This window comes from Oncorhynchus tshawytscha, linkage group LG27, assembly GCF_018296145.1.
Source record: "Oncorhynchus tshawytscha isolate Ot180627B linkage group LG27, Otsh_v2.0, whole genome shotgun sequence".
NCBI classification, from domain to species: domain Eukaryota; kingdom Metazoa; phylum Chordata; class Actinopteri; order Salmoniformes; family Salmonidae; genus Oncorhynchus; species Oncorhynchus tshawytscha.
The window spans coordinates 6,092,929-6,165,017 of record NC_056455.1 but is presented as its reverse complement, the minus strand read 5'-3'; the positions used below and the strand labels follow the sequence as shown (position 1 = coordinate 6,165,017).

General features: G+C 41.4%; 1 protein-coding gene and 1 pseudogene across 1 annotated transcript; one reads left to right on the top strand and one right to left on the bottom strand.

The window, feature by feature from the left end:
- Positions 1–18,137: 18,137 nt before the first annotated feature.
- LOC112225717 lies at positions 18,138–42,519 on the bottom strand (annotated as a pseudogene).
- Positions 42,520–57,891: 15,372 nt separating this feature from the next.
- LOC112225938 (eukaryotic translation initiation factor 1) lies at positions 57,892–60,272 on the top strand. Its single transcript, XM_024390083.2, has 4 exons — positions 57,892–58,088; positions 58,998–59,161; positions 59,249–59,350; positions 59,559–60,272. The coding sequence occupies exons 1-4, from the start codon at positions 58,058–58,060 to the stop codon at positions 59,601–59,603; spliced, it is 342 nt and encodes a 113-aa protein (XP_024245851.1). The 5' UTR covers positions 57,892–58,057; the 3' UTR covers positions 59,604–60,272.
- The last annotated feature ends 11,817 nt before the right edge of the window (positions 60,273–72,089 follow it).

Below are 72,089 nucleotides of genomic sequence, written 5' to 3'. Positions count from 1 at the left end.
ACACAATCACAAACACTGCACACTGCCCTAACCCATCTGGACAAGAGGAATACCTATGTAAGAATGCTGTTCATTACAGCTCAGCATTTAACACCATAGTACCCTCCAAACTCATCATTAAGCTCGAGAACCTGTGTCTCGACCCCGCCCTATGCAACTGGGTCCTGGACTTTCTGATGGGCCGGCCCCCAGGTGGTTGAGGGTTGGAAACACGATCTCCACCCCGCTGATCCTCAACACTGGGGCCTCACAAGGTTGCGTGCTCAGCCCACTCCTGTACTCCCTGTTCACCCATAACTGCGTGGCCATGCATGCCTCCAACTCAATCATCAATTTTGCAGACAACACTACAGTGGTAGGCTTGATTACCAACAACGACAAAACGGCCTACAGGGAGGAGGTGAAGGCGCTGACTGCGAGCCAAGCCTAACCATCCACTAATGCTCTTGTGGCTGAATGGAGAAAGTCCCCTCAGCAGTGTTCCAACTTCTATAAGAAACCCTTTCCAGAAGAGTGGAGGCTGTTATAGCAGAAAAGGGGTGACCAACTCTATATTAATGCTCATAATCTTGGAATGAGATGTTCGACGAGCATGTAGTATATCTAAACTGGTAACTGCTAAAATAAAGGAAACACATTATTGGCATTCTCACATCCAGCTTCATGAGGTAGTCACCTGGAATGCATTTAAATTAACTGGTGTGCTTTCTTAAAAGTTAATTTGTGGAATTTCTTTCCTTCTTAATGCGTTTGAGCCAATCAGTTGTGTTGTGACAAGATGGGGGGTATACAGAAGATAGGCCTATTTTTTAAAAGACCAAGTCCATATTATGGCAAGAACAGCTCAAATAGGCAAAGAGAAATTACATGTCCATCATTACTTTAAGACATGAAGGTCAGTCAATCCGGAAAATGTCAAGAACTTTGAACGTTTCTTCAAGTGCAGTCGCAAAAACCATCAAGCGCTATGATGAAACTGGCTCTCATGAGGATAACCACAGTAAAAGAGGACCCAGAGTTACCTCTGCTGCAGAGGATAAGTTCATTAGAGTTGCTAGCCTCAGAAATTGTAGCCCAAATAAATGCTTCACAGAGTTCAAATAACAGACACATCTCAACATCAACTGTTCAGAGGAGACTGCGTGAATCAGGCATTCATGGTCGAATTGCTGCAAAGAAACCACTACTATAGGACACCAATTATAAGAAGAGACTTGCTTTGGCCAAGAAACACGAGCAAAGGACATTAGACCGGTGTTAATGTGTCCTTTGTTCTGGAGTCCAAATTGGAGATTTTTGGTTCCAACTGTTATGTCTTTGTGAGACGCGGTGTGGGTGAACGGATGATCTCCGCATGTGTGGTTCCCACCGTAAAGCAAGGAGGAGGAGGTGTTATGCTGTGGGGGTGCTTTGCTTATGACACTGTCTGTGATTTATTTAGAATTCAAGGCACACTTAACCAGCATGGCTACCACAGCATTCTGCAGCGATACGCCATCCCATATGGTTTGGGCTTAGTAGGACTATAATTTGTTTTTCAACAGGACAATGACCCAACACACCTCCAGGCTGTGTAAGGGCTATTTTACCAAGAAGGAAAGTGATGGAGTGCTGCATCAGATGACCTGGCCTCCACAATCCGCTGACCTCAACCAAATTGAGATGGTTGAGATGTTCAAACAAACAAATTGAGATGAGTCTAAAACCCCAAACAGCAAGCAATGCAGATGTAGAAGCACGGTGGCTTGGAAATATTCCCTAGAAAGACAGGAACCTAGGAAGAAACCTAGAGAGGAACCAGGCTCTGATGGGTGGCCAGTCCTCTTCTGGCTGTGCCGGGTGGAGATTATAACAGTACATGGCCAAGATGTTCAAACATTCATAGATGACCAGCAGGGTCAAATAATAATAATCCCAGTGGTTGTAGAGGGTGCCACAGATCACCTCAGGAGTAAATGTCAGTTGGCATTTCATAGCCGATCATTCAGAGTTAGAGACAGCAGGTGCGTTAGAGAGAGTCAAAAGCAGCAGGTCCGGGACAAGGTAGCACGTCCCGTGAACAGGTCAGGGGACAGCAAGGAGTCATCAGGCCAGGTAGTCCTGAGGCATGGTAATATGGCTCAGGTTCTCCAAGAGAAGAGAAAGAGAGAGAAAGAGACAGAGACAGAGAGAAAGAGAAAGAGAGAGAATTAGAGGGAGCATACTTAAATTCACACAGGACACTGGATAAGACAGGAGAAATACTCCAGATATAACAGACTGACCCTAGCCCTCTGACACAAACTATTGCAGCATAATTACTGGAGGCTGAGACAGGAGAGGTCGGGAGACACTGTGGCCCCATCCGACTATACCACTGGACAGGGCCGGACAGGGCCAAAAAGATGTCAGAGTACAACAATTGGTAAACCACCTAACTGAGGAACTTAATTTAACCTTGCGTAATACCCTAGATGCAGTCGCACCCCTAAAAACCAAAAATATTTGTCATAAGAAACTTGCTTCCTTGTATACAGAAAATACTGAGTCCTGTAGCAAACTTCCAGAAAATTGGAATTGAAATGGCGTTACACCAAACTGGAAGTCTTCCGAAAGACAGTACCGTGCAATATCGAAAAGCCCACACTGCTGCTCGATCGTCCTATTTTTCCAACTTAATAATTAATTGTTGTACTCTGACATCTTTGGGTAGGTGGAGGGAGTCTGGAAGGGCATCTAGGTATCGTTGGGTTGTCCGAGAATTTATAGCACAGCTTTTGATGATCCTTGGTTGGGATCTGAGCAGATTATTTGTTGCAATTGCAAACGTAATAAAATGGTGGTCTGATAGTCCAGGATTATGAGGAAAAACATTAAGATCAATAATAACAATATTTATTCCACGGTAAAGAACTAGGTCCAGAGTATGACCGTGGCAGTGAGTAGGTCCAGAGACATGTTGGACAAAACCCACTGAGTCGATGATGGCTCCAAAAGCCTTTTGGAGTGGGTCTGTGGACTTTTCCATATGAATTTTAAATTAGAATATTATCTGCCATGACTACAAGGTCCGATAGGAATTCAGGAAACTCAGTAAGGAACACTGTATACGGCCCAGGAGGCCTGTATTCGGCCCAGGAGGCCTGTATTCAGTAGATTTAAAAAGTGATTGAGTAGGCTGCACAGATTTCATGACTAGAAGCTCAAAAGACGAAAACGCAGTCTTTTTTTTGTGTACATTGAAATTTGGTATCGTAAATGTTAACAACATCTCCGCCTTTGCGGGATGAGCGGGGTATATGGTCACTAGTGTAACCAGGACGAGAGGCCTCATTTAACACAGTAAATTCATCAGACTTAAGCCATGTTTCAGTTAGGCCAATCACATCAAGATTATGATCAGTGATTAGTTCAGTAACTATAACAGCCTTGGAAGCGAGGTAACATTAAGTAGCCCTATTTTGAGATGTGAGATATCACAATCTCTTTCAATAATGACAATAATGGAGGAGGTCTTTATTCCAGTCAGATTGTTAAGGTGAACACCGCCATGTTAAGTCTTGGCCAACCTAGGTCGGGGCACAGACACAGTCTCAATGGGGATAGCTGAGCTGACTACACTGACTGTGCTAGTGGCAGAATCCACTAAGCTGGCAGGCCGGCTAACAGCCTGCACCCTATCTCACTGTGGAGCTAGAGGAGTTATCAAGGCAAAGGGTGGCTACTTTGAAGAATCTCAAATATAGGGTGGCTACTTTGAAGAATCTCAAATCTAAAATATATTTAGATTTGTTTAACACTTTTTTGGTTACGACATTATTCCATATATGTTATTTCATAATTTTGATGTCTTCACTATTATTCTACAACTGTAAAAAAATATGAAAATAAATAGAAACCTTTGAATGAGTAGGTGTTCTAAAACTTTTGACCGGTAGTGTATATATACACACTACTGGTCAAAAGTTTTAGAACACCTACTCATTCAAGGGTTTTTCTTCATTTTTCACACCTTTTGGGCTACTTCATGATTCCATATGTGTTATTTCATAGTATTATTTCATAGTTCTACAATGTATAAAATAGTAAAAATTAAGTAAAACCTTTAATAAGTAGGTGTGTCCAAACTTTTGACTGGTACTGTGTATATACGTATATAAACGACTGATTAAATATTTTATTAATCAAATGTAATTTTTTTTTAATTGTCATGTTCAAGTATATCATATTACACAGAATGCATTTTAAACTTCATGCAATATATTACTTTTGTATGACTTAATAAATATATTGATAGGAGTGGGAAAAAGGTGCTTGTGTTTTGAAAAGCACACCAAAGATAGCATTAACGATATAGTATATATCTAGTTTTTCAAGCGGAGGTCCTTTAATCCTTAAGAGTCTATTGATGCACCCGTACGTACGTAAATCTAAGTAACATAATAAAAAATCCCTATCAAAATCCGTCATCGTAAGCTAGAGATATCAGGTTTTTTGCATGGGCTGCATCTCAATCCACCATATCTGCATATGTCTGCCTTCTGCATCTGAGGTGGAAGGTGGCTGAGCTACAGCGGTGTTTGTCAGATCATGAGACATCACAAAAATCGGTCTTCTCCCAAAAACATCTGTAGCGTCTGACCTTTTATGAACTATTATGACCCCTCCAAGGAAAAGGAATTATTTTGCTCTACGACCCCCAGAAGTGTCACGGGACGTTTCTGAAGGTAAAGGCCATTTTATGCTTGATCCAAAAATGTGGTCGGAGGCTCCGTATGGAGAGTGTTACGCAATTGTGAGGCCTCCGGAGGCATGCATAGGCTAAATTGAGCATCTGCAAATCATTTTGTAACAATGCGGAGGGCTCCATATAGCTCTGTATAGCTTGACATGATTGGTTGACGATAGGTGGGGGTGGGAGGTCCAGTATAAATACAAACTTACTTCCTTGACAACTTCCATCACAAAAGCGCAAGAAGTATAAATGCTTTTACTAAATCCAGATAGCAGATATTCTGAAAGAGCTGAAAAACCTGGACCTGTACAAATCAGCTGGGCTAGACAATCTGGACCCTCTCTTTCTAAAACTATCCGCCGCCATTGTTGCAACCTTTATTACCAGTCAGTTCAACCTCTCTTTCGTATCATCCGAGATTCCTAAAGATTGGAAAGCTGCCTCGGTCATCCCCCCCCCTCTTCATAAGGGGTGACACTCTAGACCCAAACTGTTACAGACCTATATCCATCCTGCCCTGCCTTTTCAAAGTCTTCGAAAGCCAAGTTAACAAACAGATCACTGACCCTTTCGAATCCCACCTTACCTTCTCCGCAGTGTAATCCGGTTTCCGAGCTGGTCACGGGTGCACCTCAGCCACGCTCAAGGTACTAAACGATATTATAACCGCCATTGATAAAAGACAGTACTATGCAGCCATCTTCATCGACCTGGCCAAGGTTTTCGGCTCTGTCAATCCCCATATTCTTATCGGCAGACTCAACAGCCTTGGTTTCTCAAATGAGTGCCTCGCCTGGGTCACCAACTACTTCTCAGATAGAGTTCAGTGTGTCAAATCGGAGGGCCTGTTGTCCGAACCTCTGGCAGTCTCTATGGGGGTGCCACAGGGTTCAATTCTCGGGCCGACTCTCTTCTCTGTATATATATCAATGATGTGGCTCTTGCTGCTGGTGATTCTCTGATCCACCTCTATGCAGACAACACCATTCTGTTTACATCTGGCTCTTCTTTGGACAGTGTGTTAACTAACCTCCAAACGAGCTTCAATGCCATACAACACTCCTTCCGAGGCCTCCAACTGTTCTTAAACTCTAGTAAAACTAAATGCATGCTCTTCAATCGATTGCTGCCCTCACCCACCCACCCGACTAGCATCACTACTCTGGACGGTTCGGACTTAGAATATGTGGACAACTACAAATACCTAGGTGTCTGGCAAGACTGTAAACTCTCCTTCCAGACTCATATTAAGCATCTCCAATCCAAAATTAAATATTGAATCGGCTTCCTATTTCACAACAAAGCCTCCTTCATTCACACTGCCAAACATACCCTCGTAAAACTGGCTATCCTACCAATCCTCGACTTCGGCGATGTCATTTACAAAATAGCCTCCAACACTCAGCAAACTGGATGTAGACTATCATAGTGCCATCCGTTTTGTCACCAAAGCGCTATATGCCACCCACCACTGCGACCTGCATGCTCTCGTCAGCTGGCCCTCTCTACATATTCGTCGCCAGACCCACTAGCTCCAGGTCATCTATAAGTCTTTGCTAGATAAAGCTCTGCCTTATCTCAGCTCATTGGTCATGATAACAACATCCACCCGTATCACGTGCTCCAGCAGGTATATCTCACTGGTCATCCCCAAAGCTGACACCTCATTTGGCCGCCTTTCCTTCCAGTTCTTTGCTGCCAATGACTGGAACAAATTGCAAAAAAAAGAGTAGCTCACCGATCGCTGCAGCTGTACACGGCCCATCTGTAAATAGCCCATCCAACTACCTACCTCATCCCCATATTGTTTTTATTTGCTTTTTTTGGTCTTTTGCAAACAAGTATTTGTTCTTGCACATCATCGTCTGCACATCTATCACTCCAGTGTTAATTTGCTAAACTGTAATTACTTCGCTACTATTTCCTATTTATTGCCTTACCTCCTTACTGCATTTGCACACACTATATATAGGTTTTTCTACTGTTATTGACTGTACTTTATCTTAGCCAGGTCGCAGTTGTAAATGAGAACTTGTTCTCAACTGGCCTACCTGGTTAAATAAAGGTGAAATAAAAAAAATAAAAAACTTCTGCAGAGGCTGTGTTCAGTAAATGCTGTATGGCCACTGCAGAAGGCGGATTTACCATGCAGAGCCTTTTACCCATACAAACGAATAGAAGTACTGAGGTAGTTTTGTGGCAACAAAAATAAGGGGTTAAATATGTGTAAAAAAAATCTGGCCACTTCTTCCTCCTACGTTCCCGTAGTGATGAGTGAGTCGAGATCCTTTGGTAGCTCCCGGTCTGCAAACTCATCCTTTACTTCCTCTGATAATCCGTGCAGGAACGTGTCGAACAGCGCATCCGTGTTCCAAGCACCCTCCGCTGCTAGCGTTCGGAAATCCACCGCATAGTCTGCCACACCGATGGAGTCCTGCCGAAGCTGGAGTAACATCCGGGCAGCCTCCCTCCCGGACACCGTAGCCTTAAACTTTTCCCACCTCCGCCACAAATACCTCCAGATTGAGGCAGACGGCGGATTGTTTCTCCCACACCGCCGTGGCCCAGGCAAGGGTCCTCCCGGACTTCAGTATAATAATGTACGCTATCTTCGAGCGGTCCAAGGGAAACGAAGAAGGCTGCAGCTCGAAAACGACGAAGCACTGGGAGAGAAAGGCCAGGCAGGTTCTGGAATCTCCATCGTTGCGCTCCGGGGGAGGTAAGCGGGGTTCCCGGGAAACCAGGGCGACGGCGCTGCTACCAGCCCGATTACTGAGGGGCTGGGAGGTTACGGTCGTGGTAGGCTGCCTAGTAAGCAACCCACGGAATTGCTCCCGCAAAGCGTCCAATGCTAGGTTGTGACGTTTGGCCACATCCTGGAACCCTTCCATCAGACCTCAAAGTAACTCCTCGTGTCTACCAATGAAAGCTCCTTGGGAGGAGATGGCGTTGTAGAGCTGGTCCAAGTCTGCTGGGTCAGTCATGGCCAGTTCGTACTATCACACTTCAGGTAAGACCCAAGTGCAGACTGTGTGAAGTAACAATATTTATTACAACAACAGGGGCAGGCAAATGACAGGTCAAGGCAGGCAGGGGTCAGTAATCCAGAATAGGGGCAAAGGCACCAGACGGCAGGCTCAGGGTCAAGAGGAGGCAGAGTGGTTAGGCAGGCGGGCTTAGAGGCAATGGTCAAAACCAGGAGCGCGAGAAAAGAGAGACTGGGGAAAAGCAGGAGCTGAGAAACAAAACACTGGTTGACTTGACAAACTAGCAACAGACAAACAGAGAACACAGGTATAAGTACACAGGCGATAATGGGGAAGATGGGCGACACCTGGAGGGGGTGGAGACGAGCACAAGGACAGGTGAAACAGATCAGGGCATGACATATGGGGTATTGTATGTAGATTGAAGAGGGGGAAAAATATTGAATCCATTTTAGAACAAAGCTGTGACATAACAAAATACCTTCCGAATGCACTGTATATGAAAAGATCTTGTACCTGAGACTGGGACTGGAGTTGATCTAGTGTCTGAACTCTCCTACTATAGAGCCTGAGCCAGCAGATGGAGTGCTACTCCACCTTACTGCAAACAACTCATTACATCAAATTGAGCTTTATTAGCATGTAGATAGCACTATAGTAGATTTTAACATGTAAGATAAAACTCAACAAAATCATATGAGACCAACTGCATATAATATTTTACAGGGTTATCTTCATCTTTTCAGAAGCCAAAGACATTATAGGTTTTGATTATCAATAACCATATATATAATATACCATCCAAATCATAACATCATGCACATAATCATATGCATATGATTTTATTAAAAGTGTTCAATGTCATGATACTAGGAGGTTTATTAAGATTTGTCTATAGTTTATATGTTATTAATACCTGCATGTGTTAACATGAATGTTCTGATGACATATGATCACATGGGTGAAGTCATCATGGGCCAGTCTTGCGTTGTCAATGATCAGAAGAATAGTTCCTTTTAGATGGATGGCAGCCAGGAAATGAAAAGGTCATCTTCATGACTATACAAGCAATAAGGCCCAAGGGGGCCTGGTGGTATTTTGTGAACATTCTGAAATCGTGTTGCTTGGCATGACCTACGCCTCAGTCTGAACAACAACTTTCATTACCAACACCCATATTCAAGATAAATCAATCAGATGCAATATGAATCCTTTCAACAGATTATCTGCTCTATTGAAATAATCATCATCATCATCATCATCAACTCTGAGTTTGATGGGTCTGAAGGCATTTTCAGCTGTCTTGTCAAATCTTTGTAACATGGTCCATCTCTGCCACGACAGACCCAAAAGTTAAATCCGCAACAACTGAGTGTGCATAACCCCAATCCAACAACACAGTGTATATTGAGCACATTACTGCTAAATCACACAAAAAAAGGTTGACTTGATATACCTTTGCTTGGAGGTCAACAATGATAGTATAGAAAAACAATGATAGTATAGAAAAACAATGATAGTATAGAAAGCAGAGAAGACAGAGGGAGTCTTACTCTCCAGAAACAGGTGGATCTTCATCTCCAAATCAGCGGTTGGCTTTCTCCAGCGTGGCCACCTTGCCCCGGTAGGTGGCTAAACGGTTATTCTGGTTCTGCATGGCGAACTTCCCACTGACACTGTTGTCCGCTGCTTCAGACATGGCCATGCCTCCTCCACCAAAGCCTCCTCCTTCACCTCCGCCGAAGCCGAATCCGAAGCCGAATCCACCACCACCAGCAGCAGAGAAGGACCTGGAGGTACCCCAGAGACACTTGCATCTCCGTACACACTTCTTTCCTAATGCCACTGATACGGCTGCCACCTCTCATGCTGCCAAATCCAGACATGGAGAGGAGAGAGGTGCCGATAGATGTTCCCCTCATGGATCCACTAGAGGACATGAAGCTGCTGCTGGAGAAGGAGGTCATGGTGATGGAGGCTGCAGCTGTCTTACTGTCTGTAAAGAGGAGGGAGGTACCCCTTTTCCTTTTATACAGCATCTTACACATAGAGAGGGATGAGACAGATCTGAGGAAACAGGGGAACACTAAATTCAAAAAAGTTGCCATAGGCCTTTTGACACGAGTATCAAGGCATTTGTAAACTAATGCTTACTTTGCACATTTGCACATGAGTCCATAAAACTTTGAATGTGGTTTGACAATGTGGAATGTGACTGTTTGTACAAGCCGTGCCAATTTGCAATATGAATACTTAATCTTCGCTACAGACAAGATGAAACCAAGAAATCTGAAGAAAAAAAAACATGCCCTGGACTTATAAACACAATGATGTAGTCAATAATAGGGATCTGGTGTCTTAAATCACCTCTTGAATCATATTCATGAATTTCTACAAATTCACAACCCTTATGTAATTTTGGCTGACAGCTGTTTCACACTGAAATGTAAAAATAATTAGTTCATTTCCATTTCCTGAAAAACGTACAAGTCATTGCTTGAGTTTGGGGATTTACGGTATACCAAATATGAAACTTAAAAGTCATTGCTGAAACTGACAAGTCAGTTTGGTTGAAGATACTTTTAGAAATCCTAGAACCTGATTATGAGGTGCAGTTAGAGTGGGAGAACAGTGTGTGTGTGTGTGTGTGTGTGTGTGTGTGTGTGTACAGTGCCTTCAGAAAAATGTTGCATCCCTTGACGTTTTGTTGTTTTACAATCGTTTGGCAGTGGTGGAAAAAGTTATCATACTTGAGTAAAAGTAAAGATACCTTAATAGAAAATTATACCTTAATAGAAAATGACTCAAGTAAAAGTCACCCAGTAAATTACTATTTGAGTAAAAGTCTAAAAGTATTTGGTTTTAAATACACTTAAGTATCAAAAGTAAATGTAATTGCTAAAATATACTTAAAAGGAAAAGTATAAATAATTTCAAATTGCTTATATTAAGCAAACCAGACGGCAACATTTTATTGTTTTTATTACATGATTTACAGATAGTCTCCAACACTCAGACATCATTTACAAATGAAGCATGTGTTCAGTGAGTCTGCCAGAGCAGACGCAGTAGGGATGACCAGGGTTGTTCTCTTGATAAGTGTGTGAATTGGATCATTTTCCTGTCCTGCTAAGCATTCAACATGTAAAGAGTACTTTTGGGTGTCAGGGAAAATTTATGGCGTGAAAAGTACATGATTTTCTTTAGGAATGTAGTGAAGTAAAGTAACAGTTGTCAACAATGTAAATAGTAAAGTAAAGTACAGATACAAAAACAACGACTTAAGTAGCACTTTCAAGTATTTTTACTAAAGTACTTTACACCACTGTTGTTTTGTCAGAGATCTACACAAAATCCTCTTTAATGTCAAAGTGGAAGAAAATTCAAACGTTTGTAAAAAACTAAATTATGAAAAATAAAACATGAATATATCTTAATTAGATATTTATTAAACTCCTTGAGACAATACATGCTAGAATCACCTTTGGCACCGGTTACAGCTGTGAATATTTGCACGTTATTATTTTTAAAATTCCTGAAGCTCTGCCAAGTTGATTGTTGATCATTGCTAGACAGTTATTGTCAAGTCTTGTCATAGATTTTCAAGCTGATTTAAAGCAAAACTGTAACTAGGTTACTCAGGAACAATCAATGTCATCTTGCTAAGCAACTCCAGAATATATTTGGCCTTCTGTTTTAGGTTATTGTCCTGCAGAAAGGTTCATTTGTCTCCTAGTGTCTGTTGGAAAGCAGCCTGAACCAGGTTTTTCTATAAGATTTTGCCTGGTTTTAGCGCTATTCCGTTTATTTTTATCCTAAAAACTTCCCTAGTCCTTGCCGATGACAAGCATAACCATAACATGATGCAGCCATCACCATGCTTGAAAATATGAAGAGTTGTACTCTGTGATGTGTTGTTTTGGATTTGCCCCCAAACATAATGCTTTGAATTCAAGACCTTATGCACATTTTTTGCAGTTATACTTTAGTGCCTTATTGCAAACAGAATGCATATTTTGGAATATTTGAATAGTATAAGAAGGCTTCATTCTTTCACTGTCATTTAGGTTAGTATTGTGGAGTAACTACGATGTTGTTGATCCACCCTCAATTTTCTCCTATCACAGCTATTGAACTGTTTTAAAGTTATGACCGGCCTCATGGTGAAATCCCTTATTGGTAACTTCACTATTGTAACGGCTGATTTCTTCTTCTTCCTCTGAGGAGGAGAAGCGAGAAGGATCGGAGGACCAACACCCACAAACAAACAGTGAAACCCAGGCTACCTAAGTATGATTCTCAATCAGAGACAACTAACGACACCTGCCTCTGATTGAGAACCATACTAGGCCGAAACATAGAAATCCCAAAATCATAGAAAAACAAACAGACTGCCCACCCCAACTCACGCCCTGACCATACTAAATAACGACAAAACAAAGGAAATAAAGGTCCGAACGTGACAACTATGCTCATAGGGATATTTCAATGACTGCTTTTTAAAATGTTTTACCCATCTACCAATAGGGGCCCTTCTTTGCGAGGCATTGGAAAACCTCACTGGTATTTGTGGTTGAATCTGTGCTTGAAATTCACTGCTCGACTGACAGATAATTGTATGTGTGGGGTACAGAGATGACTTAGTCATATTAAAATCATGTTTAACACTATTATTGCACACAGAGTGAGTCATGCAACTTATGTGCCTAGTTAAGCAAATGTTTACTCCTGAACTTATTTAGGCTTGCCATTACAAAGCGGTTGAATACTTATTGCCTGAAGATTTCGAAAAATCATAATTCCACTTTAACATGAATCCATTTTAAATTCAGACTGTAACACAACAAAATGTGGAAAAAGGAAAGGGGTGTGAATACTTTCTGAATGCACTGTATGTGTGCATCCACAAGAATGCACCTGTGTGTGTTGAGGCAGGGTAAGAATTTAAACTATGATATCAAAGCAATTAGACATTGTTAGCAATTTCAGAGCCTGTTGTTACATGACATGGCCTTTCTGTAAATGTGATGTCAATCTTATTTTAAATGTGATGTCAGCACATTTCAATATCAAGCACACATATTTTTCTGACTGTGGAGAACAGTGTAAATTGATATTTTTGCAAAAGGGTGAAGTGTAGTTATCCTTAGCTTGTGCTATATGAAAATGCTTACTTAGCTTGTGCGATATGCAAAATGTAAGTTAGATTTGGTTTGACGTATATGGGAACATACAGTGCATGCGGAAAATATTCAGGGTCATTGACTTTTTCCACATTTTTTTAACGTTACAGCTTTATTCTAAATTCGATTAAATAAAAAATATCTACACACTCAATAATCTACACACATAATGACAAAGCAAAAACAGGTTTTTAGACATTTTTGGAAATGTATTAAAAATAAAAAACTGAAATACCTTACAGTACCTTCTAAGTATTCATACCATTTGCTATGTGACTGTGGAGATGGGGGAACATTCCAGAAGGACAACTGTCTCTGCAGCACTCCACCAATCAGGCCTTTACGGTAGAGTGGCCAGACGGAAGCCACTCCTGAGCACATTTTTTTTTTTTTAACTTTTTGTTTTGTCATTATGGGGTATTGTGTGTAGATGAATGAGGAAAAACTTTAGAATAAGGCTGTAACAAAATGTGGAAAAAGTAAAGAGGTCTGATACTTTCCGAAAGGCACTGTAGTTTTCTAGAAGACTATAATTTAGAACAAGTTAACCCTTTTAAATGTAAGATAAATTGTTGATATATACTGCTACTATAGTGTTAAGAGAATGCAGGCTCACAATGCAGAAAGAAACACCTTATATGACTACTATACATCAAAATATAATGTAACTTCCTTCAGGGCACTTCACTAATTTCACTAAATCTGTTATTTGCTGCACGTATTGGTTATTAATTCAGGCAAATCTTTCTTTGACCTAGTTTATTTGCTATGTATAGGCATATATTTGACATACTATGAACCCCTCTATTATTAATTGATGTTTGAATAAAAATGTATCCAAAAGAACCTTCCAAAATTTGCATTGAACATCAGTTTTTTTGTCCAAGAATAGACTTCTATGTTTGGAAAAAATGTGTCAGAAAACCAGTTCAATGTCTTGACAGGTGAGCATAAAGAGTGGATTATTTCTATGGTTGGTCATGGGAGTGGCTATACAAGTGTAACAGAAGACATTTTGAACCAGTGAGCGTTAAAGGCTGTATCGCATGCGGCCGTGATTGGGAGTCCCATAGGGTGGCGCACAGGTTGTCCAGGTTAGGCCGTCATTGTAAATAAGAATTTGTTCTTATCTAATTGAGATCGTTTGGGATGAATTGGACTGCAGAGTGAAGGAAAAGCAGCCAACAAGTGCTCAGCATATGTGGGAACTCCTTCAAGACTGTTGGAAAAGCATTCCAGGTGAAGTTGGTTGAGAAAATGCCAATTGTGTGCAAAGCTGTCATAAAGGCAAAGGCTACTTTGAAGAATCACATTTTTTAAATTATTTGTTTAACACTTTTTTGCTTACTACAGTATTTCATGTGTTATTGCATAGTTTTGATGTCTTCATTATTATTCTACAATGTAGAAAATAGTAAAAATGAAGAAAAACCCTTAAATGAGTAGGTGTGTCCAAACCTTTGATTGGTTCTGTATATATATGTATATTTATATATACAGTGCCTTGCGAAAGTATTCGGCCCCCTTGAACTTTGCGACCTTTTGCCCCATTTCAGAGACTGAAATTTTTTCCCCATCCTCCTTGCAAAACAGCTCGAGCTCAGTGAGGTTGGATGGAGAGCATTTGTGAACAGCAGTTTTCAGTTCTTTCCACAGATTCTCGATTGGATTCAGGTCTGGACTTTGACTTGGCCATTCTAACACCTGGATATGTTTATTTTTGAACCATTCCATTGTAGATTTTGCTTTATGTTTTGGATCATTGTCTTGTTGGAAGACAAATCTCCGTCCCAGTCTCAGGTCTTTTGCAGACTCCATCAGGTTTTCTTCCAGAATGGTCCTGTATTTGGCTCCATCCATCTTCCCATCAATTTTAACCATGTTCCCTGTCCCTGCTGAAGAAAAGCTGGCCCAAACCATGATGCTGCCACCACCATGTTTGACAGTGGGGATGATGTGTTCAGGGTGATGAGCTGGGTTGCTTTTTACGCCAAACATAATGTTTTGCATTGTTGCCAAAAAGTTCAATTTTGGTTTCATCTAACCAGAGCACCTTCTTCCACATGTTTGGTGTGTCTCCCAGGTGGCTTGTGGCAAACTTTAAACGACACTTTTTATGGATATCTTTAAGAAATGGCTTTCTTCTTGCCACTCTTCCATAAAGGCCAGATTTGTGCAATATACGACTGATTGTTGTCCTATGGACAGAGTCTCCCACCTCAGCTGTAGATCTCTGCAGTTCATCCAGAGTGATCATGGGCCTCTTGGCTGCATCTCTGATCAGTCTTCTCCTTGTATGAGCTGAAAGTTTAGAGGGACGGCCAGGTCTTGGTAGATTTGCAGTGGTCTGATACTCCTTCCATTTCAATATTATCGCTTGCACAGTGCTCCTTGGGATGTTTAAAGCTTGGGAAATCTTTTTGTATCCAAATCCGGCTTTAAACTTCTTCACAACAGTATCTCGGACCTGCCTGGTGTGTTCCTTGTTCTTCATGATGCTCTCTGCGCTTTTAACGGACCTCTGAGACTATCACAGTGCAGGTGCATTTATACGGAGACTTGATTACACACAGGTGGATTGTATTTATTATCATTAGTCATTTAGGTCAACATTGGATCATTCAGAGATCCTCACTGAACTTCTGGAGAGAGTTTGCTGCACTGAAAGTAAAGGGGCTGAATAATTTTGCATGCCCAATTTTTCAGTTTTTGATATGTTAAAAAAGTTTGAAATATCCAATAAATGTCGTTCCACTTCATGATTGTGTCCCACTTGTTGTTGATTCTTCACAAAAAAATACAGTTTTATATCTTTATGTTTGAAGCCTGAAATGTGGCAAAAGGTCGCAAAGTTCAAGGGGGCCGAATACTGTCGCAAGGCACTGTATATATTGCACAAAACTACCTTTCATTCATTTGTATGGGTTACCTTTAGATGAGTCCCAGGACACTTGTGGGGGTCGTAGAGCAAAACATAGATAAAAAATCTCCCATTTTTACAGTAGGGTCATATTAACTGGATGGGGAAGGAAAGGGGGATCCATCAAGAAGATGTTCAAAGGACTGCTCAGGTCCACTTGAAAAAAATAAGTCAGGAGTAACTGTGATATAGGAAAGATACAATATGCTCAGGTCTATTTCAATCCAGCCACATGTTAACTGAAGGTTATTGAAGTTGAGAATAGGAAAGTGGGGCTTTAGAATCACCTCTAGTTAACAGGAGCTGATAAGACAGAGGGGCAGAGAGGAGTTGTGGGTGTGTGATGATGTCTCACCCTAGTGTGCGGCTCTCAAGAGTACTCCATCCTGTGGGCAGTGATGGAGGCAGCCAGGTTAATGAAGCTGCGGAAGGGTGTGGTCCGGAGGAGGGGGGAGGACAGGGGAAGGGTGGCACGCCACGCTGCCAGGGCCCCGCAGCTGCCCAGGGTGGAGTAGGAGGAGAGGGAGATCTGTGGTATGTTCAGATAGGTTTAGCCTGCTGTGGTGACTATTTTTGGTTTGATAGTCACTTTTCAAACACCAGCAGAAAATAACGGAGTTTAACAGTATCATAACAAAAACTATCTACGTTATTTTGTCACAGTTTGGTTAAAATCCTCTGAGTGTCTTTAAATCCCAGACATCAGACAATGAGATCAGACCAAACCCTTTCAGAAGATCAACAAAAGCTCAACTTCCCCTATGTGGTAGGCCTATCAAAAATGGTTACTGAACTCAAAGATAAAGCTAAGACACCTGAGGGTTATGAACAGAGCACGTTGACTGCACACGTGTAGAAGCCTAGAAGACCTGCCAGAGGGACCTCCTTCCTCTCTCAGTCCAGTGAATCAACTGACTCAACATTCCAATGCCATACAAAATATCAATCTGAATTGATAGCCTGCCCTACATCATCAGCTAGGCCAGTGCTTCCCAAACCTTTTCCCTCATGCCCCCCTTTTATCATGGGGGAACATCTTGTGTACTCCCATGCCCCACGCCTGCCCCAAATAGAATGAACTGCTACTACTGTTACAATACACTATGTTCATGAAATTATAAAAATGTACTCTTTAAAATTAGCCTTTTAATCAACATGAAACAGAACATACAAGTACCAGTTCTCATTCCATATTGAAGTCAAGAAGATAAAGAAGAATAAACCATCTTTCTGCTGTGCAATGTCACATTCTTGTAACTAGGGTGGGCCAATTTTTATTGTAGATTTTTTCTCCATTTGAAATCAAAACACAAGTGTCTCTGGAAGTATTCTAAGGGTGATTATTAGGTTGCATAAACATGATTAGTGCTTTCCCCTTACAAATTCGGCCCACAAATATATTTTCTGAACATAATACAGAGGAGGATAGATTACTACTGCTGGTCAGAGTCGGGCAGGCTGCTTCTGACTGGGGAGAGAAACAGGCTCGCTTGTAGTATACCGTTATATCTGTAGCATACCGTTTGGATGTCTTTTTGAGAAGATCGATTTCCGGGATGTCTCCTGGTCTGACACACAGCGCTGTAGATCTGCCACTTTCCACTGCAGATGCGGAAGGGCAGGATAGGCGGATGTGGTAGATTGAGACGCGGCCCATACAAGCCCATGCAACAGACATCTATAGCTTAAACTGATGTAGTTTGATTGGGATATTTTTTAAAATTATGTTACTTAGATTGACACACCGGTGTGTGTCAATAGGGGGTTAAGTCCTACCCATTCATACTTGATTTTCTGTATACCTGGCTGCTTGGGTGGTCCCACCCTGGAGTATCTTGTCCTTCTGGTTATCCTGATAAATTGGAGATTGGGGAATGGTTGTCAAACTTTTTACTTTTACCTGAATTTCTGTAATCGTATCATATTACATTTAAGAATAAATGAGTGCTGGAAATAACATATCTCATGTAAATATGTTAGATTATCATGATGGAACATGTACATGGAGGTTTGCTTATTAACGTCTACTTGCATCCCTAAAGCCGACACTAGGTGACACCACATAGCTAGTAATCAGCTCAACACCGAGCTCAACCTTCCCACTACTCTGAAACTATTTCATGATGTTTAATTGAATAGGCACGCATGAAATTATTCGTGAAACTGAAGCAGACGTTAAAAAAATTCAAATAAAGTATAATTCTTGCCTATTCTGAAGACAAAGTAAATGAACAAACAAAGGATTTCAGATGTATAATTTTTTATTGTTGTTGCCTTCCAGATATGCACTGGATGTTTAGTGAGTCAGATAATCAGTTGTTGTATTTCACCTCAGTGCACTCATGGACTGCATCAGCGGCGTGCATATGAAGAAGCTGAGGATTGGGTGGAGGAGACCACTTTCCCATCCACCACCTCTTCTACCACTGTGATGACCTTCCTGGTGCTTGTGGAGGAGGAGGAGAGGACACTGTGGACCAAACGGAAAACAGCAATGAACACAAAATTGACTGTACCGAACACAATATGGCAAGGTCTTGACCTTGCAAGGTCTTGACATGATTCTACTGGTAGTGTATAAACTGGTGGGGCCACTGTTTTGCTTTTAAGAAAGTAAGCGAGTCTAGCCTAGAACCTGCTCAAAGTTGAGAATAAAAAAAAACCCTGATAGCTTAGAAATCGAATTTGATGGACTAATAGAATAGGCTTGTTTGGCTCACCTGCTTGTCATCTTTCTGTCCAGCAGTCTCCTGTATTCAGCAATTTCCATCTCCAGCCTGGTCTTGATGTCCAGCAGCATTTCATATTCCTGGCCCTGGCGTTCCAGGTCAGCCCTGAGATTTACCAACTGTTCCTCCAAACTGGTCACCCGCTTCTGATAACCCGACAGCTGCATGGAGAAACGGTTCTTTGTCTCTGCGAGAGTATTTTCCATGGATGATTTCTATTGGAGAGAAATGAAGAGCAAAACAAAAAAATCAGGAATCCGTTAAGAAAATTCATTGATCTGTGGCAGACATTGAAACAAAATAAATATTTTTAAATATTTTTTTAACAGTCTAACCATGCTCATTTGTGATTGAAGTACGATTTCAAGAATGTACTATGCGTTTGACTTCTGACATTTCAGATCTGGACGATTGGATAACTTCTGTGCTAAATGCGACCTCCTTGTTCAGCGCCTCGGTCTGTGGACAACACCATCCAAAATAATGTTTTTACATGAACAATTCAATTTGTGGGACATTTTGGATATCGTGGACCTAAATTATGGAATCATATTTATAATGAGAAACAGTATTATCTTGGCGTGGAACCAGCCCTCCAGATCTCTGTTGTTCTGGGCAGCGACAGCCTCATAATGTTCACCAATCTCAGCCATGACTTTGCTGAGGTCTTCCTGTGATGCAGCGTCAACCTCCACATGGACTTGGCCGCTCATCTGGAAACGCATGGACAACAGCTCCTGAAGAAGGACAATGAAACGGGTTTAGGTCTCTAGGTCATCATCATGGTTCAGAAAGTGGTCCTAGATTTGTTCAAGTGTTTATAGATTTAAATACATAGATTATGATGTATTACTTGCTCACTAAAATGTTGTACAGTAATGCCTGGCTGGATCTGTTATTTTAAGAGCAGACACTATAGATAGAGGAGCGACCCAAAAAAGGAGCGACCGTGGGATGTGTTTGCTTTGGGAACCTTTAACAGAATGTGACTGGAAGAAACGGGTGTTGTATGTGGAGGATGAGGGCTGCAGTAGATATCTCAGATAGGGGGAGTGAGGCATCAACCAGTGGGTCTTGCGATGGGTATACAGAGATGACCAGTTTACAGAGAAGTATAGATAGCAGTGATGTGTCCTATAAGGAGCATTGGTGGCAAATCTGATGGCCGAATGGTAAAGAACATATAGCTGATCGAGAGCACCCTTACCTGCCAATCTATAAATTATGTCTCCGTAATCTAGCATGGGTAGGATGGTCATCTGAATCAGAGTTAGTTTGGCAGCTGGGGTGAAAGAGGAGCGATTACGATAGAGGAAACCAAGTCTACATTCAACTTTAGCCTGCAGCTTTGATATGTGCTGAGAGAAGGACAGTGCACCGTCTAGCCATACTCCCAAGTACTCAAGCTCTAAACCCTCAGAGGTAGTAATAACACCGGTGGAAAGAGGGGCATTTTTCTTACCAAACCACATGACCTTTGTATTGGAGGTGTTCAGAACAAGGTTAAGGGTAGAGAAAGCTTGTTGGACACTAAGAAAGCTTTGTTGTAGAGCATTTAACACAAAATCCTGGGAGGGGCCAGCTGAGTACAAGACTGTATCATCTGCATATAAATGGATGAGAGAGCTTCCTACTGCCTGAGCTATGTTGTTGATGTAAATTGAAAAGAGCGTGGGGCCAAGGAATGAGCCTTGGGGTACTCGCTTGGTGACAGGCAGTGGTCAAGATGTTCCATCAACGATATTTACAGTGGTCGAAAAAGTACCCAATGATCATACTTGAGTAAAAGTAAAGATACCTTAATAGAAAATGACTCAAGTAAAAGTGAGTCACAAAGTAAAATACTACTTGAATAAAAGTCTAAAAGTATTTGGTTTTAAATACACTTAAGTATCAAAAGTAAATGTAATTGCAAAAATATACTTAAGAATCAAAAGGAAAAGTATAAATAATTTAAAATTCCTTATATTAAGCAAACCAGATGGCACGATTTTCCTGTTGTTTTTTACGGTTAGCCAGGGACACACTCAGACATAATTTACAAACAAACCATTTGTGTTTACTGAGTCCGCCAAATCAGAGGCAGTAGGGATGACCAGGAATGTTCTATTGATATGTAATTTTCCTGTCCTGCTAAGTACTTTTGGGTGTCAGGGGAAATGTATGGAGTAAAAAGTACATGATTTTCTTTAGGGATGTAGTGGAGTGACAGTAAAAGTTTATAAAAATATAAGTATTAAAGTGAGGTACTGATACCCCCAAAAACGACTTAAGTGGTACTTCAAAGTATCTTTACTTAAGTATTTTTACACAACTGGATATTTACCAAATAGCATGTTGAAGAAAGACTGAAAATTCAAGATTGTAGTAGAGAAATAGATTGATACATCAAACTTAAACAACAACTATGATAACAAAGTTTTTCACAGTTTTTCTCCTGACCATGAGCATCGTAAAGTGTTGGCCACAGGGAAGCCTTTCAAACTGAGAATGTTAGAGAGTGGGAGGGATCACCAATTACAGTGAGAGATTTCCTTGTAACTGAAATACGGAATGTCACCAAGGTTGCCAATTTTGCATACTAGACTATCAAGTTAGAATGTTCTTGACTAATCTACTGGAACCCTCTCCAAAATATAATTGCTGTCGGTTGACCTCCAAACAATCAACAATTTCTTATGGACATTGTAAAATGAGTAGTTTCTATTAACATCAATCCCTGTGCTAGTATTATGAATATTTTAATGTGGTAATGTCAGTGCTGTTTTTGCAGACAGAAAATGTATCCCTTCATTGAAAAGAGATTTCACAGAAATACATTTTTGGTTTATGGCGTAATTCACAAAATATTATAATTTGAAAAATTTGGGGTCACTTAGAAATGTCCTTGTTTTTGAAAGAAATGCACATTTTTTGTCCATTTAAAATAACATCAAATTGATCAGAAATACAGTGTAGACATTGTTAATGTTGTAAATAACTATTGTAGCTGGAAACGGCAAAGCGTAGAGAGGCCCATTGGAAGCAACCATCACTCCTGTGTTCCAATGGCATGTTGTGTTAGCTAATCCAAGTTTATCATTTTAAAAGGCTAATTGATCATTAGAAAACCCTTCTGCATTTATGTTAGCACAGCTGAAAACTGTTGTTCTGAATATAGAAGCAACAAAACTGGCCTTCTTCAGACTAGTTAAATATCTGGAGCATCAGCATTTGTGGTTTCGATTACAGGCTCAAAATGGACAGAAACAAAGAACTTTCTTCTGAAACTCATCAGTATATTCTTGTCCTGCTATTCCATGCGAGAAATTGCCAAGAAACTGAAGATCTCGTACAAAGCTGTGTACTACTCCCTTCACAGAACAGCGCAAACTGGCTCTACCCAGAATAGAAAGAGGAGTGGGAGGCCCCAGTGCCCCAACAGAGCAAGAGGACAAGTACATTAGTGTCTAGTTTGAAAAACAGACACCTCACAAGTCCTCAACTGGCAGCTTAATTAAATAATACCCGCAAAACAACAGTCTCAACGTCAACAGTGAAGAGGCGACTCAGGGATGCTGGCCTTCTAGGCGGAGTTGCAAAGAAGAAGCCAAATCTCAGACTGGCCAATAAAAAGAAAAGATTAAGATGGGCAAAAGAACAATAGACAGAGGAAGATTGGTAAAAAGTGTTGTGGACAGAAAAATCTAAGTTTGAGGAAATCGGATATGTCTGTTGCCCAAAATAAATACACGCACAAGACGAGCAGTTTTTTTGCCTTTAGCCGTACTCTTATCCTACTCCTCCTCTGTTCCTCTGGTGATGTGGAGGTTAACCCAGGCCCTACGTGTCCCCAGGTGCTCTCATTTGTTGACTTCTGTAACCGTAAAAGCATTGGTTTCATGCATGTTAACATTAGAAGCCTCCTCCCTAAGTTTGTTTTATTCACTGCTTTAGCACACTCTGCCAACCCGGATATCCTAGCCGTGTCTGAATCCTGGCTTAGGAAGGCCACCAAATATCTTGAAATTTCCATCCCTAACTATAACATTTTCCGACAAGATTTGCAAAAGAGTTGCAATCTACTGCAGATATAGCATGCAGAGTTCTGTCATACTATCCAGGTCTGTGCCCAAACAATTAGAGCTTCTACTTTTAAAAATCCACCTTTCCAGAAACAAGTCTCTCACCTTTCTCGCCGCTTGTTATAGACCCCCTCGACCCTCAGCTGTGCCCCCCCATCTATCTTCAGAGTACTGTTGGCGAACTAAACTGGGAGATGCTTAACACCCCGGCCATCCTACAATCTAAGCTAGATGCCCTCAATCTCACACAAATCTGTCCCGCTCGTCTGATGAAGAAGGAGTGGACCAAAGCGCAGCGTGATTTATTTTCAAAACACTTGAACAAAATATCCAAGAGCAAAACGACAACGAACAGTTCCGTCAGGTGCAGAAACACAAAACAGAAAATAACTACCCACAAAACACAGGTGGGAAAAGGCTACCTAAGTATGGTTCCCAATCAGAGACAACGATAGACAGCTGTCCCTGATTGAGAAACATACCCGGCCAAAACAAGGAAATACAAAACATAAAAATAAAGAAACTAGAAAGCCCACCCTAGTCACACAATGGCCTAACCAAAATAGAGAATAAAAACCTCTCTATGGCCAGGGCATGACAAAATTATCAAGGAACCTACCAGGTACAACCCTAAATCTGTAACCATGGGCACCCTCATAGATATCATCCTGACCAACCCTGCAGCAACTTGCTCCCCCCACTTCTCCTTCATTTCTCTGGATCCCTACAAATCAGCTGGGCTAGACAATCTGGACCCTCTCTTTCTAATATTATCCGCCGCCATTGTTGCAATCCCTGTTACTAGCCTATTCAACCTCTCCTTTGTATCTTCTGAGATCCCCAAAGATTGGAAAGCTGCCGCGGTCATCCCCCTCTTCAAAGGGGGAGACACTCTAGACCCAAAGTGTTACAGAACTATATCCATCCTGCCCTGCCTTTCTAAAATCTTCGAAAGACAAGTTAAGAAACAGATCACTGACCATTTCGAATCCCACCGTACCTTCTCCGCTATACAATCTGGTTGCTGAGCCGGTCACGGGTGCACCTCAGCCATACTCAAGGTACTAAACAATATCATAACCGCCATCGATAAGAAACAATACTGTGCAGCCGTATTCATTGACCTGGCCAAGGCTTCCGACTCTGTCAATCACCGTATTCTTATCGGCAGACTCAATAGCCTTGGTTTCTCTAATGACTGGCTTGCCTGGTTTACCAACTTTACCAACTTACTTTTCAGACAGAGTTCAGTGTGTCAAATCGGAGGTCCTGTTGACCGGACCTCTGGCAGTCTCTATGGGGGTGCCACAGGGTTCAGTTCTCAGGCAGACTCTTTTCTCTGTATATATCAATGATGTCGCTCTTGCTGCTGGTGATTCTCTGATCCACCTCTACACAGACGACACCATTCTGTATACATCTGGCCCTTCTTTGGACGCTGTGCTAACAAACCTCCAAACGAGCTTCAACGCCATACAACCCTCCTTCCATGGCCTCCACCTGCTTTTAAATGCTAGTGAAACTAAGTGCATGCTCTTCTACCGATTGCTTCCTGCACCCTCCAGCCCGACTAGCATCACTACTCTGGACGATTCTGACCTAGAATATGTGGATATCTACAAATACCTAGGTGTCTTGCTAGACTGTAAACTCTCCTTCCGGACTCACATTAAGCATCTCCAATCCAAAATTAAATCTATTTCGCAACAAAGCCTCCTTCACTCATGCCACCAAACATACCCTCGTAAAACTGACTATCTTACCGATCCTTGACTTTGGCGATGTCATTTACAAAATAGACTCCAACTCTCTACTCAGCAAACTGGATGTTGTCTATCACAGTGTCATCCGTTTTGTCACCAAACCCCCATATACTACCCACCACTGCGACCTGTATGCTCTCGTTGGCTGGCCCTCACTACATATCCGTCACCAAACCCACTGTCTCCAGGTCATCTATAAGTCTTTGCTAGGTAAAGCCCCGCCTTATCTCAGCTCACTGGTCACCCACCTGTAGCACTCGCTCCAGCAGGTATATTGCACTGGTCATCTCCAAAGCCAACACTTCCTTTGGCCGCCTTTCCTTCCAGTTCTCTGCTGCCAATGACTAGAACGAATTTCAAAAATCTCTGAAGCTGGAGTCTCATATCTCCCTCTCTAACATTAAGCATCAGCTGTCAGAGCAACTTACCAATCACTGTACCTGTACACAGCCAATCTGTACATAGCACACTCAACTACCTAATCCCCATATTATTACTTACCAGAGGTGGGACCAAGTAATTGTTTTACAAGTCACAAGTAAGTCTCAAGTCTTAGCACTCAAGTCCCAAGTCAAGTCCCAAGTTAAGACAGGCAAGCCCGAGTCAAGTCTCAAGTCAAGACCGTCAACTATCAAGTCAAGTCTCAAGTCCTAAACTTTGAGTTTTGAGTCCTAAACAAGTCATAATGTGCTCTTCACCAAATGTTATACCATTTCATATTTTTAACAATGGTAATAGTTAGTATATTACATTTACGCAAATCGTGAATGCTTTTAAGTATATCTATATATTTCTTTCTTTCCAAATGAACATTTTATTTCCATGGAAATACATGGGTAGCCATGAGAAAGACCCACCCTCCAATAAATTAAATCAAATCAATAGTGATCAAATATCAAGGATTGCTATGGGGCGCAATCGGGCGATGTAGGCTTGTACACAATCGCCCAACCTTAACACACACACACGTACACACACACACTCTCTGTGTGGTTACAGTAGGCTAACGTATGTCAATGGTTTTAGGAACAGCAGTAACATCAGGCAGGATTTAGGCTACCAACTGACTAGCCAAGTGTAGCTCAATCTTGGGTGCAATGATCACGTTCCCGCACTGCCTAAACTGTGTGGAGGCTCATTGATTTAACGTTACGTTAGCCTACATGCTACACTAGTAAAGTTATAAATGATATAGCTGTCGGCTATATTAGCCACGACTTACCGTTCTTTGTGCAGCTTCAAATGTCAAACAAAGTTGGAAATTGTTGCGCCTCTGTCTGTAATTTTCTTCCCGCATGTTTTGCAAGTTGTAATCCATTTTTTGTTGATACAGCGTCATCTTTATAGCCAAAAATAATAATTTGGGGTATCATCTTTCCAAGGGCTCCATCTGAATTTACCTGCCTACGTTCCTCTGCACTGCCATGCACAACCTTTTCTCAGCTGGCACAATTTGATTGGCTGCTGTCCGATTCAAACTGTAATCTATTAAAGGAAGAATTGATGCGCTGCACACTTTTTTTAATAGCATCATTTTTAATATTTGGGCTTGGGGAGGGTATCAAGTCAAGTCGAGTCAAAAGGCTCAAGTCCAAGTCAAGTCACGAGCCATTTGTGTTAAAGTCAAAGTCAAGTAGCAAGTCATCATATTTGTGACTCGACTCAGACTTGGGTCCAAGTCATGGGACTAGAGTCCACACCTCTATTACTTACCCTCTTGCTCTTTTGCACCCCAGCATTTGTACTTGCATATCATCTGCACATCTATCATCCCAGTATTAATGCTAAATTGTGATTATCTTCGCCTCTAGGGTCTATATATTCCCTACCACCTCCCTACTCTTCTACATTTGCACAAACTATACATAGATTTTTCTATTTTTCTTTTCTTTTGTGTTATTGACTGTATGTTTGTTTATGTGTAACTCTGTGTTGTTTTTGTCGCACTGGTGTGCTATATCTTGGCCTGGTCGCAGTTGTATATGAGAACTTGTTCTCAACTGGCCTACCTAGTTAAATAAAGGTCAAAAAAATAAAAATAAAAACTTATATTCAATCAGAAAGAAGAACATTCGTGAGATGCAGACAAAATTAAAATATGCTGGAGGAGTGCTTGATGCCATCTGTCAAGCATGGTAGAGGCAATGTGATAGTCTGGGGGTACCTTGGTGGTGGTAAAGTGGGATATTTGTAAAGGGTAAAAGGGATCTTGAAGAGGGAAGGCGATCACTCCATCTGGAACACCATGTCATACCCTGTGGACGGCGCTTAATTGGAGCCAATGTCCTCCTACCACAGGACAATGACCCAAAGCACAGCTCCAAACTATGCAAGAACTATTTGGGAAAGAAGCAGTCAGCTGGTATTCTGTTTATAATGGAGTAGCCAGCACAATCACCGGATCTCAACCCTATTGAGCTGTTGTGGGAGCAGCTTGACCGTATGGTACGCAAGAGGTGCCCATCCATCCAACTTGTGGGAGGTGCTTCAGGAAGCATGGGGTGAAATCTCTTCAGATTATCTCAACAAATTGACAACTAGAATCCCAAAGGCCTGCAAGACTGTAATAGCTGCAAATTGAGGATTCTTTGACAAAAGAAAAGTTTGAAGAACACAATTATTATTTCAATTGAAAATCATTATTTGTAACCTTGTCAACATCTTGACTATATTTCCTATCATTTTGCAACTAATTTCATGTATATTTTCATGGAAAACAAGGACGTTCCTAAGTGACCCCAAACTTTTGAACAGTAGTGTATATAATTATAACTTTTGTTGGAACTGCATGTTTGTCAAATAAAGAAAAATATGTAATTGTGAACTGAACTATTGATTAAAAAAAATATCTGTTCTAAATTACAAATAGGTTCTTGTTGTCTGCAGCAAGTAGTATAGGAAGTCTGTGGCATGTTCCACACTCACTTACAGGACCATTCACATTTTCTCACTACACTGAAGACTTACTTGTTAGCTTGCTTATTCTGGGTGTCTGGCTGCCACCGGGCAATTTGAGGTGCTCCCTAGTTGCTCTACCACTGGATGGCTGAGATTGCATTAAAGGCCCAATCCAGCATTTTATATGAATATCAAATCATTTCTGGTTAACAATTAAGTACCTTACTGTGATTGTTTTCAATTAAAAGTGTCCAAAAGAAAAAATATGCTAGACTGTCTGGGAGTGGTCTTAGTGGGGAGGGGAAACCTGAAAACTAGCTGTGATTGGCAGAGAGATTTGGAACTGGTTCTTATTCATCTAATAACTAATTATTAGTGATGTCACCAGGCAGGCCAAAACTCCTTCCCACTAAAACAGGTTGAAATTTCAGGCGGTCTTTTCAAACAGCTCTTACAATAAAAGGGCATTATATTCATTTTCACAATTTAACATTATTCCAAACTCATAGTGTGGAAATATATTAAACACTGGAACATCTAATTTTGACTACACTGGGCATTTAAAAACAGTAAATGAATTAATCGAATCCCAAAGCTGACAAGGTAGAAATTGGTTGTTCTGTCCCCAAACAAGGCAGTTTAACCCACTGTTCCTAGGCCGTCATTGTAAATACGAATTTGTTCTTTTAACTGACTTGCCTAGTTAAATAAAAGGTTGAATTAAAAATAATTGTAAAAAAAATTACAAATTTACAAAGGTGAAAAAACGTGGTGTTTTTGTGAAGGTTTAGAATCGTTACTGACCATATCGGTGGCAACCACGGCTGTCAAAGTTATCACTACTTTTTGTAAACAGTTTTGATGTACAAAAAAAAAAGCGCAAGAGGCAAGAATGTTGTTTCATCACCTCGGAACACTTTTATTTCTTAATCGCTCTGAGCTAGGTTGACAGCAGGCATCAGTTGACTTGTGTTCTGTTCTGTGTGGCTCCCAATTCAAGATTTATCTTCATACACGGTCTCTTGCAGTTGGTGCTGACCACCACGCAGTCAACAATCTCCTGCACATAGGTCACCACCTTCTGCAAAAAGATATTAGTGGTTGTGGCGGTTGATGGACCGTAGAGGCAGAGACAATATTGTTAGAAAGGCCTACTTTTGCTTAATTACTTTTGGCACTCACATTTCAAGACCAATGTTTTTCAATGATTTATGTAAAGATCCAGGCTCACCTGGAAAACTATCCAGCAGCCTCCTGTACTCAGCGATCTCCATCTCCAGCCTGGTGTTGATGTCCAGTAGCATTCTGTACTGTTGGCCCTGGCGGTCCAGGTCAGCACGAAGATGACCAAGCTCCAGGCTGGTCACCTGCCTCTGGTAGCCGGCCATCATATTAGCATAGTGGCTCTGTGTGTCAGACAGGGTGCCTTCCAGGGATGCTTTCTGACAGGATTAAGGAAGGGAAAAGAAAGAAATAATTTTATTAGATGACTGAATGGAAGTGCAGAGGTATACCATTTTTCAACTTTGTATTTTTTGTTTATCTCACCATGCTGAGTTGGGATTGGAGTTTGATTTCCAGACTTTACTGTGTGCGTTTAACTTCAGTGATTTCAGATCTGGATGATTGGAGGGTCTCTGTGCTGTCTGCCTGCCACGACATTGTTGATTTCTTCTGACTGTGAATGAAAGACAGCATACCGTAGGGTTCATTACTGATTACATTCACTGAAGACTATAACTGGAAAACATAAACATGTCATTGGCCAAAAAGAAAGGTTGCAGTATTACCTTGGCATTGAACCAGCCTTCCAGATCTTTACAGTTCTTGTTAGCGATGGCCTCGTAGTGGTCACGGATTTCAGCCATGACTTTGGTGAGGTCTTCCTGTGGTGAAGGGTTCACCTCCACGTTGATTTGGCCGCTCATCTGATTATGCATGGCCAAGAGGTCCCGGGAACAAAGCTTTAACATATATCTGGTCAATATTCAATCCTGTGCCTCATCATTACATAGTAGAGTAATGTTGAATCATAACACTGTTAGCCTCTGTTAGCCTCTGTTTGAGGTCTTTAGCAAACCCACCTCCTCGTGGTTCATCTGCATTTCCAGGTCAGATCTGGCCAAGGTCAACTCGTCCAGCACCCTCCTCAACCCATTGACGTCGGCCTCCACAGTCTGTGTCACGTATGCTCTCTCTCCAGTGCTCTAGGTCGCCATGTTCCCGCATCTCAGCCGGACTGACAGGTTTCCGGCGCCTCAGCAGAGGTGACCGGTCCGCTCCTGATACCCGGGATCATCATTTTGGTCGGCGTCCTTGTCGGGAATGGGGTACTGTCACGTGTGCTCCCTCTCCGGCCTCTAGGTCACCAGGCTGCTCGGTATGGCACACACCTGTCACCATCGTTACACGCACCTGTGCATCATCAGACTCACCTAGACTCCATCACCTCCTTGATTACCTTCCCTATATATGTCACTCCCTTTGGTTCCTTCCCCAGGTGTCATTGTTTCTGTTTGTTTCCTGTCTGTGCGCTGTTCGTGTTTCTTGTTTTGTTCATTTGTTTATTAAATTATGCACTCCCTGAACTTGCTTCCCGACTCCCAGCGCACACGTTAGTTTGCCTCATAGCCAGCTCATTCTCATACCTTTGTAACATCAATGCATCAACAAGGTTCTTAGTTCTAACTTTTTTAATGTCAGTTATTTTATCTTATTGATCATTTATGCAAACAGAGGTTATTTTTTTGCCGTATGTTTGTCTAAATTAGTGATTGATTTTAGCATTATTGTCAAAGTCGGAAGTTTACATACAGCTTAGCCAAGTACATTTAAACTCAGTTTGTCACAATTCCTGACATTTAATCCAAGTAAAAATTCACTGTCTTAGGTCAGTTAGGATCACCACTTTATTTTAAGAATGTGAAATGTCAGAATAATATTAGAGGGAATGATTTCTTTCAGCTTTTATCACATTACCAGTGGGTCAGAAGTTTACATACACTCAATTAGTATTTGGTAGCATTGCCTTTAAATTGTTTAACTTGGGTCAAACATTTCAGGTAGCCTTCCACAAGCTTCCCACAAAAAGCTGGGTGAATTTTGTCCCATTCCTCCTGACAGAGCTGGTGTAACTGAGTCAGGTTTGTAGGCCTTTGGAAGTATGCTTGGGGTCATTGTCCATTTGGAAGACCCATTTGCGTCCAAGCTTTAACTTCCTGACTGTCTTGAGATATTGCTTCAATTTATCCACATAATTTTCCCCCCTCATGATGCCATCTATTTTGTGAAGTGCACCAGTCCCTCTTGCAGCAAAGCACCCCCACAACATGATGCTGCCACCCCCGTGCTTCACGGTTGGGATTGTGTTTTTTGGCTTGCAAGCCTCCCCCTTTTCATATTTTTTTAAAATGTGCAGTTTTGTCACACAATACCATAACACACATGTCTCAAGTTTTAAGGGAGCACGCAATTGGCATGCTGACTGCAGGAATGTCCACCAGAGCTGTTGCCAGAGAATTTAATATTAATTTCTCTATCATAATCCACCTCCAACGTTGTTTTAGAGAATTTGGCAGTATGTCCAACCAGCCTCACAACCACAGACCACATGTAACCACGCCAACCCAGGACCTCCACATCCGGCTTATTCACCTGTGGGATCGTCTGAGACCAGGACAGCTGATGAAACTGTGGGTTTGCACAAACTGTCAGAAACTGTCTTAGGGAAGCTCATCTACATGCTTGTCATCCTTACCAGGGTCTTGATCTTACTGCAGTTCAGCATCGTAACCGACTTCAGTGGGCAAATGCCACTGGCACACTGGAGAAGTGTGCTCTTTATGAATGAATCCCGGTTTCAACTACTGGGCAGATGGCAGACAGTGTCTATGGCATTGTGTGGGCGAGTGATTTGCTGATGTAAACGTTGTGAACAGAGTTTCCCATGGTGGCAGTGGGGTTATGGCAGTGTTTCCCCACCTCGATCCTCGTGACTCCAAGGGGTGCAAGTTTTGGTTTTTGCTACACAGCTGGACATTGACAGAGTAGAGTTGATCAGAGCGTTCTGACCTCACAGCTGCAGTCAAGCACTCAAGCTAACTGGCTAAAGTTGGCTAACTTGCTAGCTACTTCCAGACACAAATGAGAGAACACTTCACTCTGACCATTTTACTCACCGTAGCAGAGCTAGTTAGGCTGTTTTCATGTTATCTGTAGTGTTGGTGACTGTAACTGTGCTGCTGGAAACAATTTAATTACTTTTTTTTTGCTGAGGTTTACACTCAGACGAGAGAACTCTGAAATCGGAGTAGATAGCCAGAGTGAATTTACGAACACACCCAAAGCCAGTTTGTTTCATGTTTGAAGAAAGTAACACTTTATTATAAGCACACTTTCTAATACACATTTGAAATGTAGCACAATACAATGAAATAAGATGAGAATAATATTTCAGAACAAGTGTGAAGTAAATACAGCAAAAATATTTCATAATTAAAAACAATATCAGGTAATAAGTCATCAGAAGCTTTATCTAAGCTTTGATACATTGATTTCAAACTACTAAAATAAAATCTAAAAGTTATACTAAATTGCGTAAATGTATCAAATGAGAAGACTAGCTGTCTCGCTCCACAACTGATCACCTAAATGCATATACTGCCATCTTCTGGATAAATGTAAGTGTAAGCGCTTTACAAGGAAACTGAATCCAATAAGATCAAATTGTTTGGCGTAGAACAAATTCCATCACCCCTGCATCCCTATAACGATTTCAGAGTATATTTCAGAACTTTATAGATTACTGTTCAAACAGAAACCTCTGTGCATTTCTTACTCACAGCAATGATGAAAGTCTGAGATCCAGTGAAAACATGTTTTCTAGCATGACGGTGCATTGTGATACTGGTCATTTAAAGGTATTAATGCTCGTTTGATGGAATGCGGTTCTCACCTGACACCTGTTTTGATTGACCTTTTCCAGGTAGGAGGCGAGGCAATCGTTCAGATCTTGCATGTTCTCCCTCATTGATGCACAGGGAGTTCAAAGGGACACTTGATGCATATTCCATTGAGATGCGGGTTCCATACCCTCCCGCATCACTGCAAAAGCTGTTCCAGCGTCCCCTTCTGTGGTCGTGGGAGAGCCGGTTAGCGCCACTGGCAAGGCACACCTGCCAGGGTGCCATCTCCTGGGCAAATGCAGCCATGACTGCTGTCAACACCACTCCAACTTGGGATCTGATATGAAGGGCTTTTTTAACTGTGCAAACTGCAAAGATATTACATATGTCTATCTATTGAAAGCAATTGTAGGCCCGATGAAAATCCGTCCACTATAGGCCTACAGATCTACAAAAAAACACTTGTGGGCGTGTCTAGAATGTAATTATATTTCCTTCTGTCTTTCAAAGGTAAATTGGATGGTTCTGGAGGCCGGATCACAGTCAAAAAAAGTCAATACGGAGACAAAATCCCTTATGAAACCAGTTTTCTTTTGGGAAGTGGACCAATAAACTGGATTAAGTTGCCTACAATGAAAAATACCCATTGGGCACACACTTCAATGAAATTACGTTGAATTGAGGGCCTCCCGTGTGGCACAGCGGTCTAAGGCACTGCATTGCAGTGTTAGAGGCATCAATACAGACCCGGGTTCAAATCCCGGGGTGTATCACAACAGGCTGTGATCGGGAGTTCCATAAGGCGGGGTGCACAGCATCCTCTGGATTGGGGAGGGTTTGGCCTGGGGGGCTTTACTTGGCTCATTGTGCTCTAGCAACTCCTTGTGGTGGGCCAGGTGCCTGCAGGCTGACCTCTGTCATCAGGTGAACAGTGTTTCCTCTGACACATTGGTGAGGATGGCTTCCAGGTTAAGTGGGCGTGTGTTGAGAAGCGTGGTCAAGTTTGGCGGACGCATGACTTGACCTTAGCCTCCCAAAGATCGAGTCATGTGGCAATGAGACAAGATCAACATTGGGGAGAAAAAGTGTGTACAAAAAATATATATATAATAAAAAATGTAGAAATGATGTTGAACCAATGTGGAATTGACATCTGTTTGCAGTGGGATACATTTACCTGTTAAGTGAAATATAAATAACGCAACATCGAAAGTCACATTTGAAGTGGTAAATTTGATAAAACATGATGCTCTTTTTTCTTTATTAGGCCACTGACCCAAAGTCACCCCAAAAATATTTCTGCCAAAAACGTAGACGCATTGCTCAAAGCTTTATTGTTGAAAGGTTATCACTGCATCTCAGTGCTTGAGGCTGAGCACAATTCCAGGCTGTATCACAACCGGCTGTGATTGGGAGTTCCAGAGGCTGAGCACAATTGGCCCAGCGTCGTCACTTTTCTGCTTTAAGGCTGAGAGAAAATGTTGCTGTTTTAGAGCTCGGGGATTCTCGAAAGAAGGGACAATCTAAAATATTTGTCTTAATAATATAAATATAATAATGAATTACATATTTTGATAGACCAAAGTATTAAGTATCAAGCCATGTAAATGAACAACCAATATTTTTTTGTTGATAAATTGCAACTAACTGGATTTATGTCAACTCCATCAGACACCATGAAAGTCATTTCATTTTTACAATGGTCCAACAACTGTTTAAAGGCCTTGACTATTTAATTCTAACATTAGATAATTCAAATATGTAAAACAAATCTCCACATTTATTTTTGTTAAGTTTTATAACACTATTAAATGCTCCAGGGCAAATTCTGTTTGCATTTTGGCATGTTTTTCTAGATTCAGAACATAAAATAAAATTTATAAAGCTATCATTATCCCTTAAATGTAGCACAGCAAATACTTCAATTGTTTAAGAATAAGTTGCAGAGCATTGATTACAACAATAAAAAAATCTGAATATTGACAAAAGCAAGAGGGTTTAGTCGTCAGTGAAGGAGTTGACAAGCCACTGATGGAGTTGACAACATTTGTATTTTTTACAAACATTTGTAAAATATGGAAAATTAAAGTCTGGAATATGGAAAATTATTCATTTTAAAATCCCCAATAAAACAACCATTCTATCAGAGAATAGACAAAAATCTGACGGAGTTTATGTTTTACAGAGAGCAAAATAGCTTTTTCTTATACTTTCAAGTGGTATACACAGTAAAATTGTGTTTTTGCTTCAGTTGCTTTATGACTAAAACCTAATTAAATGTAACATATTTGAACCAAAATTCATATTGCATTTTAATCTATAATGAAGATGGTATTGACAATTTATGGTTGTGACCATGGTGATTCCAATGTTGTTTGTTTAAATCTATCAAAAATGGAGAGAACTTTACAGACCATGAATGGTCTTGTTGCACTACATGTAATGAGGACATTAATAAGGGGTCCTTATGGTATAGCTGACCCTGCTCATTCCTGATTAATTTAGGATTTTAGAGAAATCTGACAGAGTGAACAAAATCTCCAGACACATCTTTTAGGAATCTAAGTTGAGAGAAATATGATTTAATATATTTTTGAAAGTATCTGTGACCAACAGGTGCATATCAGTAATCCTGTGAAATCCATATATTATGGCCTAATTAATTTATTTCAATTGACTGATTTCCTTACAGTATATAAACTGTAACTCAGTAAAATTTTTGAAATTGTTGCATGTTGCCTTTATTTTTGTTCAGTGTACATACCATGATTTTTCAGTTAATATACATTTTTGCCAATTTCAAACACTTTTTTTGGAGGGCATTTCCAGGCAAAGAGCTGACATGAAAATCAATAACATTGAAAGTATTTTGAAAATTCCCAAAACCAATCTTTTCCCTTTTAAAATTCCCTAAAATGTATTTCTTTAAACTATATATATTAAAAAAGTGTTTCCTTGCTGGACAAGGATTGTCCCAATTTTTTAATATTTTTTTATATTTTGAGGGGAGTTGGGGCCCCCTAAAACTCATGGGCACCTGGGTTGTGTGTGTGCTAACCCAGTGCCTGTAATGTCTGACAAAAAAACAATTCTAACTATCAACAGCACATAATCTTTAAGTTCAAAAGATCCCTTTCTGCTTTGCTCCCATGATTAATTTACACTGCCACAGAAAGATTAATGACTTGTTTATTCTGTGGGAAAATGTTCTCAGACCAGCTTGACATTATTTATATGTGAAGATATGAAAAGTGACAATGACGATAAAAGCCACTGGCTCGGTGGATGATATTCTGTCTCTACACCAGTTTTTCCCCAAAATGGTGCGTCGGGATTTGGGACCAATTGATGGGTTGAGGACAGTTCCTAATAGGTCACGGGCCCCAACCAAAGAGTGAGTAGAAGTGGTGGTGGTGGGGGTGGGGGGGGGTCACAAGACAGAAACAACCATGGCTAATTGCAAGACCATTGAGTGCCAATGGGTGTGTTGTTTACGGCAAGAAAACCACCCATGACATTTTTTTATCCTTTAGTTGCACTACTATGTTGGTGACAAGGATGTACAATAGCAGTAATCTCTTAATGATCATTTTGTGTCACTGTCAAAAGATGACCTTTAAAGAGCAACTGCCCTTTAAAAAACAACTTCTCATTAAGAAAAGAACCCATGTGGCATCGACATGAGTCAGAAATATTAATCCTACTGTCAAAATTGACCACAAAGTGTAAACAGGATAATTTTGGTAATAAAGTCAGTCTCATCCAAAATGGAGTTTTGTGAGATTTGTGGTTGTGACTGCATCCCGATGGAAATGAAGGTTGGGTTTGTTTCAATCCTGCCCACGTGCCCACAGCTGGCAGCTAACAAGTAATCATTAATTTGGAATGCAGCTGCACGCAACCCAATAGTATTGCCCATTATACATTTGGGTCAACTTTGGATATCCCTATGGGACTAGCTAAATTACACAATGTACATGGGAGAATGTGTTAAAATTCCAATAGCTCCAAATTTCAAGACTTAAAAGCCTCTAACCGCACACCAGCCAGTTGAAGCTAATTGGCTAAATAATTTGTTTAACTCTGCGAACACACCCACATCAAACCACACCCCGAAACTAACTCATGTTTGAATTCAGTCATGGCTACTAGCATTTCTTAATTAACCAAATCTAAAACGTGGCCAAATGAGGTAAGCAGAAAGACCTGTTGTTTGAAAAGTTCAAAATAACATTGAGAGGAGTTATGCCTGCATGGGGCTGGTCTAGTGGACAATTAATGTCACAGACAGGACATAAACATTACTGTGTGAGCGTGGGAACAAAACCTGCAAGACCATTGAGTGCCAATGGGTATGCTGTTTACAGCAAGAAAACCTGGTCTGTCTCTCTCTCTTACAAGTCCTATTACTGTTTATGGCTGGGAAATAGAGTATTATTATTACAGTTAGCAGCATCTGAATGCTATTAAATTCACCCATTATGTTCAATTTCATAAAGAATGTAGGCAAGTCAAGTCATTACAGTATGTTTACCAATGAATTAAGCTACTGGAAAATTGATATCAGAGGAAAGTAAATACCTAACACTCCTAAAGTAATCTGGCAATCTTTAACGTTTGAACACATGTATAAAGATTCTGCTTCAATTATATGTAAATCTACTCTGTTGAGAGACAAGTTGATGCACAGGATCAGAGTTAAATGTTTAACCAGCTCTGACAAAGGGTAATCTATGGCTTTTCACACCAAATGTCACATATCCCACTAATTTCCAAAACACTGTCATAAGGTTAGGTTGAGTTGTGACATGTTTTTTCAAATCAAATCAAATTTTATTTGTCACATACACATGGTTAGCAGATGTTAATGCGAGTGTAGCGAAATGCTTGTGCTTCTAGTTCTGACAATGCAGTAATAACCAACAAGTAATCTAACTAACAATTCCAAAACTACTGTCTTATACACAGTGTAAGGGGATAAAGAATATGTACATAAGGATATATGAATGAGTGATGGTACAGAGCAGCATAGGCAAGATACAGTAGATGGTACCGAGTACAGTATATACATATGAGATGAGTATGTAAACAAAGTGGCATAGTTAAAGTGGCTAGTGATACATGTATTACATAAGGATGCAGTAGATGATATAGAGCACAGTATATACGTATGCATATGAGATGAATAATGTAGGGTAAGTAACATTATATAAGGTAGCATTGTTTAAAGTGGCTAGTGATATATTTACATAATTTCCCATCAATTCCCATTATTAAAGTGGCTGGAGTTGAGTCATTGTCAGTGTCAGTGTGTTGGCAGCAGCCACTCAATGTTAGTGGTGGCTGTTTAACAGTCTGATGGCCTTGAGATAGAAGCTGTTTTTCAGTCTCTCGGTCCCAGCTTTGATGCACCTGTACTGACCTCGCCTTCTGGATGATAGCGGGGTGAACAGGCAGTGGCTCGGGTGGTTGATGTCCTTGATGATCTTTATGGCCTTCCTGTAACATTGGGTGGTGTAGGTGTCCTGGAGGGCAGGTAGTTTGCCCCCGGTGATGCGTTGTGCAGACCTCACTACCCTCTGGAGAGCCTTACGGTTGAGGGCGGAGCAGTTGCCGTACCAGGCGGTGATACAGCCCGCCAGGATGCTCTCGATTGTGCATCTGTAGAAGTTTGTGAGTCATACCAGAGCCATAACATCAATGAATTTACAATAGGGTTTGGCCTGGCTGGAATATCAATCCTACTCACAGGACTATATGAACTATACAAAAGGTCCATGAGTTCATCCCAGCTGATGACAACACTGTCTCAAACTCTGTTGTACCAGGCGGTGATAAGTAATTGGTATTGGTCAGATGAGACAAGTTTACCCATGATGCACCTCCAGAGAATGGAGAAGTAAAGGTTGGGTTCCCTGATCAGGTATTGCATGCATCAACTAATGGTTGCGTGCCTCGTTATCGACTGTGTCTGGCAACAGATATGCTAATATGCTGTAACATATTATGTGGTTAGCTAATACGTAAAATACCTATCCTGGCATTGTGACCTGGCATGAGTCAGCAATGTCTGAGCAGCGGCTAAAATTGTTGGGTGTGCACGTTTTACACAGCCCGGGAACACCAAAACAATTGAATGCTATACAGCTGGGAACGGTGGATGTCCTGACTAAATAAAACGACGGAAAGGAAAAATGATCAGAGGGATAAAAAAAAGGCAGCACCAGGACATTGTTCCATTACCCTCTGATGCAAATGGCTGTTGACATTTTTTGTTAATTTTGTTAATCAATGATTAGAAGTGAATTTGTATCGACCACGTGCATTTCATTGTTGTTTTTCTGACTCTTTTTTTTGAGTGGGGCATTGAACATTTAATTGCAAATCGAGTGCTAACTCCTACCACCTGGGCAACAGCTGGGGGACCAGGTCATGCAAAACTAGTAGGAGGTGGCCAGGGGCATCGTATCTGCTTTAGTTTTCGTGATGATCGGTTTCTGGCAATGGAGGAGCTGGTTTTTAAATATTGTGTATGTTTATTTATTGTAAACAAATGACAATTTGTTGCCAATGTCAATTTTAGCAAATGTTTTCAACATAATTTTATGTTCGCTAGCTTGACGGGCAAATGCTGCTGAGTACTGAACAGTAAAACAATAGAAAATGGGGTACTATCAAGCAGGGGTGTCCTGCTGCCGGAGCAAAGAGGAGCAGCGCTCCCTCACTTTTTTCCAATTTGACAATACACAGGCCATCTTTTACAGTCTAAATGTAAAACTATTTCTGGAAAATGAATTCTGATACATTTATAAATAAATCATATTTAATTACCAAAATCCATGAAAAACAATAGAATGACAAACCAAAAAAATACATATAGCAGTCCAGAATTATGTAAATTGTGTTTTCAGCCACACAAGTTCTCCCACTTAAAAAATGAGAGGCCTGTAATTTTCATCATAGGTACACTTCAACTATGACAGACAAAATGAGGAAAAAAAATCCAGAATTTATTTGCAAATTATGGTGGAAAATAAGTATTTGGTCAATAACAAAAGTTTATCTCAATACTTTGTTATATACCCTTTGTTGGCAATGACAGAGGTCAAACGTTTTCTGTAAGTCTTCACAGGGTTTTCACACACTGTTGCTGGTATTTTGGCCCATTCCTCCATGCAGATCTCCTCTAGAGCAGTGATGTTTTGGGGCTGTTGCTGGGCAACACAGACTTTCAACTCCCTCCAAAGATTTTCTATGGGGTTGAGATCTGGAGACTGGCTAGGCCACTCCAAGACCTTGAAATGCTTCTTACGAAGCCACTCCTTCGTTCCCCGGGCGGTGTGTTTGGGATCATTGTCATGCTGAAAGACCCAGCCACGCTTCATCTTCAATGCCCTTGCTGATGGAAGGAGGTTTTCACTCAAAATCTCACGATACATAGCCCCATTCATTCTTTCCTTTACACGGATCAGTCGTCCTGGTCCCTTTGCAGAAAAACAGCCCCAAAGCATGATGTTTCCACCCCCATGCTTCACAGTAGGTATGGTGTTCTTTGGATGCAACTCAGCATTCTTTGTCCTCCAAACACGACGAGTTGAGTTTTTACCAAAAAGTTATATTTTGGTTTCATCTGACCATATGACATTCTCCAAACAGCGTCCCCTCTGGATCATCCAAATGCTCTCTAGCAAACTTCAGACGGGCCTGAACATGTACTGGCTTAAGCAGGGGGACACGTCTGGCACTGGAGGATTTGAGTCCCTGGCAGCGTAGTGTGTTACTGATGGTAGGCTTTGTTACTTTGGTCCCAGCTCTCTGCAGGTCATTCACAGGTCCCCCTGTGTGGTTCTGGGATTTTTGTTCACCGTTCTTGTGATCATTTTGACCCCACAGGGTGAGATCTTGCGTGGAGCCCCAGATCGAGGGAGATTATCAGTGGTCTTGTATGTCTTCCATTTCCTAATAATTGCTCCCACAGTTGATTTCTTCAAACCAAGCTGATTACCTATTGCAGATTCAGTCTTCCCAGTCTGGTGCAGGTCTACAATTTTGTTTCTGGTGTCCTTTGACAGCTCTTTGGTCTTGGCCATAGTGGAGTTTGGAGTGTGACTGTTTGAGGTTGTGGACAGGTGTCTTTTATACTGATAACAAGTTCAAACAGGTGCCATTAATACAGGTAACGAGTGGAGGACAGAGGAGCCTCTTAAAGAAGAAGTTACAGGTCTGTGAGAGCCAGAAGTTTTGCTTGTTTGTAGGTGACCAAATACTTATTTTCCACCATAATTTGCAAATAAATTCATTAAAAATCCTACAATGTGATTTTCTGGATTTTTTCCCCCTAATTTTGTCTGTCATAGTTGAAGTGTACTCATGATGAAAATTACAGGCCTCTCTCATCTTTTTAAGTGGGAGAACTTGCACAATTGGTGGCTGACTAAATACTTTTTTGCCCCACTGTATATGAGAGAGAGCACACACCATCCAATCTCCATAGACAAACGTTGGCGGTAGAATGGTCCGTACTGAAGAGCTCAGTGACTTTCAACGTGGCACTGTCATAGGATGCCACCTTTCCAGCAAGTCAGTTCGTAAAATTTCTGCCTTGCTAGAGCTGCCCCGGTTATTGTGAAGTGGAAACGTCTAGGAGCAACAACGGCTTAGCCGCGAAGCGGTAGGCCACACAAGCTCACAGAAGGGGACCGCAAAGTGCTGAAGGAAGTAGCGTGTAAAGATCATCTGTCCTCGTTTGCAACACTCACTACTGAGTTCCAAACTGCCTCTGGAAGCAACGTCAGCACAATAACTGTTCGTCGGGAGCTTCATGAAATGGATTTCCATGGCCGAGCAGCAGCACACACGCCTCAGATCACAATGCGCAATGCGAAGCGTCGGCTGGAGTGGTGTAAAGCTCACCGCCATTGGACACTGGAGCAGTGGAAACGCGTTCTCTGGAGTGATGAATCACGCTTCACCATCCGGCAGTCTGACGGACGAATCTGGGTTTGGCGGATGCCAGGAGAACGTTACCTGCCCGAATGCATAGTGCCAACTGTAAAGTTTAGTGGGGAAGGAATAATGGTCTGGGGCAGTTTTTCATGGTCCGGGCTTGGCCCCTTAGTTGCAGTGAAGGGTCTTAACGCTGCAGCATACAATGAAATTCTAGACGATTCTGTACTTCCAAGTTTGTGGCAACAGTTTGGGGAAGGCACTTTCCTGTTTCAGCATGATAATGCCCCCTTGCAGAAAACGAGGTCCGTAGAGGAATGGTTTGTTGAGATCGGTGTGGAAGAACTTGACTGGCCTGCACAGAGCCCTGACCTCAACCCCATCGAACACCTTTGGGATGAATTGGAAAACCGACTGCGAGCCAACATCAGTGTCTGACCTCACTAATGCTCTTGTGGCTGAATGGAAGCAAGTCCCTGCAGCAATGTTCCAACATTTAGTGGAAAGCCTTCACAGAAGAGTAGAGGCTGTTATAGCAGCAAAGGGGGGACTAACTCCATATTAAGGCCCATGAGATTGACAAGCAGGTGCCCACATACTTTGGTTATCTTGGGAGCCAGGCCCAGCCAATCAGAATGAGTTTTTCCTAACAAGGGCTTTATTACAGACGGAACCTCCTCAGCAACCCCTCACTAACATGGATGTAAACAAATTTGTGCACAACATTTTTGAAAAAAGCTATTTGTGCGTATGGAAAATGTCTGATTGTTTATTTCAGCTCTTGAAACATGGAGCCAACATTTTTAGATGTTGCATTTATATTTTTGTTCAGTGATGTGTCAAGATCTGACCATTTTAACCTCTAGTTTTGTCTGTATTGAATTGATGTCTCTTCCCAGTGGGTTCCTTCCTTTGCTTAGCTGTAGCTCAAGCTGTGCGTTGGCTGCCTCAAGTGAGTGCACCTGTGCCACAGACACCCACAAATCAACATAGAGCCTCACACAGTCATACAACACACATCCTAGGTAGGCTTCTCACCGTTTTAGCCACTAAGAGAGGAATCGCACCAGAGCAACTGAGTGTACTTGAAAGCAGCGCGTGGCCGTTCTATCACATCTGACCAGAATATCAGCCTATTCTACACCTAATGATAGCCTGAAGAACTACCATTCACTTTCTCTTAACAGTGAAAAAAATAACCCTACATTTGTGATGTGAAAAGGTTTATCTTATTTAGATTCTCCATGTAGGATACAAAGCGCCCATTAAGATATTGCATGTTCTCCCTCTCGCTGACGCAGAGGGAGCCTGAGAATTGTCTCACGCTCACCGGGACACGTGTGGGTCCCATACCCTCCCGCACCACCGCAAACACTGTTCCAGCGTCCCCCTCTGTGGTCGTGGGAGACATGCTTAGCGCCACTGTCACGCAACAACAGCATTGATGCTGCCAACAATACTCCAACTTGGGGTCTGAAGTGATCCTATAAAGAGCTTTTTTGAACTGTGCAAAAACATTACATTACAACATTACAAGCAAGTGTAGGCCGTGATGAAACCCTGCCTCTACTCAGATCTACAAAAAAACATTTGTGGGCATGTCTAGGATGGAATTATGTTTTCTTCATTCTTTCAAATGTAAATTGGATGGTTCTGGAGGCAGGATCGCAGTCAAAAAGGTCAATACGGAGACAAAATACCTTGTAATACTTTTATTCTTGTGGACCAATAAATCTTAATTTTTAAGTTGCCTACAGTGAAAAATACATTAACCAGTTAAGTGTAATATACATAACGCAACATACAAAGTCACCCTTTAAGTGGTAAATTGAATAAAACATTAGGCTCTTTATTATAAACTGGGTGGTTTGAGCCCTGAATGCTGATTGCCTGACAGCTGTGGTATATAAGATTGGGTATCCCATCTAAAAACATTGACCCCTAGTGGTCTGAATATTGACTTTGATCTCAGGCCCTTATGAACAATTTTCTCTCTTTTATAAACTTGTCTTAAATTGATATTCTTTCTACAGCTTGTTAGCGTACACCTAATATGTTCCCCCTGTTGGTGATGCTCATTATGCATTAAGGTTGAACCAAAAGATTACATGTAACAAATATAAATGAAATAGGAATCAATTAAGCATGTGAAATTGAATAATAATGTTTTTTTTTTAACCAGGTAGGCTATTTGAGAAATGTATGTTGATGCTAATAGTATGTACAATATTCAATTATGTTTGCATATGATAACAATAGCCTAATATTTAATATGCCATAAACTATTGTTTTTTAAAAGTTTCACTCAATTCATTCTTATTAATTCATTCAATTCATTCTCATTATGACACACCTCTCACTATTGTCATTGGTTGCACTAATTGCAGTGTGTACATAACATGGTTCAAATATTCATGACATTACCCTGAAGAAGGCACAGTGATGCCTAAATGTTGGTGACTTACCCAATACATTACTGGGAGTTGAAATATGGAGTGTGTGACTCTATTTTTTTATATAAGACTATACAATGGGTATGACAAAACATGTATTTTTACTGCTCTAATAACGTCAGTGACCAGTTTATAATAGCAATAAGGCACCTCAGGGGTTTGTGGTATATCAAATCAAATCAAATCAAATTTATTTATATAGCCCTTCGTACATCAGCTGATATCTCAAAGTGCTGTACAGAAACCCAGCCTAAAACCCCAAACAGCAAGCAATGCAGGTGTAGAAGCACGGTGGCTAGGAAAAACTCCCTAGAAAGGCCAAAACCTAGGAAGAAACCTAGAGGAACCAGGCTATGTGGGGTGGCCAGTCCTCTTCTGGCTGTGCCGGGTGGAGATTATAACAGAACATGGCCAAGATGTTCAAATGTTCATAAATGACCAGCATGGTCGAATAATAATAAGGCAGAACAGTTGAAACTGGAGCAGCAGCACAGTCAGGTGGAAGTTGAAACTGGAGCAGCAGCATGGCCAGGTGGACTGGGGACAGCAAGGAGTCATCATGTCAGGTAGTCCTGGGGCATGGTCCTAGGGCTCAGGTCAGTTGAAACTGGAACAGCAGCATGGCCAGGTGGACTGGGGACAGCAAGGAGTCATCATGTCAGGTAGTCCTGGAGCTCAGGTCCTAGGGCTCAGGTCCTCCGAGAGAGAGAAAGAAAGAGAGAAGGAGAGAATTAGAGAACGCACACTTAGATTCACACAGGACACCGAATAGGACAGGAGAAGTACTCCAGATATAACAAACTGACCCCAGCCCCCCGACACATAAACTACTGCAGCATAAATACTGGAGGCTGAGACAGGAGGGGTCAGGAGACACTGTGGCCCCATCCGAGGTCACCCCGGACAGGGCCAAACAGGAAGGATATAACCCCACCCACTTTGCCAAAGCACAGCCCCCACACCACTAGAGGGATATCTTCAACCACCAACTTACCATCCTGAGACAAGGCTGAGTATAGCCCACAAAGATCTCCGCCACGGCACAACCCAAGGGGGGCGCCAACCCAGACAGGATGACCACAACAGTGAATCAACCCACTCAGGTGACGCACCCCCTCCAGGGACGGCATGAGAGAGCCCCAGTAAGCCAGTGACCCAGCCCCTGTAATAGGGTTAGAGGCAGAGAATCCCAGTGGAAAGAGGGGAACCGGCCAGGCAGAGACAGCAAGGGCAGTTCGTTGCTCCAGAGCCTTTCCGTTCACCTTCCCACTCCTGGGCCAGACTACACTCAATCATATGACCCACTGAAGAGATGAGTCTTCAGTAAAGACTTAAAGGTTGAGACCGAGTTTGCGTCTCTGACATGGGTAGGCAGACCGTTCCATAAAAATGGAGCTCTATAGGAGAAAGCCCTGCCTCCAGCTGTTTGCTTAGAAATTCTAGGGACAATTAGGAGGCCTGCGTCTTGTGACCGTAGCGTACGTGCAGGTATGTACGGCAGGACCAAATCAGAGAGATAGGTAGGAGCAAGCCCATGTAATGCTTTGTAGGTTAGCAGTAAAACCTTGAAATCAGCCCTTGCTTTGACAGGAAGCCAGTGTAGAGAGGCTAGCACTGGAGTAATATGATAAAAATGTTTGGTTCTAGTCAGGATTCTAGCAGCCGTATTTAGCACTAACTGAAGTTTATTTAGTGCTTTATCCGGGTAGCCGGAAAATAGAGCATTGCAGTAGTCTAACCTAGAAGTGACAAAAGCATGGATTAATTTTTCTGCATCATTTTTGGACAGAAAGTTTCTGATTTTTGCAATGTTACGTAGATGGAAAAAAGATGTCCTTGAAATGGTCTTGATATGTTCTTCAAAAGAGAGATCAGGGTCCAGAGTAACGCCGAGGTCCTTCACAGTTTTATTTGAGACGACTGTACAACCATATATGTATGGTTTTTTCCAGTTTTCCAGAAATGATCTGTACAACATACCACACCTTTTCGGGCCTTATTGCTTAATTAGGACACCGTCCTAAAGTCACCAGTAGAATATTCCTTTCCAAAATGTTGACACATTGCTTAAAGCGGATTTGTTGTTCAAAGGTAATAATTTCCACCCAAAATGACATGTACTTTTTACATGTTATGTCTGACAAAAACTGTTCAAGCTAAATTCTAGCTATCTACAGCATATAATCTTCGAATTTAATGAAGTTCAAAAGATCACTTTCAGCTTTTCTTCCATAATGAGAGTAATTTACATTGCCACAGAAAGATTAATGACTTGTTTATTCTGTGGGGAAATGTTATCAGGCCAGCTTGACATTATTTATAAGTGAAGATATGAAAAGTGACAATGACGATAAATGTCACTGGTGGCTCGGTGGATGCCATCTCGTCACCACCAGTTTTTTCCAAGTGGTGGGTTGAGGTAATTTCCTTTTTTGTTGTTGATGGGGGTCAAAAGACAACTTTAGGACCAACTACATGGGTGAACGGTGGCTAACTGCAAGATCATTGAGTGCCAATGGGTGTGTTGTTTACAGCGAGAATACTTTTTCTCCTTTGGTGGCACTACACCAAATCTATGTTGGTGACAATGATGTACAACAACAGGGATCTCTTAATGATCCTTTTGTGTCAGTCATAAGATGACCTTTAAGGGAGAGGTTAGCAGCAAGGCCTGCTTTCCTGTTGTTTTGAAAGGACAAAATAATATTAAAGGCCCAGTGTAGTTAAACACATGATTTACCTGTGTTTTATATATATTTCTACACTATGAGGTTGGAATAATACTGTGAAATTGTTAACATTTGGATAATGCCCTTTTAGTGTAAGAGCTGTTTGAAAAGGCAGCCTTACATTTTGGTGGGATGGAGTTTTCACCTGCCTTGCGACCAATAAGAAAGAGTTCCAAACCTTTCTGCCAATAACAGCTAGTTTTCAGTGTTCCCTTCCCCACTCAGATCACTCCCAGACAGTCCTAGCAAAATTTTCCAGTTTTCCAGAAATGATTTGATATTGAGATACAAATGGCAGCATTGGACCTTTAAGAGTTGTGCCTGCATGGGGCTGGTCTAGCATGGAGCTGGTCTAGCGGCCAGGTAGTGTCACCTGCAGCACATAAACATTACCCTGTGAGCGGGGGAACAAAACCTGGTCCCACTGTCTCTCCCTCCCTCAGCTCTCTCTTTCTCATCCGATTCTTTCTCTGTTAAAAAACATAGAGGACACATGCTGAGATGGCAAACAAGTCCTATTATTGTTTAGGACAATGAAATAGTGTAGTATTATTACAGTTATCCAGCATCTGTATGCTTTTAGATTCACCCATTATGTTCAACTTTATAAAGAATGTAGTCAAGTCCGGTGATGAATTTCATAACAGAGATGAGTTTGCCTTTTCTGTGCATGTTAGTTACAGTGTGTTTACCAATAAATTATTCTACCGGCATAATGAGATTAGAGTAAAGTACTGTAAATACATATCACTCCCAAAGTGATGTGGCAATCTTTAACGTTTGAACACACATGCGATGAAGATTCTGCTTTAATTATATGTAAATCTACTCAGCTCAGAAAGCATCAAGGTACGAAAAGAAAGGCACCTGGCAAGAGAATGACAAGTTGATGCACAGGATCAGCGTTAAATATTTATAACCACCTCCGGCAGAAAGGTTCATCTATGACTTTTCAAGTGAAATGTCACATGTCCCACTAATTTCCAAAACACAGCCAGAAGGTTAGGTTGAGTTGTGACATGTTGTGTTGTGGTTTTTATTGCTCTGACAAGGTGCTACATTGAGGACAATTCAAAACGTGTGACTTGTAGAGTCCACTTTGGGTCAGGCAGCCATACCATCAGTGAATTTACACTAGGCTTAGACCTGGCCGAAATATCAATCCTACTCACAGGACTATGTGAACTATACAAAAGGTCCTTGAGGTCATCCCAGCTGATGATGTAGCAAACTGTAGCAAAATTCGGCATTTGTCAGATGTGCCAGGTTTACACATGATGCACCTCCAGAGAATGGAGAGGTAAAGGTTGTGTTCCCTGATCAGACGTTGCATGCATCAACCAATGGTTGCATGCCACATAATCGACTGTCTGGCAACAGATTGCTGTAACATATGTGGTTAGCTGATACGTAAAATACTTATCCAAGCGTTGTAAGATCTGGCATGCGTCAGCAACGTCTGAGCAGAGGCCAAAATCTTTGGGTGTGCACGTTTTGCACAGCCAGGCGATGCCGAAGTAATTGATTGCTATACAGCTAGGAGCGGTGAATGTCGTAACTAAATAAAACGACAGACTTTTTTTCTCGGTCTCTGGCGAGGGAGGTTTTTAAATATTGTGTATATTTATTTATTGCGAACAAATGTCCATTTGTTGCCCATGTCAATTCTTCATTTTTTTCAACATACTTTTATTTTCGATAGCTGGACAGGCAAACACTGCCAAGTACTAAACAGTAACCCAATCATAAATGGTGTACTATCCAGCAGGGGTGTAGTGCTGCCGGAGTGCGGAGGACGGCGCAAATTTTCAATTTGAGAATACACAGAGCTGGTAAAACTATTTCTGGAAAATGAATTCTGCTAAATTCAAAATAAATTATATTTAATTTCCACAAAAATTCCATGAAAATTGATAGAATGACAAACCAAGTAATATATGTTTATAGAAGCATAAAGAAGAACTATATATATATTTTTAAATCCCTGCCTTCTCTCTGGTGGCGAGAATGATGAACCAGAGGCTACGTGTGTGTACTACTGAATCCTGTCTGAGGCTTGACCACTTTAGCCAATCAGAACAAATTCTAAATTCACTGTGTCTTGCCTTTATAAAATAAAACTATATGGACCCCTCTTGTGCATTGGAACCCAGAACAATATGTGACCACTTGGTTACGGCGACACCGTTCTGCCGAGGACACCCAAACAACCAGAGGAGCCTGACTATCTCTGGAAGTTTCTGTATCTCTGCTTGGGATATTTAGCCTACATTGGCCATTGTTTGGGATGCAGGGCCCATTCTACCTTGGTATGTCAGGGTGAGCTATTGCTAATGTGAATTGGGCCAAGTTGGAGGTAATAATGCATTTAGATTACAGTTTGAGATGCATGAATACACAATACCAAAAGCTTGATTTTATGCCTGTTTTAAAATGAATTTCCTGCATTTCTGCGTAGTAATGATTTATGTTCACGACGTGGTCAATTGATTTGATAGCATGTTTAATCCATGCAAATACATTCTATGAATAGTTTACCTCTGTTTTCTTTTATTCTGTAATAGGATATATTGTAACCATGTGTTCAAGCAAATCAAAGTTCATTTATGATACAGCGTGTAAGCTACACAATACAATGGTACAAATGCCTACTCCCAATAAAGCTCTCCTTTCAAACATTGCAATGATATTAAGCTATATGTATATGTATTTACATTAGGCTATAGGCCTTAAACTCAACTCTGGGCCTTCAAGCCAGTTCCACTGTGCTTTTTTCATTCTTCCCCTTTAATCAGGGATGAATTTAGATCTGGGACAACAGGTGGGTGCAATGCATGAGCAGGTAGAACAGAAAATGAGCAGGCCATAGCTATAGCACATAGTCTATCATTCCAGTGTTTAATTGCTAAATTGTAATTATTTCACCACTATGGCCTATTTATTGCCTTACCTCCCTAATCTTACTTCATTTGCACACACTGTATATAGACTTTTCTATTGTGTTATTGACTGTATGATTGTTTACTCCATGTGTAACTCTGTGTTGTTGTTTGTGTCGCATTGCTTTGCTTTATCTTGGACGGGTCACAGTTGTAAATGAGAACTTGTTCTCAACTGGCCTAACTGGTTAAATAAAGGTTAAATAAATCAAAAAATGTTAAGTCATAGGAATGGTAATGTTCCTTCTAATCTTTTTGGGCACTGAGCACATTTCAGGTCTGCTGAGCACAAACTTGAGCATTGTGGAAATTCTGTGCAACTTTTGTGTGCATTTACTGTGAACACTGAGGCTGTACCCACTTTAAGTTGCAGTTTTAACAGTGGCCAAGTAGCCTACTGTTGCCATTTGTAATGTAGCCCTACCAGAGTGGCCTACCATTAAAATCAAAACAATAGAGAAACTGCATCCCATAACATTTTAACATGGAAATAGCTCTTCTATTGTTCAGCCTACAGCAGGAACCAATGTGTGGTTCATTGTAGGCCTACATGAGACTTGAAAAAAACATACAGAGCTTGACATTAACCTGTTTATCAATTTGTCCTTCAGACAAGGAAGTGACTGAAAATGTTGTGTTGTTTGATGCCAGAACCCACTTTACAAAATAAAATTATCATTATTATTCCCATACCATTATTACAGAGACTCATACAAATTATGCTACCCTCTGCCTATTGGCTCCTTAGTTTATTCAAGACTGTCTCAAAATACAACACTACCCCTTTAAGACAAAAAAATCTCTTTACCTGACTTGCTTTTCAAAGATGGCTAGAAATGCACACATTCTGTGCTCTTGTAGGAAGCAACCACTCTCCCGTTGTTGAATATAAATTATCTTTAATTGGGCTAATAACTCACTAACTAGCAAAGGATATGAACAAATGTGCACAGGTGGCTACATGCAGCTCTAGCTTTGATCTCAAAACATGCGCATCTAGTCAGTGTCTCGGGAGATCGCATAATGATTCATTTGCATTTTACATAACAGAACCGAATGTAATACCAAAGCATAGTATGCCTATAACGTTACTGTTACATCAAAAACACCTCAGATTTTATGATGGTTAGCTGAAGCTGAGTATTTTTTTATTTCATTATAATGCGTCAAAACTCAACAGAGCGCACCACTAGGCTAATAGTTTGTTAACGCCAACTGCTCTAACTCGCTCACGAAACAGTAATTCAAGAAGATCTAAATGCATAATTCCATGAAACTGATTGCAATCAATCAAATGATTGGCATGGAGATGCAGTTTGTACATTTCACCGGTAAAACGTGAAGAATTATCATTTACAATTGACAGTGATGGCCTTTTTTTAAAGTAAGTAGCCTATGCCTAACTTGGTGTTTGAGGGTATTACATTTTTTTTATTGAGATAATATGTGTGGGCATAGAAAGACGTTGCATTGGGAAGAGGCATTGTGCAGCCAGTGGGTTTCTCCAGGCATCGCGCCGACAGAAACAAACATCTTTCTGGTAAGAAGAGGGGCGGGGGCGTATGCCTTATGACTAACGTGACATGGTGTGATGAAAGAAACATACAGGAACTCAAATCCTTCTGTTCACCTGATTTAGAATTCCTCACAATCAAATGTAGACCGCATTATCTACCAAGAGAATTCTCTTAGATTATAATCACAGCCTATATATCCCCCCCCAAGCAGACACATCGATGGCTCTGAACGAACTTTATTTAACTCTGCAAACTGGAAACGATTTATCCGGAGGCTGCATTCATTGTAGCTGGGGATTTTAACAAGGCTAATCTGAAAACAAGACTCCCTAAATTTTATCAGCATATCGATTGCGCAACCAGGGGTGGAAAGACCTTGGATCATTGTTACTCTAACTTCCTCAACGCATATAAGGCCCTGCCCCGCCCCCCTTTCGGAAAAGCTGACCACGACTCCATTTTGTTGATCCCTGCCTACAGACAGAAACTAAAACAAGAAGCTCCCACGCTGAGGTCTGTTCAACGCTGGTCTGACCAAGCTGACTCCACACTCCAAGACTGCTTCCATCACGTGGACTGGGAGATGTTTCGTATTGTGTCAGACAACAACATTGACGAATACGCTGATTCGGTGTGCGAGTTCATTAGAACGAGCGTTGAAGATGTCGTTCCCATAGCAACGATTAAAACATTCCCTAACCAGAAACCGTGGATTGATGGCAGCATTCGTGTGAAACTGAAAGCGCGAACCAGTGCTTTTAATCAGGGCAAGGTGTCTTGTGACATGACTGAATACAAACAGTGCAGCTATTCCCTCCGCAAGGCTATTAAACAAGCTAAGCGTCAGTACAGAGACAAAGTAGAATCTCAATTCAACGGCTCAGACACAAGAGGCATGTGGCAGGGTCTACAGTCAATCACGGACTACAGGAAGAAATCCAGCCCAGTCACGGACCAGGATGTCTTGCTCCCAGGCAGACTAAATAACTTTTTGCCCGCTTTGAGGACAATACAGTGCCACTGACACGGCCTGCAATGAAAACATACGGTCTCTCCTTCACTGCAGCCGAGGTGAGTAAGACATTTAAACGTGTTAACCCTCGCAAGGCTGCAGGCCCAGACGGCATCCCCAGCCGCGCCCTCAGAGCATGCGCAGACCAGCTGGCCGGTGTGTTTACGGACATATTCAATCAATCCCTATACCAGTCTGCTGTTCCCACATGCTTCAAGAGGGCCACCATTGTTCCTGTTCCCAAGAAAGCTAAGGTAACTGAGCTAAACAACTACCGCCCGTAGCACTCACATCCATCATCATGAAGTGCTTTGAGAGACTAGTCAAGGACCATATCACCTCCACCCTACCTGACACCCTAGACCCACTCCAATTTGCTTACCGCCCAAATAGGTCCACAGACGATGCAATCTCAACCACACTGCACACTGCCCTAACCCATCTGGACAAGAGGAATACCTATGTGAGAATGCTGTTCATCGACTACAGCTCGGCATTCAACACCATAGTACCCTCCAAGCTCGTCATCAAGCTTGAGACCCTGGGTCTCGACCCCGCCCTGTGCAACTGGGTACTGGACTTCCTGACGGGGCCCCCAGGTGGTGAGGGTAGGCAACAACATCTCCTCCCCGCTGATCCTCAACACTGGGGCCCCACAAGGGTGCGTTCTGAGCCCTCTCCTGTACTCCCTGTTCACCCACGACTGCGTGGCCACGCACGCCTCCAACTCAATCATCAAGTTTGCGGACGACACAACAGTGGTAGGCTTGATTACCAACAACGACGAGACGGCCTACAGGGAGGAGGTGAGGGCCCTCGGAGTGTGGTGTCAGGAAAATAACCTCACACTCAACGTCAACAAAACTAAGGAGATGATTGTGGACTTCAGGAAACAGCAGAGGGAACACCCCCCTTTCCACATCGATGGAACAGTAGTGGAGAGGGTAGCAAGTTTTAAGTTCCTCGGCATACACATCACAGACAAACTGAATTGGTCCACTCACACAGACAGCGTCGTGAAGAAGGCGCAGCCGCGCCTCTTCAACCTCAGGAGGCTGAAGAAATTCGGCTTGTCACCAAAAGCACTCACAAACTTCTACAGATGCACAATCGAGAGCATCCTGGCGGGCTGTATCACCGCCTGGTACGGCAACTGCTCCGCCCTCAACCGTAAGGCTCTCCAGAGGGTAGTGAGGTCTGCACAACGCATCACCGGGGCAAACTACCTGCCCTCCAGGACACCTACACCACCCGATGTTACAGGAAGGCCATAAAGATCATCAAGGACATCAACCACCCGAGCCACTGCCTGTTCACCCCGCTATCATCCAGAAGGCGAGGTCAGTACAGGTGCATCAAAGCTGGGACCGAGAGACTGAAAAACAGCTTCTATCTCAAGGCCATCAGACTGTTAAACAATGCTACAATGCTACCTTATATAATGTTTACATACCCTACATTATTCATCTCATATGCATACGTATATACTGTACTCTATATCATCGACTGCATCCTTATGTAATACATGTATCACTAGCCACTTTAACTATGCCACTTTGTTTACATACTCATCTCATATGTTTATACTGTACTCGATATCAGCTACTGTATCTTGCCTATGCTGCTCTGTACCATCACTCATTCATATATCCTTATGTACATATTCTTTATCCCCTTACACTGTGTATAAGACAGTAGTTTTGGAATTGTTAGTTAGATTACTTGTTGGTTTTACTGCATTGTCGGAACTAGAAGCACAAGCATTTCGCTACACTCGCTGCTAACCATGTGTATGTGACAAATAAATTTGATTTGATTTCTATAATGATAGGCTATTCAGTTGACTACATCTGTTCGTACAAACTTTGAGGAGATTATCTTGTCATAAAAAATCCCTCACCGGAAAAAAAGAAAATTATATCACTGCTATCCAGGTTTTTTATTTTTATTTGTTATTTAACTAGGCAAGTCAGTTAAGAACAAATTCTTATTTACAATGACGGCCGATCGCGTTCTCTGTACCTAAGGTACTAAACACAGCTGGCGACAGCTCGAGAGAGATCTCCGTCTGACTCACTGCTATCAGGTAAAGAATATTTTATAATTGTAATCTATTTAATTATAGAGCTTGATAAGCTTCAAAATAACTCCAAACTTTACTTAGAACGCAGCAACCTTAGCAATGTAACTAGCTAGCTACAACATGCAGATAGCTTTATCACTACCAGCATGTCATTCGAGGACAGGGAGCTTTAGCTATCATTATTTCAAGTAATAATTTAAGACTACAAACATCTATAGTACAAATGTTGTAAAGCTAATACAGTCATCAAGGCAGGACTCACTAATTTCATTCATGTTGTCACTAAACAGTCTCCATTAAGTACTTCCATTAATTATTTCGACTGGTACCGGGGACCTTCAGATTAGTTTTATGAAGCCTACGGGCGTCCTATAGCAATTACAACCGACATGTACATGTTCGTGAGACTCTCACCTTTCCACAGAGGGTCATATTAGTGTGTAGCCCAAACTGTTAGGACGTTACTGACAGAAATTGGGAGATTAGCTATTCCAACTTTAGACTCGTCCCAATACGCTTGTGGGGTTCGTAGAACAAACCGTTCGGACCCTACAGACGATTATGTGAGAAGACCTTTTTTCGGGACGTCTCATGGTCTGACAAACACCGCTCTTTCACCTTTCACCGCAGATGCTGAAGTGCGACATAGGCAGATGCGGTGGATTGAGACGCATCTAATGCATTTAAAAAAAAGTTTATATCTAGCATAAATGTACAGATTTTTATGGGAATGTGTTTATCATGCTAATTAGATTTCCGCATAGGCACGGACATCGGCCTTAGGGGATTTTAATAAAGTAGATTTAAAACAATTATTTTCTGCTGCTTCCCTCACTCTAACGGGTCTGGATCCAACCAGGTATATACCAGATGGTTCTAGATTCCACGGATCCGTTTGGAATGGGTCTCTATATTTAAAAAATTGTGAGGGCAGGACATTTTCTGGCGACAGTAATCCTTGCAGTGCCTCTGTCATTAAGTCTTGGAGGCCCAAAAAGTTCTCAGCTAAAGATATGACACAATTAATAACTGTGGCTATAAATGCTACAAAATCCATCTTCTTCACAATAAGTGTATACAGATCACTTGATTGACGTATAATATTTGCAACTGGTTGCGACGCATCCACCACCATATCTTCAACAGAACTGAGGCCTTTTTACCCCTTACTCTCTTCACTCCCTCCACATAGTAGATTTGCTGTACAGCGCTGATCCTTGACACCTCAATCTCTTTCACCCTAACCAGGGCACTTAGGGAATTCAGGAAGATGATCCCCACCACAGTTGCAACATTGTACATTCAAAGACTCTTCAATAACATATTCCCTCCGTCTGCAAACACTTGACACGTGGCCAAACTTTTTACACTTCTTGCATTGCATTAGGTTTTCCACAAACGCTCTTACGGCGTATATTTTATATCCCAGCTTTACATAGGGTGGCAGATACTCTTTATGAAACATCAACATCACAGATAATACAGACAATAATACAACTTTGCTCCTATTTCTCATTATCCATACGGGTCAAGCGATGTGCACGACTACTCCTTGAATTTTTTTGCCGACGATATTGATTAACAATGTCCAACGGGACCACAGAGAGAACACCTTTTTCCAGTGCCCTGCTACGAAAATCAAAACTGTCCACTTCAGGAGTCGATAATTTTGCCAGCCACAATGCACGCTCCTTTCGCTCTTTGGATACACAAGATATCAACACCACACCATTCCTGGTTACTTTGACAGTGTCCACATTTCCCAACACCTTCTTCACCATCCTCGTGACTTCCAAAGGGTTTCCTCAAATGAACATCATCTTCCTCACTAACTGTACTTGACGCACTTTCATCTTCAAACAACACTTCTGCTTCCGCCATCTCAATCAATCATCAATCAAATCAATGAGCAGATGTCACAAAGACCACCAACTTACTACCCTGAGACCAAAACCGGACAGGAAGATCACGTCAGTGACTCAACCCACTCAAGTGACGCACCCCTCCTAGGGACGGCATGGAAGAGCACTAGTAAGCCAGTGACTCAGCCCTCGTAATAGGGTCAGCGGCAGAGAATCCTGGTGGAGAGAGTGTGAGCCGGCCAGGCAGAGACAGCAAGGGCGGTTCGTTGGTCCAGTGCCTTGCCATTCACCTTCGCACCACTGGACCAGACTCAATCATAGGACCTACTGAAGAAATTAGTCTTCAGTAAAGACTTAAAGGTCGAGACCTTGTCTACGTCTCTCACATGGATAGGCAGACCATTCATAAAAATTGAGCTCTATTGGAGATATTCTAGGAACAATAAGGAGGTCTGCGTCTTGTGACTGTACCGTACGAGTAGGTATGTACGGCAGGACCAAATTGGTGAGATAAGTAGGAGCAAGCCCATGTAATGCTTTGTAGGTTAGCAGTAACACCTTGAAATGAGCCCTAGCCTTAACAGGAAGCCAGTGTAGAGAGGCTAGCACTGGAGAAATATGGTCAAATGGTTCTAGTCAAGATTCTAGCAGCCGCGTTTAGCATTAACTGATGTTTATTTAGTGCTTTATCCCGGTAGCTGGAGAGTAGAGCATTGCAGTAGTCTAATCTAGAAGTGACAAAGTATGGATTAGCTTGGACAAAAAGTTTCAGATTTCTGCAATGTTACAAAGATGGAAAAAAGCTGCCCTTGAAATATTCTTGATAATGTCCATCAAAAGAGAGATCAGGGTCCAGAGTAACACCGAGGTCCTTCACAGCTTAATGTGAGACAACTGTACAACCATCAAGAATAATTGTCAGATCCAACAGCAGATCTTTGTTTCTTGGGACCTATAACTAGCGTCTCTGTTTTGTCCGAGTTTAAAAGTTAAACATTTGGCGCCATCCACTTCTTTATGTCTGAAACAAAGGCTTCCAGGGTAGACAATTTTGGGGCTTCACTATGATGGGCTCTAAAACTAGACTGAAGCGTTTCGTATGCATTATTTGTCTTCAGGAAGGTAGTGAGTTTTTTTTATGTTGAGAGGAATGGGAGATTTGATATAGGCTGATTGTTTTTTGCATTTTCCAGGACAAGGTTTAGCTTTTTCAAGAGAGGCTTTATTATTGCTACTTTTGGTGAGTTTGGTACACATCCTGAGGATAGGGAGTAATTTATTATGTTCAACATAGGAGGGCCAAGCACAGGAAGCAACTCTTTCAGTAGTTTAGTTAGATAAGGGTCCAGTATGCAGCTTGGAGGTTTAGAGGACATGACTATTTTCATGAATGTGTCAAGCGATACAGGATTTAACAATTTGATACTAGGTCCTGGTAGTTCTGTGCAGACTCAGGACAACTGAGCTTTGGAGAAATACGCACATTCAAAGAGGGGTCCGTAATTTGCTTTTTAATGATCATGATCTTTTCGTCGAAGAAGTTCATGAATTCATCACTCCTGAAGTGAAAGCCATCCTCTCTTGGGGAATGCTGCTTTTTAGTTAGCCATCTAAACTCCCTTCCTCGTTTCCAGTTCATGCTCCTCGCCTCCGTAAATATTCTGTTGATTTTTATGTTTTTCCACGGAACCTTAGAAAGACAATATAGAAATTATATTCGTAAATATGTATGATATTGTGTGTTACATGTCTGTCTCACAAAAATGTTATTTTATTTATCTATTTAACCTTTATTTAACCAGGTAGGGACGTCCCAAGGACTCCATATAGCACTGTCCCATCAGACAGAAACAGCAGCTCGAGTTTTCAAGCGAGGCCATATTTACATTTTAGATAGAAGCAGGCCATTGGCTGGGGGAAGCCTTTAATTATTCGGTAAAAGCAGAAGTATCTGAGTTTTCAATATATTTCCTCAAATAGAATAATGGACCACTGACCATCTACGCATCACATTGCTTTATTAACGAATTTAGATATTTGTGTTGTAGTTTTTTATGTAGCCTAGGTTGCAGGTGTTATTGGTATTTTCCCCTCTGAAATACCAAGATAATGACGTAATTTTTCCGGTAAAATAGGGTGTGGCGTGGCGCACGTCCCTACGTGCGGGGAGGCGCTATAAAGGGTTGTTTTCCACTTTGCAAGCTAAACAAGCTCCATTTTGTGAGAGCCTTTCAGAAGACAAAAAACGTCGTCCCGGTGAAAAGGGAGATTCAAAGAACAAAAAAACAAACAAATAAATTTAACCAGTCGATCGCTAACCAGTTATTATCCGAAAGGAAAGGAAATCTTATCGTATGTCCGCTATCCAGAACCTCCAAACTTTCGGTAAGACATATCAACCACCTCTGCTAACACGGGGTCGAAAATGTGGGGGGGGGAAGGGCGCTTGCTAACGTTAGCATTTGCAAACATTTTGACAACGTTTCAACTAAATATAGAACGTTTTGATTTTCATGTTCATGAAACATCTGGTTAGTTATCGAGAACATTTTCCTCACGACTAGAAGTACGTTATATTAATAGCCAACGAACGTCAGCAAAAGCCTTGCTAACAGCCATCCGATTTCAACTAGGCCGAAGTTAATTTCCTTGTTTAGGCCCCAACACGGCTTTGTAGCCTGTATATCAAACTAGTCTATTGCAGACACATTGATCAATGTACAATAACGTTACCGATTCCGGAGAGTAACTCGTTCTTACTGTCTGTAGTTATCAACAATGGACATAGTATGAATGTACATGTTTGCCCCAATCTGTCTGTAATACGACTTTTGTCGGGGAGGGCTTTGTGGTAATGTAAACTCTTTTAAGGGCAAATAGCCAGGTACAATAGTCCCGCTGAATTGTGCTTCTCTAATATTCATGACTTCCTTATTTTAAAAAAACGTTTTGCCGGAATAATTGACTATCGGGACAGGGGCGTTTCGCTTTCTCCGGTGTCACTAACCTCAATTCCGGATAAATGTAGATCTGCGCAGATATGCTACCAAATCTTGGTTGGACCATTTTCTAAAATCTTATTTCCATGTAATTTGCTGATGAGCGTCCTGCGCAGGGTTTTGCTTGGTTCCAGAGCCTCGTGGCTAAGACGTTACGTCACCAGTTCATCGGCCTCGATCTTTTGTTAACTAAAATGGCAGTGGTTTGACTTAGCTATCACTTTAGGTCGCTTCCTTGTATTTTTAGATGTTTATTTTTTGAATGATGTTTTAAGTTGTGTGATTTTGTTTTTAGACCCATTTGCTGATGCAACTAAGGGTAATGACAGGCTCCCATCTGGGACTGACGACTACATCCACATAAGAATCCAGCAGCGTAACGGCAGGAAGACTCTGACCACGGTCCAGGGCATAGCCATCGACTATGATAAGAAGAAGCTAGTCAAGGCCTTTAAGAAGGTATGTTATGGCAACACTAGTTGATATACTAAGCAAGATCCATGTTTTGTTCTACTGGCTGTTTGAATAGTTCTGCTTTGTCAACAGAAATTTGCCTGCAATGGGACAGTGATTGAGCACCCAGAGTATGGGGAAGTGATTCAGCTGCAAGGTGACCAGCGCAAGAATATCTGCACGTTTCTGATTGAGGTAGGTTTGACTCTTGTCGCTGCTATTGCACCCAGTGTATACTCCACACTTGTGAGTACTAAGTGGTCATGTGTCATGGCCCCTACAGAAGGCTCTCATAGAAAAGTCCCTGTTTGTAAATAGTCTTGTGTGATGGTAGCAAATGTTCTGTGACTTGAGTTCAAAGTTATTTTGTGTAATGTCACTTCTCCCCTCATCCCACTTCCAGATTGGCCTGGCAAAAGAGGAGCAGCTCAAGGTCCACGGATTTTAGAAGCTTTCTGCAGCCCCCTCTCCCCTGGTCCTGATACTTCCCTCCCCATGTGCTGCAATCACTGCAGCCCCTTTAAGCTAATGATGAATACCTCTGAATTGAGACACTTTAATACCAGTTTAACTCTCCCCTCAGATGGGAGCAGTCCAGTGAAAACATGGACAAATGGCTTGACGGATGTGGGATGAGTGGTGGTTTAGTTTTTTCCTTCAACTTTTTTGTTTGCCATGTGAAGGGCACAATTCCATGTAACACTTTGTTTTGTACGAGTTTCAATAAAAATGATCACCCGCCACATGCGGTATCCTGTGGTGGTGTGGGATTTTGGGGGGGAGAAGCCCTTAACTGCGGTTCCAATGTATTGTGGGTCTTCCTGTGTCCAAGGTTATGGAAGAGTGCTGCATAAGTTCTGACCATCGCAGCCCCGTCTCCCGTCTGAGGCGCGTTTGTGCTTCCTTTTAACAAAAAGTTGAAATATGCATCATTTTCTGACGCTGTAATACTAAGATTTGATTTAAACTATAATGAAAAAGGTACTGCTCTACCTGGTTGTCAGATGACTGGTGTTACGGAGCAAGTCTGCTTAAAACCATGTTAGGATTGACACTGAGCTACCAACTCAAAATGGAGAGAGGGGGTGGTATTTTATTGAATAAATATTGAAATTGATGTCTTGTTTCATGGGGTACAATTATTTGTGATCCGTGGTGTTTGAAATGGCATACCACTGAATATAAAATGACTGCACCACACAATAGTTTGATATGCCTATGATTTTGTCCAATTGCTGTGTGGCAATCCAACTAACTGCTTACTGTACAAGACATGGTGTCTTGTGGGGAAGTGTCTTTTCATACTAGTGCTAATCGATGTTTTACTTGGAGATGTTCTACTGACCTTTGAATGCACTGACTGGCTCTGGATCGGAGCTGTTAAAGGTAAAACATGCCACAGGTTCAGCCAGTGTCTTGACCTAGGTCAGCAGAAAAATCTGACTCAATACATGGGGGGGGGGGCATTCGTTACATGATAAATATGAGTGCTGTTTGAGAACATCCCAAAAAGCTGCAAATCAAACTTTAGGGCTCCTGGGTGGCATAGCGGTCGACGGCACTGCATCGGTGCAAGAGGTGTCACTACAGTCCCTGGTTTGAATCCAGGCTGTACAACATCGGGCCATGCTTGGGAGTCTCATAGGGTGACACAATTGGCCCGGGGTAGGCCGTCATTGTAAATAAGAATTTGTTCTTAACTGACTTGCCTAGTTTAAACTGGATATCCATGTGGCATCTCATTGATCTAAAGAAATGTTCCTCCTCCCCAGTTCCTGTTTCCTTTGTGGCAGTGGGAAATATTCTAGTGCTGCATGGAATTACTTGTTCTCTGTGCCTGTGCAGACACCATCAGTTCATTTGATGGTATCTAACGTTACCTCCCACCATATGGGGAATTCCTATGACAGAGTACCAACAAGCCAGTTATTCTATTGGTTATCACTGCTTTAAATCAACAATTTGTTTCCCACATCTGTTTTCTCATAGTACTTTGCCATGTCTTTTTATGTTTTTTTTACAATGGGAATACCCAAGGGATACATTTTGGACCTGGTGGCTTTCATGATTTAGTCCTTTAATGTTTTATGTGTAAAGAAAACACAGTTAAGACACAATGAGAAAAATCCTAGTGGAGCAGTATCAAACACGGCATACAGCTTGATAAATAGTCAACGCTATATTTCTGTCTTCATGTGATGCTGTTTGGACCTGCCAGAGGCAGACTGCGTGACGCAGCTCAAAGACGCCAAACCAATGTGTTGTTATACTATGCATTCTCACTAGGGGGCACTATAACAGCAGACAGTGACATTGTTTTCTCTTGTCTTGAGAGTCTGTGGTGTTTGAGGCACACGGTGTTTAAGCTTTAATGTGAGTCAACTTGGCTATTCATTTTCATATGAGAAAACGGAAGGGCAGAACTCAGTGGTTAACTATAGACTTCTGTAGCCTTCTCTATCAGCCTCAATACTCAGTGTTTACAAATGGTCTTAAATTGCTGTTGCTGTAATTTCCAAATTTCCCCTATCCATATTTTTTATCTGCTTTGGGTTTCACATTTTCAACACCTACATAGTCAAATCGCAGACTCCAGGGCCTTTCCAGTGTATTATGCTGCGTTCGTAACCCAGCTGGAGGTGGGAATTCAACAGTTGGGAAGTCATAAATACCAGTTGGATGCATTCACGAGCTTTGAACCCGTTGAGAAACGCAGATTGGCTAATGGCTAACAAGCTGTGTAAACCATAAACTAAAAGTACAGCTATCTCTCCTGTAAACAAATTATAGTGTTAAAAAACATGAATAAATTGCTTTTTCGAAATTATGTTTTGTTGTTGCAATTGCTGAAAATGCTGTTATCAGGGTAATTTCCTTAGTTGGTGATGTTTGAGGTCAGCATGTAGGAGCTCAGGATGATGGACGAGTTTCCCACTAGTAATTACCAGTTCAAGTAGATTTTCCCCAGTCGTACAGTATGTGGTAAATTGCCACTTCCCACGTGGTTCCGAACGCAGTTTTGGAGTAGGCGGAGGAGAAGGAGGAGGACAATTCCATGGTAACAGAGTGATGCTGAGACTTACTTTTTTACTTTAAATTGTGAAAAATGGTCTAAAACAAACCATACACCTATATGCAGAAGTCTACTTTTAACAGTTGCCTCTGAAAATTGTACTAAAACGCAATTACTTGATTGTTTGGTAACGGAATGACAGTAAAATCTCCCTCAGTTTTATGTGAACATAAATATCTAAATATCTAATCCGAATTCAAATTCAAACATGTCTGCAGAAAGAATTGGGTGTCAGCTGTGATATGAAATGTTTTAACAAATCTAACGCAATGTTAAATCTTAGCGCTGGCAATCGTGCTATAGGTTAATACAGTAGGTTTTGGGGTGTGTTAAATATTTTTGCTACTTTCACAACCGGAATTATAGGCGCAGCAGCTGTCGGTGGTTGTGGGTGTGTCGAGGCTTGACACCTCACTGGCCAATCAGAACGTGCTCCATGGATAAATATGTGGTTGCTTCAAGTTGTGTATTTCCGGTCTTTTATGTATTGCACTGTCATCAAGTCCAATTAGAATGCTAGTTCGTTAGCCTGCCCCATGCATTGCTTCAATATGGAAATACTGTAGATTGTTAAATATAGACGCTAGACGAGGGGAAAAACTCCCTTTAACATGCATTGATGGATCAACATCTAATCTGATAGCATTCACACTGATATAGGGCCTAGGCCTACTGTAAATTGCAGTCTGGACATGAACATGCCAAACAAAGTCAATAAGCACATTTACATTTACTAGGCTGTTGATGAGGCCTAAAAAGAGAGTGTATAATTCGAATCAAATTTGAATAAAAATGCATTAAATAGGCTGTCTAAATACAGTTACAGGCACCATAATTGCTCCCTGTGGGCGAATAAAACAGACACATTCAAACTGTTCACACGAGCTGGACAAAGATACAATATATTGGCAAACATCATGGAACTAATTTTCAGTTCATATTTGCACTTCTCCAGAAATAGCAGACAAAATTGCATTGCATTCGCGCCATGTACGTTTTCAACATAAACCCATGGGCAGTGAATCTTTCTAATGAGTTAAAAACAATATATATATCAAATGAAACAAAAACAATCTGTTTTCGCAAACAACGACAATATTTATAAATAGGATTGGTTCAGAAGCATGATATCGTAATTCACCTCTAGTTCGTGAGCACACACAGCCCTAAAGGCGTCTGCATACATAGGTTCAGTTTGCTCCTAGCATAACTCAGCTAGGCGAATATTCCCTAAAGACCTTCTCTTGAAAAACAAGAAGAAGGTGGCAATATTACTGTTGTTTGTACCTCTTGAGCCACTGTAGCAACAACATAGCCAGAAACACTTCCTCAAAAAAGTCTGAATTAATCTACGATAAATCAAGAAATCTGTCATTCATTTGGATGTTTTTGCCAAGGTCTTAGTCGCACAATTTTACATCATAACTAAGATGTTTGGTGCAGTATTTCTTAAGTGAAAAAATGTGCATGAAAACTATCTCTCTTGTTGAATGACAAGAAACACTTAATTGAATAATCCAGTCCATACTTCCCACTCCTACTAGGAGTAGTACTGTTGACCATTCACCGATAAAGGGGCATAGACTTTGGCTACTGAACCTCGACTTGCCTCAAAAAAAATTGTGTGTGCACGAATAGCCAGAAAAACCTCTGCTAAACCCCAAAACGAACAAAAACCTCTCAAAATGTTTCTATAATATATGCACAAACTGTTTTGACTGAGAATGCCATTAGTAACCCTAACATGTAATCCATATTGCTTAAAAATACATTTTTAAAGTATGTATAACAAAAAAAGTATGTTTTTATCCTCGGTCACGATCTTCAACCAAAACCTAATATTAGATAAAGTGAAAGTCCATACCTAATCCAAGTTGAGATCTTGTGGCAGGACTTGAACCTGAGTAGTTCATGCTTGAAAACCTACAGACGTTGCTGTGTTGAAGCCGTTCTGCATGCAAGAGTGGGCCATAATTCCCCCACAGCGATGTGAGAGACTGATCAACAGCTACAGGAAGCATTTGGTTGCAGTCATTGCAGCTAAAGGTGGCACAGCCAGTTATTAACTATAAGGGGGCAATTACTTTTTCACACAGAGGAATTGGATGTTGCATAACTTTGTTCATTAAATAATTAAATAAGTATCCATTTCTTTGTTATTTGTAAGCTTCTGGATCCCTTTATCTAATATTAGGTTTTGGTTGAAGATCTGATAACGTTCAGTATAAAAAAAAATATACAAAAACGGAGAAAATCAGAAAAGGGGGAAATACTTTTTCACCGCATTGTATTCCTCAGCCTACTTACCCACACACCTAAACCCAATTACTCACACACCCCCCAGCCCTGTCACCCTATGCCCTAACCCTAACACCCACATGCCAATACCCTAATACTGATACAATCATGTACAGATACAACCATATCCTATCTCTAAATGCCCTATTTGTTACTCAATTCCTTTGCCAATACACCTCATCCCTATTACTTGCCAATCTCAGCCCTGTTACCCACTTTCTTTAGGCCTTAACCTGATCTGCCGTTGTGCAAGAGAAACTTAACAAATCTACCGACATTCAATATTTGTTAAGTTATTACACTAATTCAGTTTATGGGTCTATACATGGCCAATTTACCCCTGACCATCCCTGATTTAAGCATATGTAAAGGCTCATGGATAATGGTCAATTCTGTACGATCATCTTGATCAAATATATCCATAACCCAAACACAACTTCAATCTACTGAAAAAATAAGTCATCTCTACTGAACTCAACTCTACTTTTTATTTTATTTTTTAACTTTACTGTACTCTACTGTGCTCTACTGCAAATGTGGTTTGTTACTATTATGTTTTCAATTCAATTGTGGTCATTCTGTTACAGATTTGGTAACAGAGTGACGTTTTTAGTCACTTAATAATTAATCAACTAAATTGATATCATTTAAAGCACTAATTTATTGGTAGGTCTACCTTTACTTGTTACTTCTGTGTACTTTCATAATCCTCCCTCCTCATCAGATAGAAATGTGAAATATATTAAAGATATGTGAGTTTTTGGTAACAGAATGACAAAACACTAGGTAATATTTCTTAAACTTTCAGAAGGCAAATCATTTCTGCAAAACTAAATATAAATATTGATATTGGCATGGATTTTTCTTCAACATTATTCTGTTTTGATATATTTCTAATACCCTTTAAGGCTTTTTCTAGTAGATTATTTTAAGTTTTTGCTTATTCCTAATTTTTTGGATGGAAAAAGCTTGAAAAACATATCTATGCCTTAATTTCCCCTATATATAGAACCTTAGCTTAGTGTGTTAGTGCTCATGGGTCCTTTACATGGAAATGACTATTAGTATCTGTGAAGCATTTTGATGTTGCATTGTCATATTCTTGTATCAGTATTCCTAGACCTTACCGGTTGGTCCACCATGGTCTTTTATAAGGCCAAGCCAACCATAAAGTTGAGGTTAGGTTTATAACTTCACATGTTGATGCTTATGGGTCCTTTTACATGGAAATTACCAGGAGGAGAAGAGAGCAGATCTCAGTCAGAGATAGCTCAACTTTGAAATGGCAGTGAAAGGTGAATGTTTCCATACAGCTGTTACACAGCACACTCTTAGAAAAAAAAGGTTCCAAAAGGGTACTTCGGCTTCCACTTTCTGTCTAAAGGGTTTTATATGGAATCCAAAAGGGTTCTACCTGGAACCAAAAAAGGGTTCTTCAAAGGGTTCTCCTGTGGGGACCCTTTAACCCTTTAAGGTTCTAGATAGCACCTTTTTTTCTAATAGTGTAGGTAGTGTAAAGTATAGCACAGAGAACTTTTGACCAACCTTTACATTGCGATACTTCCTCATTTCCCGACTTGAAAGTCTTCTAAACTAAAATGTCTAGTTGCAGGCGGTTCGTTTGAATTTAGAAAATTCTCCATTAATAAATCAAATATTTGTTTTTGCTCCATGAAGTAATCAAGCAATGTGTATGCCGCCATCTTGTCTATTTCAAATCTTCTCATTGATCGAGACAGGTGAGTGTCATCATGATATGCAGCACTTTGGGGTGGACACCCACCTGTCTCAATCAATGAGAGAAGATTAGGAATTCAGATATCACCAACTGTCCCTTCCCTTACATTCAATGTGACACCATGTTCTTGAAAATAACAACGTTGTAGATGTCCGTGCCTCCAAACTAGTTGCCCAGCTCAAGGACCAGCTTCTTTTGTTAGCTCTGGAGTTATTGACTGCTACAATATGTTTGTGTGAGCCATTAAGATTGTCTCTGAAAACTGCTTAACGAGGACACTTTTTGGCGTGGAAAGAAGTAGTTTGTCACAGGAGGGTGACACATACAGTGCCTTGCGAAAGTATTCAGCCCCCTTGAACTTTGCGACCTTTTGCCACATTTCAGGCTTCAAACATAAAGATATAAAACTGTATTTTTTTGTGAAGAATCAACAACAAGTGGGACACAATCATGAAGTGGAACGACATTTATTGGATATTTCAAACTTTTTTAACAAATCAAAAACTGAAAAATTGGGCGTGCAAAATTATTCAGCCCCCTTAAGTTAATACTTTGTAGCGCCACCTTTTGCTGTGATTACAGCTGTAAGTCACTTGGTGTATGTCTCTATCAGTTTTGCACATCGAGAGACTGAAATTTTTTCCCATTCCTCCTTGCAAAACAGCTCGAGCTCAGTGAGGTTGGATGGAGAGCATTTGTGAACAGCAGTTTTCAGTTCTTTCCACAGATTCTCGATTGGATTCAGGTCTGGACTTTGACTTGGCCATTCTAACACCTGGATATGTTTATTTTTGAACCATTCCATTGTAGATTTTGCTTTATATTTTGGATCATTGTCTTGTTGGAAGACAAATCTCCATCCCAGTCTCAGGTCTTTTGCAGACTCCATCAGGTTTTCTTCCAGAATGGTCCTGTATTTGGCTCCATCCATCTTCCCATCAATTTTAACCATCTTCCCTGTCCCTGCTGAAAAAAAGCAGGCCCAAACCATGATGCTGCCACCACCATGTTTGACAGTGGGGATGATGTGTTCAGGGTGATGAGCTGTGTTGCTTTTACACTAAACATAACGTTTTGCATTGTTGCCAAAAAGTTCAATTTTGGTTTCATCTGACCATAGCACCTTCTTCCACATGTTTGGTGTGTCTCCCAGGTGGCTTGTGGCAAACTTTAAACAACACTTTTTATGGATATCTTTAAGAAATTGCTTTCTTCTTGCCACTCTTCCATAAAGGCCAGATTTGTGCAATATACGACTGATTGTTGTCCTATGGACAGAGTCTCCCACCTCAGCTGTAGATCGCTGCAGTTAATCCAGAGTGATCATGGGCCTCTTGGCTGCATCTCTGATCAGTCTTCTCCTTGTATGAGCTGAAAGTTTAGAGGGACGGCCAGGTCTTGGTAGATTTGCAGTGGTCTGATACTCCTTCCATTTCAATATTATCGCTTGCACAGTGCTCCTTGGGATGTTTAAAGCTTGGGAAATCTTTTTGTATCCAAATCCGGCTTTAAACTTCTTCACAACAGTATCTCGGACCTGCCTGGTGTGTTCCTTGTTCTTCATGATGCTCTCTGCGCTTTTAACGGACCTCTGAGACTATCACAGTGCAGGTGCATTTATACGGAGACTTGATTACACACAGGTGGATTGTATTTATCATCATTAGTCATTTAGGTCAACATTGGATCATTCAGAGATCCTCACTGAACTTCTGGAGAGAGTTTGCTGCACTGAAAGTAAAGGGGCTGAATAATTTTGCACGCCCAATTTTTCAGTTTTTGATTTGTTAAAAAAGTTTGAAATATCCAATAAATGTCGTTCCACCTCATGATTGTGTCCCACTTGTTTTTGATTCTTCACAAAAAAATACAGTTTTATATCTTTATGTTTGAAGCCTGAAATGTGGCAAAAGGTCGCAAAGTTCAAGGGGGCCGAATACGTTCGCAAGGCACTGTACCAGTGATTTGGCTGAATTCCTAGGGCCACTGCCAGCCATAGGGTGCTTGCTGCTATGTTGAGGGCCCAGGGCCCCAACCCTCTGGTCAGAGAGTGCCATGAGTTGGGTGAGCAGGCTCACCTCTAGGTGTAAGGGAGCGGCAGGAAGTCTGAAGGAGGAGGACTAAACAATATTCACACTGACATAGTTTGGTCAGTATCGCCAATATTCAAGCATTAAAAAACACTCACCAAGTGTCTTGCTATTAGTCTTGCTTTGGCACTGTAGATGTCTAATCTGGTATTGTAATTTCCAATTTATGGTAGGGTAGCTCTATAATAATTACACTGTCAGATCCAGTATTTGGTCACCATATGCACATACAGTGTATTTGATATGGATTCTGAAGTCCTCCGAATACAGATCCTAGTTCTGATAAATTATAAATAGTTCTGCTAAATGACATTAAGCGTGAAAGGCTGGCTGGGTTTCGAGCTGAGCAGGTAGTAGCAGTCCCACAGCAGCTTTTCATCTAGGTATTATCAGCGTTCGGCACACTGCACAGCCATGGCCGCGGGGTTCAAACCAAAGGTAATTGGCTTGAAGAAGATAAACCATCTGGTCTTTAATTGTCACTGATAAAATGTGTCCTTTTAAGTGGCTTACGCCTGTGATCTCTGCTGTGTGATCCAGAGTGTATCTGATTTACTTTGAGCTGTGTAGTATATATTTAATATACATGCTTTGCAAGGAAAGCAGAAATACTGTAGATTCTTCTAGGTTAAGAATACAAAATGCACGTTGTGTACACCAAGGCCATCATTATGATGATACTGCTGATGAGGATGCATTGATGATGATGATGATGATGATAACGATAACCAATGGTGCAGCAACTTCAGATAAGTTAACTCTCTGATCAACAGGGGTCGGGGTGAAAGACAGATGCTTCTCACCAGCTCTGTTCAGCTCCCATCCTTCACGTCTCGTGATGACATATAGGGATGGGAAAATATCTTCCATCTGCAGCTTTTGCCAGGCAAAGGCAAAAAGGAGAGAGTGTGAGAAACGCCAGAGGACTCCAGGGACACGGAGACCAGAGTGGTTTTGTACTCTTTCATGTTTTGCTTTATTTTCCCCTCCAAGTTCATTTGATTATTTTCTCAAAGAAAAAGCATTTGGCATCTTAGGCTTGATCTTGTCAACACAATAAAGCTGTTCCTCTGTTGGGAATATTGTGGCCTGGCCAAACTGCCAGCCACATTCAGAATTCCCTAACATCACCGTGCAAAGCCTCTTAGTGCCATGGCAACACAAGAGGCTGTGATTTGGACCGAGTTCGATATGTGGATGTGCTTTGTAGCCCCTCCGTTGATGAATGGGATCATCTCCTGAAAGGCCTTACAAAGTTGTGTAACATTCTCTGCTGGTGACTGAGTGCTTGAGTCAAAAAGTCTATGCCGGCAATTTTAACTTGATTGAAGGAAGAGCTGACAGGCTGACAGACAGAATGACAATACACATAAACACTTTTGTGAGTATTAACTAACAACTACTGTACTACACACACACACACACACACACACACACACACACACACACACACACACACACACACACACACACACACACACACACACACACACACACACACACACACACACACACACACACACACACACACACACACACACACACACACACACACCATGAGGCTGAACTGAACTGAGGTTGGGCCAGGACAGGTGTCTGTTCCATTTGTTTCAGGGAACGCCAGACCAGGGGTGATGAGTCCAGACAGGCCTCCATATGTAGCCCTCCTCAGAGATTCCTAATGAACTCCCCAAGGTAACAATTAGGCCCCACTCCTTCGTTCTCCCCTCCCTCTATCCCCTCCACTGGCCCTACTCCCTGGGGGACTGATGACAGCAACACCTGGGTTTTGATGGGTGCAGGGTAGAGCCAGAAAAATTGGCTCTGACTCTCCTCTCCACTGTCATAGCCGATGGGCAGAGGTGAGCGTTGTGACACAAAATGGCTGCCGTGTATCACCCAGCTGGGTGCTACAAATGGATGATGGATGTGGGAAGTTACCCCACAGTGAAAACCAGTGTTTCCCCCAGAATAAAGTGCTTTTGACGCATAGTGAGAAGAGCTAACCTATAGAAATGCAACCCATTTCTCGCTGTTATTTATTATTAAGTGTGTGTGAGTTCAAGGGGAGGGGGTGGGGGGAGGAAAGATAGGTCGAAGGGCATCAAATATCCTCCCCTGGCGTGCGATTTGAAAAGGACAGGATTTTTCACGGATAGCGAGACAAACACATCCAGTCAATCAGTAAGTTCACATGCAGGATATGGTTTGTGCTAGTGCCTGTGTTTTTTTTTCTTCTGGAGGCATGCCAGGACAGTTCTAAGCTGACAGCTTGATGGAGTGCAAATACGCCTCCAAAGTTTTTACAGTTTTTACAGCTTTTCTGGGATTGTGACCCATTAATACATTGGCACGGCCATGTATCACTTTGCAGTGGAATGCTGTCGAGCCAGAATGATGGATTTATAGACACCTCACTTATTGGTTCTAATGGAACGTAATCACAAAAACAGTGGTATGACTCACAACTCACCTCTGACAAGCAGGGAAAATGACTGTTGTGGTACATGTTGCGGTAGAGATCAGGGTACATCTGAAATCTCTTCAACAGGGATGAATCTGTTGTAACAGCCTTATTTCAAAGTCATAAAGGTAAGAGGACTTTGGTGTCACCATTAAAGTTACAGCTGAACTTGTAGTGTCACTAAAGAGGTATTAATTCAAGGCTATGGAGGCCTAGTTGAGATTCTGCTACAGGGTTGAACAGTATGCTAGACAGAGAATGGCATGTTAAAATAAGTGGCTATTTTGCGATATAATCTAACCAAAAAAGCACTTATCGAGCCATGTCTTAGAACAAATTACTACAATTTATGACCAAATTAAATGTCTGAGAAGGAATTTATTGGAAATATTTATTATGGGCTAAAGTGGATGAGGTAATTGACCAAGTAGAGGGATTATGAAGAAAAATCACATCTTGTCTGCAGCAGCTTCACCAGTATAGAGATAGCAGTGCAGATAATGAGGGATTCAGAAACCAAGCGCCAAAAATGTATTCTAAACCAACAAAGTACAAACACAGTGGCAAAAGTGTCTTTGATTGTCGGGTTGACCTTTTGGTCCAGTTGCTGTGTCTTCGGCCAACCTTATGGTCATCCTTGGCCTCCTTTTTAAAGTGTTGCCGAGATAACACAGTGAGACCTTCAATATCGCTATCATTGTAGCAGAGCGACTTATTTTGTGACAGAACAATTTGTACGGGAGGTTTTTCTTTCCTGTGGGACAAATACAGTATATCTAAGTGTTTCGCCATTAGACCTCAACAGAAAGGCTTCCTCAATGCAACAGCGTAAATTGGTAGGCCGTTGCTAATCTAAGTTAAACTTTTTGTTGTTGTTGTTGATTGAAAGTATTATATTGTTTAAGTCCTCTCTATCTCTTTCTGACGCAGTTATTAGCCTAAATCTGCTCTGTATGGTGTCTCTTGTCATCTTCATCTATGTCTACTAGTTATGATTATGGTCCGCAAGAACTTTGCACTTAGAGGTCAATTGCCACAGCCTATACTTTATTGAAATACTGTGTTCTATAACTACTTCTACAAGCGAGAAGATAGACAAACTAATTCCCATGTGACCATAAGAGCACAACAGCATGGCAGACCATAAGAAAATGAGAAACAAATGCACATGATAGAAAAGCGTTTGAATAAAACAACCAAGCTCCATTAAGAATGGAACAAATTAAACACTCACAGCCTCATCTGAACCTGTCGTCCCCCCCACACATACA

Coding starts and splice junctions, on each gene's coding strand:
- LOC112225938 (XM_024390083.2), top strand. CDS start 58,058: ATGTCCGCTATCCAGAACCTCCAAACTTTCG. Junction 58,089..58,997: donor CCAGAACCTCCAAACTTTCG/GTAAGACATATC, acceptor TTTTGTTTTTAG/ACCCATTTGCTGATGCAACT. Junction 59,162..59,248: donor TAGTCAAGGCCTTTAAGAAG/GTATGTTATGGC, acceptor CTTTGTCAACAG/AAATTTGCCTGCAATGGGAC.